This window comes from Setaria viridis, chromosome 1, assembly GCF_005286985.2.
Source record: "Setaria viridis chromosome 1, Setaria_viridis_v4.0, whole genome shotgun sequence".
In the NCBI taxonomy this organism is placed as follows: Eukaryota; Viridiplantae; Streptophyta; class Magnoliopsida; order Poales; family Poaceae; genus Setaria; species Setaria viridis.
In genome coordinates this window covers 25,539,532-25,611,199 of record NC_048263.2, presented here as the reverse complement: position 1 = coordinate 25,611,199, position 71,668 = coordinate 25,539,532, and the positions used below count along the sequence as shown (strand labels likewise).

Here is a 71,668-nt window from a genome sequence, read left to right as displayed (position 1 = left end):
CAGCACCTCGAGCCATGGCCCCACGGAGCGCCGCTGTTCTGCTCAACGTTGCCCGGCATAGCACCTCCAGCCGCGGCCCCGCGGAGCGTCGCTACGCCGCTCGCCCTTTCCTGGCGCAGCACCTCCAGCCATGGCCCCGCGGAGCGCCGCTCACCACCAGCTGCAGCCACCTCCGGCGTGCTACTCCCTCGCTCGCCTCCTTCCCGACCTCTAGCAGCCTCCCTCGTGGAGGTGGAACATAGGCCAACGCCAATTTGAGTAGAGCGCGGTGGAGGAGCACAGCCAGCAGCGCGGCTTGTCGATTTGCATGGCCAACGCTCGCAGTTCGAGTTCGCCCGAGCAGAGGAAGGTGGGGGTCAGGAGCAGAGGATGGTGGGGCAGAGATTAGAGGACGGCAGGTGCAGGCAGGGCTTGGCAAGTGCGCCATGCGGGCAAAGCTCCACCGGCCCAGCTCCGGGCACTGGCCTAGCTCCGGGCCATCGAGGGGAGGGAGCAAAGGGTAGCAGGAGAGGAAGGAGAAGGCGGCGGGGAGGCGCGAGAGAGAACCAGCGTGGGAGTAGGGAGAAGAAGAAAGGAGCGACATGGCAAGGGCGGGGGCGAGCATCTGCTAGAGGACCATCATTGCCGCAGGGCAGGGAGCGGCAGCAGCGCAAGTGTTGACGCATATTTACACACTTTTAGTGTTATTTAATTAGTATTTTCATGCTTATTCTTATACTAACCCACCACTTGACACCTGAATTAACACCATTATTGCATATGTGTTGTATTTTGAAGTAAATTGCATTATGATAGGAAATACGACATAATCAAGGGGCTTTACATAAAGAGCTTAATGAATATTTGGACATGGGTCATCAAGGGAAGCAAACACGAGTAAGGAGAGGACCAGGAGGGTCGGAAAGGGCCCAGGCCTATCGGCCTGGCCCATTCTTGGGCCCGGTCGGCCTCCCGTTTTTTTAGCGTGACGTCCATGACATCTCTAGGGTTTTTCCATCGACCCAGAGCCACCACCTATTGGAGACTATGAATACCCCATCATGGATATGAAGAAAGGAGAGGGGAAAACAAGAGATAACACCTCAAAAACACCATCCACTGCCGCCACAAGGAGGAAAAACAGAGAGAAGATTGGATCTACCAAAAGCCACGCGAAGCGAGCACCAGAGGAGGGGAAAACCTCCCAAGCTGATAGGCTTGGAGGTGCCCAGGCTGATCGGCCTGGGGCTTTCCTGCCCCCGTTTGTCGTCGTTTTCGGTCCAGTTGATCTAGAGGGCGTCCTTTACCCAGAATTGTGCTGACATGTGTAAGATCATGGGGTAAAGTCTCTATTTGTCCTCGGGGTTGTATGGAGATCTTGATTTGTAATCGTTGAACCTCTTGTTTAAGATCTGTTTGTTATCAATCATATCTTGATGATGCTCTTTCATGTAATGCCTGGCCAGCGCTACTTTGGGTTGCTTATTTGCTTACCTAAAAGGATCATCATGCCATGTTCTTATTGTCCAATAGTTGAGTACCCTCGTGTAGTGACAACATGCAAGAGGGAAAGTGTTGGGCATGGTTCACATCTTCTCATGATAGCACTTAGATCGAGTCCTTTCATGCTTGGCGATTGCATCTACAAGTGAACCTAGATCCTTAAAACAAGTATTTTATCTATCTTATTTACGTTCATACTCTCTATTTACCTTAATCTAGATTGCTAGTTCTTTTGTTAGTACAAAGAACCTTCGGTTACATAGATTAGTGCTTAGTTAAGCGTGCAAATTCACTTATTCCATGGATTGATAAACCTTGAAGATTACTCTAAGGGAAGAGCTACAACTGATCCATACGCTTGCGGTTCACGAATTGACGTGCTAACTACCATCAACAAGCTTTTCTGGCGCCGTTGCCGGGGAACAAGTCAGTTTTCCTATGTTGAACTTTGTATTAATATTTGTTAACCTTTAACATCTAACTTTTTCTCTAGAAAAGAAAATACTTATTTTTGTTTTTGTGTCTAGATGGCTCTGATCAATCACTACAAGGAGGAAGGAGAAAATTCCATGAGGGACTATGCAATTCCATTAACCAATCAATTCGACATGCAAAAATCTGACTCAGTACTTGCAGCCAAGGAGTACATCTTGGATAAAGGAATAATTGACATGGTTGGAAGTAATCCTTTCCAAGGAGTGGAAACTGATAATCCATATAGACATATTGAGCAATTCACGATGCTATACAACACGCTACAACAAGATGGAATTCCGCCAGCTTGGTCCGGGTGGAATCTATTCCCGTTTTCAGTTGCAGGTGAAACCAAACGATGGTATGCAGAAGCTTCTTTCGATGCGAAGAGGAATTGGAAGACACTAATGACAAAGTTCTGTGGGAGATTTTTCTATGTGAGTAAAGTTCAGAACCTTCGGAAGGAAGTGATTATATTTGTGCAAGGAAAAGATGAAGGAATAGATCAAGCTTGGGACAGATTCAATAGATTACTCAAACAAGGACCTAAGCTTGCATTCTCAGGTGATGTGTTGTTACATACATTCTTAACCCAAAAATGTCGGGAGTTCGTCCAAATGTGTGTAGGAGGAGATCTTATGGAGAAAACACTCAGGGAAGCCGCTCAACTCTTACAGAAAATTAGCCGAGGAGCAGCCATGAATAGAGAATGGGATAGTTATTGTTCTGGAGCACAAGAGCTACAAAATCAAGGCCAAATACTTGCTGGAATTTTCAGAAAAGAACTCCAGAAGAATGCAAAAGAAGAACCTGAGGTGCAAAAAGAAGAAAAAACAGCATATATAAAAGAGGAACCAGTGCGGTGCATAAAAAGTGACAAACTAGAAATATCAGAAGCTCAAAGCCTGGCAAATGCAAAACCCCTGCGAGAGTTTGAACAAATGGATTGGATACCTATTGATTTCAGTAAGATATTCAATAAACATATGCCATATCCAGATCAAAAAGAGTCAACCAGCGCTACAGAGATAGATTTTACACTAGAGAGACACACTGGGTATGTGCTTGACAAGAAAACAGCTGAAAAGATTATTCAAAAACTTTTCAACGAAGAAGAAGTAGACCCAGAATACATTGCAGAAGTGAAGAAGGTCATGGGAGTAAAGCCCGAAGCATCACCATTCGCTAGTCTGGTGCAAATATACGCAATTGGGACCAATTAAGATGAAGAAGGACATTTGCCCACGTTGCATATCGACTGCATGATTAATGGAAAGATTATCAACAAGGCACTCTACGATATTGGAGCACATGTAAGTATAATGTCTTCAAAACTTTATGATAAACTTTTCAGTAAGACCTTGCAACATGCTCTAACCCCGATTAAATTAATCATGGGAGATGGTAGAACAACCGAACCTTTGGGTGTGCTTAGAGATCTAAAAGTTAATATCTCGAATAAATCTATACCAACTGATTTCTTTGTTATTGATACCTACCACGACAATCATGTTGATATAATCCTTGGTAGACATTTCCTTAAGTTGGTAAATGTTGTCCTTGATGCGGGAGAAGGCAAAGTAACAATTAATCTTGATGGTGCTAAATACGCTTATGATTTTCTGCCTGCATCTCGAAAAAATTTGCATCTACCTCCTAATAACAAGGAGATAGAAAGTGTATGCTTTGCTAAAAATTTTATGGATCCTCTACTAAGAGCAATGGAAAATAATGAGGATGACCAAGATAATGAATTAGGAGAAGCAACCGATGCATTGTCACCTCAATATGGAACTCTGGAAGAAAAAAAATTGAAGATATTGGAGAATTGGTGCAACAGGAACCAGAAGCACCAGACGTTGAGTAGAATCCATTACCCAAGGGATTAAAATATGAATATTTGGGGGACAACAAGATGTATCCAGGCATTGTTAGCGACGAGTTAAGCAAAGAAGAAACTGAGAAATTGCTGAATTTATTGAGAAAGCATCAAAAAGTGATTGGGTACACGATCAAAGACTTAAAAGGAATCAGTCCAGTCTTCTGCACTCATCGGATACAATTAGAAGATCAACATAAGCTAGTTGTGGAAGGCCGAAGAAGACTAAGACATGCTATGCATGATGTAGTAAAGAACGAGGTGATCAAATTGCTTAATGCTGGGATAATCTATCCAGTACCGCACAGTGAATGGGTAAGCCCAGTGCATTGTGTACCAAAGAAAGGAGGACTTACTGTCGTGACAAATGAAAAGAATGATCTAATCGCCTAGAGGACAGTGACGGGATGGAGGATGTGTATCGACTACTGGAAGCTAAACAAGGAAACTAGGAAGGATCACTTCCCCTTGTCTTTTATTGATGAAATGCTCGAAAGGTTAGCAAAGCATTCTCACTTCTTCTATCTTGATATATATTCCGGCTTCTTTTAGATTCCTATACATCGGGATGACCAACATAAGACCACATTCTCTTGTCCATATGGAACTTTCGCCTATAGAAGAATGCCTTTCGGTTTATGCAATGCGTCCGCATCTTTTCAACGCTGCATGATGGCTATATTCTCATATTTTATTGAAAATATTATGGAGGTATTCATGGATGATTTTTCAGTACATGGTACAAGTTTCGACAACTGCTTGGAAAATCTCGAAAAAGCTCTCAAACAATGCGGAGAAGTTGATCTAGTCCTGAACTGGGAGAAGTGCCACTTTATGGTGAAGCAAGAAATAGTACTTGAGCATGTCATCTCAGAAAGAGGGATAGAAGTTGATAAAGAAAAGATTGAGAATGTGGAGAAGCTACCTCCACCTACAGACATCAAATCACTAAGAAGTTTTCTCGAACAAGCTTGATTCTAAAAGAGATTCATTAAAGAGTTTTCAGAAATAACAAAGCCATTGACACAGCTCTTGCAAAAGGATGTGAATTTCTTGTATAATGAAGACTTCTTCCAAGCTTTTAGAACTTTAAAATAATCACTTATCAGCGCACCCATCATTCAACCTCCAGATTAAAATCTACCCTTCGATATAATGTGTGATGCAAGTGATTATGTTGTCAGGGCAGTCCTTGGGCAAAGAAAAGAAGGGAAGGTACACGCAATTTACTATGCTAGCAAGACCTTGAATGAAGCTCAAATAAATTATGCAACTACAGAAAAGGAATTGCTTGCGGTAGTATTCGCTTTTGAAAAATTCAGATCTTATATTGTTAACTCAAAAGTAATTGTGTACACCAACCATGCTGCAATTAAAAATCTTTTGTCCAAGAAAGATGCTAAACCACATATAATTTACTAGATATTGCTGCTACAAGAATTCAATTTGGAAATCAAAGATAAAAAGGGATCAGAGAATACGGTGGCTGACCACTTATCGAGGATGTATCAACAAGGTGATGGAAAATAGCCTATTGAAGACCGAATGAGAGATGATCATCTATACAAAATCCTTGACAAAGATAGTTGGATGAATGACATTATTAGAGCAATAAAGAGAGCTTCCTTGAATCACTTGCACAGGAATGAAAGGAGAAAGGTAATTGTTGAGAGCAAGAAATATTATTGGTCTGCACCTTACCTATATAGATATGGAGCAGATGGGGTATTAATAAGATGCATTCCAAGAGAGGAAAGGGAAGCGGTACTTAGAAAATATCATCCATCAGAATATGGAGGACATTTAGACACTTCAGAACTCAAGCAAAAGTATGGGCAAGCGGATTTTATTGGACAGAGATGCATGAAGATGCAAATAGGTTTGTTGCTTCTTGTCCTGAATGCCAAAGGACGGGAAATATTTCAGCTAGAAATTCTAGGCCATTGAACTACAATTTGCAAGTGGATTTATTTGATGTTTGGGGTATAGATTTCATGGGACCATTCTTAAACTCACACGGATTTGAGCACATCTTGGTCATGGTTGATTACATGTCTAAATGGGTAGAAGCTATTCCATGTCGAAAGATGTCAACAGAAGAGTCAATTCATATGATCAAGACTATAATATTTCCTAGGTTTGGAGTGCCAAGAATCTTGAAGCGGTGGAGGATCACATTTCATGGGAAAAGATTTTGGCAAATGTCAATTAAAATTGGAGATCGGACATAGAGTATCTACAGCCTATCATTCTCAAACAAATGGACATGCGGAAACTTCAAATAAACAACTGAAGGATATTTTGGAAGACAACGATAATCAAAGGAGGGAAGGATTGGTCAAATAAGCCAGATGGAGCACTATGTGCATACACAACGGCTCATAAAACACCTATAGGTATGACCCTATATCAATTCATCTATGGAAAAACATGCCACCTTCATGTTGAACTCGAACATAAAGCTTATTGGGCTATATGAATCTCGATGTTGATGTTGCAAGAGTGAAAAGAAGGACTCATATTAATGAATTGGAAGAATAAGGCTTAAGGCTTACCATAGTGCGAGAATTTACAAAAAGAGAATCAAGAGGTGGTTTGATAAAAGGCTTCACAAGAATGAATTCAAAGAAGGGGGTAAAGTGCTATTCTTCAACTCCATGGTCAAACTCTTCAGTAAAGGAAAATTGATGAGCAAGTGGGACAGACCGTACGTGGTTCATTCTGTATCACCTACCGGAGCAGTAACAATCATAGACTTCAAGGGAGATCAATATATTATGAATGGACAACTATTAAAGGTATTCTTGAAACCTAACGTCGTGCCTATCAATTATGTTGGCGTTTATACAATAGAGGAAGAACGACCATGTCAAGCTTGACGACACTAAAACAAGAACCTTGTACATACTCTATCTTAATTTTGTTATTTTCTTTCAAAATTTTGTGTGGGGCTTGAAAAATTAGATATATTTTTAGACGTATGTGCTGCCATGAAAAAGTGGAGGTCAAATGGGCCAAAAAAACCCCAGGCCGAGTGGCCTGGGGTGTTTTTGACTCCATTTCGGTTCCTCATTTCCCATCTTTGGTAATGACAGAATATAAAAGTGAATTTTTGCGGGAAGGGACGAAGAAGTTTTTAGAAATGAGTGGATCCTTGGCTATTATTTCAAGAGTATATAATGGAGCCAATTAGAGGAGCAATTTCATATCTATACAAGCAATTCAAAACCACCAAGATTAGAAAAATATGCAATGGAGGCAACCAAGAGCTCGGAGGAGAAGAGGGAGCAGCTGGCGGCCAAGGTGGACGCTAGGCCGATCGGCCTGCTCTCCCCAGGCCGATTGGCCCAGCCCCCTCTGGTGGCCACCAGCGCTCCTCTTCGAGTGGAAGTCAAGATGTGCGACTTTGGTCCCAAAACTCCGCTGAGGACCTCTCTCAACGCTTGCATTAGTGTTGGAGGCAAGGAGCCGTTTGAAAAGCTCGCAGATCACAAGTTGATCATCCTCTCGAGAGAAGATGAAGCGCCCAAGAAGAAGGAGGAGGTCGACGTCGCTCCCACATGGCGTTCAGCAAGGCTCCTCGGGATGAAGCGCAAGAGCTACATGGAGAAGACGCTCGAGTACACACCGGCTGACTATGGAGGTGATAGCGATTGGGAGGACGATAGGAGCCCTGGATCGTGGGGTGCTGCGGGCCGTGGCGATGAAGAAGATGACAACACGTACTGGGATTGGGCTAAAGACATGAAAGAGAGCAAGGAGCAAGATGGCCTCCGTCAAGACAAGGGCAAAGAGAAGGATCTAGAAGATGACGGGCCAGAATCTAAGGAGCATGATCATACGTGTCGCACAGCTTGCAGGAAGAACATCCACTACCTCTTCGACGCTGTCGACGACATCATGCAAGCCTTGCCAGATCTGGATCAAAAGGTAAAAGATAATGATCGTGTTGGGATACGAGGTAGGCTACACTAGCACAAATCAAAATTTCTACCGCGTAAAACCAGGAAGAACTGCCGTATAAGGATCACGGGATTACAACTCGACACACTACTGGTGCGGAAGATGTAGATTTGCGTCGATGCAGCGAAGACGATCAACGTAGTTGTACGTAGTCGATCAACGTAGTCGTACGTAGTCGATCACGTCAACGTCCAGCAGCTCCTCAGCAGCTCGTTCACGTGCAGCAAGATCACCCTCGTGCCGCGGCTCGTCGTCGGCTCGTCGTGGCTCGTCGGCGGCTCGTCCAAGTGCTGCAGGCGCAACACCTCCAAGGTATCCACACGTGCAGGGAGGAAGCGTCGCAAGCCGGACTGCTAGATCCGTGATTTGCAACAGGTGAGGGCGTGGGAGGCGCGGCAGATGTGTTTCGCCAAAAGGTGTAAACCCTAGGGCGCCCCCACCCCTCTATTTATAGAGGTTCCTAACGGGCCTCTGGGTCCGAGGTCCATTAGTACTTCTAAACCTAATCCAACTTGGATCACATCCGAATTGGGCTTCCAGCCCCTTAAGTGTGTGACCCTATGGGTTCGGACACGTATAGACATGGCCCGAGTACTCCTACTCGGCCCAATAGTCGGTAGCGGCCTCTAGCAAGACGTGCCAACTCCTATACGCACACGAAGATCATATCAGACGAACCATCACAACATTATATACATGCTATTCCCTTTGCCTCACGATATTTGGTCTAGCTTCGAGCCGACCGCTCTTTCTCGATCCTATGATTCGGAATCCCTTTGTAGGTTAACTCTTAACCGTACGTAGCATGGCCATGCATTTTCGGATCCGATCACTCGAGGGGTCCAGAGATATCACTCTCAATCAGACAGGGGCAAATCCCATCTTGATTGATCATGTCTCATAGCATGCTTATTGACAAACCCGAAAGCTACCTTTATAACTACCCTGTTACGGCGTAGCGTTTGATAGCCCCTAAGTACGTCGATCCACATCTTGAGTACATGCGACAATCTCAGGTCTAAGGACAAAGCGTATATGTTGTGTAAAGAGAGAACTACTTCTCGTGTTGGGTCAGTCCTAGCACGTGTCTCCACATGTGCCCACATTATTAGTTCAACATCTCCATGTCCATGACTTGTGAAACTAATACATGTGCTAGTCTAATATTCATGTCTGTCCTCACATGAACTCCGACTAGGGGCAACTTTAGAATAACCATACAAGTAAAGAGTTTCACATACAATTCACATAATTGCAAATCAATTCAAGTAGCCTTTAATGGATATTCAAGGAACACAATATAAATCATGGATACAAATGGAATATCATCATCTCTATGATTGCCTCTAGGGCATACCTCCAACAGTCTCCCACTTGCACTAGAGTCAATCTAGAAGGTACCTAATACCCATAGCTCTTACATGCGCATCATGCTTAGCCTGCGGGAGTGGTTTTGTCAACGGATCAGAAATGTTCAGATCCGTGTGTATTTTGCATATCTTGATCTCACCCCGATTAACGAAGTCTCGAATGAGATGAAATCGCCGCATTACGTGTTTGTTATTCTTGTGGTTCCTTGGCTCCTTTGCTTGCGCAATTGCCCCATTGTTATCATAGTAGAGATTCAATGGGCTGGACGCATTCGGGAACACACCAAGCTCAATGAGGAAATTCCTTATCCAAACACCCTCATTCGCGGCTTCCGAAGCCACGATGTACTCGGCTTCTGTCATAGAATCGGCCACCGTCTCCTGCTTGGAACTCTTCCAACTAACAGCACCACCATTTAGCGTGAACACAAATCCTGATTGTGACTTTGAATCATCTCTGTTGGTTTGGAAACTAGCATCGGTGTAACCTGTTACAACGAGCTCCTCCACACCTCCATAGACAAGGAACATATCTTTAGTCCTTCTCAAGTACTTAAGAATGTTTTTCACCGTTGTCCAGTGACTCTCATCTGGATCAGATTGGTGTCTTCTTGTCATACTTAGCGCATATGAAACATCTGGGCGAGTACTTATCATTGCATACATGATAGATCTAATAGCCGAGGCATATGGCACTCTACTCATGCGATCCCGCTCATCAGCAGTTGAAGGACACTGAGTCTTGCTGAGATATATGCCATGTGACATAGGCAAGAACCCTTTCTTTGCCTCTTCCATGCTAAACCGCTTCAACACTTTGTCAATGTAAGTATCTTGGCTTAAACCTATAAGCCTTCTCGATCTATCTCTATAGATCTTAATGCCCAGAATATATGCTGCTTCCCCTAAGTCCTTCATCGAAAAACTATTTTTCAGTGAAGTCTTTACAGACTCAAGCATAGGAATGTTATTTCCAATCAATAATATGTCATCCACATATAAGATTAGAAATACTATAGAGCTCCCACTAATCTTCTTGTAAAAACAAGACTCTTCTTCATTTTTGCTGAAGTCAAACCCTTTGACCACTTCATCAAAACGAATGTTCCAACTCCTAGATGCTTGCTTCAATCCATAAATGGATTTTTGAAGCTTGCATACCTTTCCAGCATTTTTTGGATCAACAAAACCCTCAGGCTGTATCATATACACATCCTCAGCTAGGTTTCCATTCAGGAAAGTTGTCTTGACATCCATCTGCCATATCTCATAATCGAACTATGCAGCTATAGCTAGAATAATCCAAATGGACTTAAGCATCACTACGGGCGAGAAAGTCTCGTCGTAGTCAACTCCTTGAACTTGTCGAAAACCTTTTGCGACAAGTCGTGCTTTATAGATGTGAACATTTCCATCCATGTCCTTTTTCTTCTTATAGATCCACCTGCACTCTATGGCTTTAACACCATCAGGCGGGTCAACCAAGTTCCAAACTTGATTGTCTCCCATGGACTCTATTTTGGATTGCATGGCACTCTGCCATTTTTCGGAGTCTGGGTCCATCATTGCTTCTGCATATGTCGCAGGCTCATCATTGTCCAACAATAATATTTCCTGCATTTCGCGGAGCCTTGCCGACCTTCATGGTTGTGGCGGTGCTTCTCTTGCCATGGGTGTCTCAACTTGTTCTACTACGTTAGCATCACTCATTGATTCTTGCCTGATCGGCTCATCTTGAACTTCTTCAAGATGCACTGTCTTTCCACTCTTTTCTCCTTTAAGAAACTCTTTCTCTAGGAAAACCCCGTTCCAAGCGACAAACATTTTGCCCTCTGACCGGTTGTAGAAATAATATCCCAAAGTTTCCTTTGGATATCCCACAAAAATGCACTTATCCGACTTGGGTGTGATCTTGTCCGACTGAAGTCGCTTGACAAACACTAAGACAAACTAGAAACCTTTCCAGTCGACATCTTATATGGTGTCTTAACTACGGATTTAGATGGTACCCTATTAATTGTGAAAGCTGCTGTTTCTAGAGCGTATCCCCAAAATGATAACGGTAGGTCCGACTGGCTCATCATTGATCGAACCATGTCTAACAAAGTTCGATTACGTCGCTCGGATACACCGTTTCTCTGAGGTGTTCCAGGCGGCGTAAGTTGTGGAACAATTCCGCAACTCTTTAGATGATTGCTAAACTCGTGGCTCAAATACTTGCCTCCACGATCAGATCGTAAGGCCTTAATTTTCTTGCCACGCTGATTTTCAACTTCATTCTGAAATTCATTGAACTTTTCAAAGGTTTCAGACTTGTGCCTCATCAAGTAGACATAGCCATATCTACTAAAATCATCAGTGAAAGTTATGAAGTATTGAAATCCTCCTCTAGCCGTCGTGCTCATTGGTCCACATATATCACTATGTACGAGTTCCAACAAGTCTACTGCTCTCTCAGGAAATCCTGTGAAAGGCGTCTTGGACATCTTGCCTAGCAAGCAAGCCTCACATGTCTCGTATGATTCAAAATCAAACGAAGTTAGAAGTCCATCAGAATGGAGCTTCTTCATGCGCTTTTCACTTATATGACCCAAACGACAATGCCACAAGTAGGTAGGACTCAAATCATTAGGCCGAGGCCTTTTAGCACTTACGTTACAGACAAGTGAACCATCAAGATTTAAAACAAATAATCCATTCACAATGGATGCAAAAGCCATAAACATATCATTCTTAGAGATCACACAACCATTTTTTTCACTCGCAAATGAATAACCATCCTTCATCAAGCATGAAGGAGACAAAATATTTCGACTTAAACTAGGAACGAAATAACAATTATTCAACTTCATAATAAATCCTGACGGGAGGTAGAGTTGCATCGTCCCGACGGTCAACGCAGCAACTCTTACATTATTGCCCACGCGGAAATCAACTTCTCCTCTTTCCACGCTTCTACTTCTTATCATTCCCTGCATCAAATTGCAAATATGAGCAACCGATCCGGTATCAAATACCCAAGAATTAATAATTGTATCAGCGAGAAATATGTTGTCTATAACATTAACAACAAGTGTACCTGAGGTAGAAGTACTCTTACTTCCACCATTCTTCAACGAAGCTAGGTACTGCTTGCAGTTTCTCTTCCAGTGACCAGGTTCGTGACAATAAAAGCACTCTTTATCTGGAGCAGGTCCAGCTTTAGCCTTGGACGCTGGGTTTGGCTTGGACACTCCAGCCTTACCCTTCTTCTTCCAAGAATTGCCCTTCTTCTTGAAGGTAGGCTTGTTCTATACAGCCATCACATGGCTGGTACTAGCGCTTTTCTTAATGTCTACCTCTGCTGTCTTGAGCATACCACACAGTTCATTCAGACCCTTCTCCGTCCCATGCATATGGTAGTTCGAGATGAAGTTCCCATAGCTAGGCGGAAGAGATGAAAGAATGAAGTCAGTGGCCAACTCTTTGCCCATTGGGAAGCCCAGCTTCTCCAATCGCTGAGTGTAACCAACCATCATGATTATATGTGGTCCTACTGCTGCTCCTTCTGCTAGCTTGCACTCCAGAAAGGCTTTGGACACATTGAACCTTTCAGTCCTAGCCTGTGTCTGGAACATGTCCTTGAGCGCCACGATCATATCGTGTGCCTCATGATTTGTTTCGAACTGCATCTGCAGCTCGGGTTCCATGCAAGCAAGCATAAGGCAGCTTACCTCAAGATTAGCATCAAATGCCTTCTTGTAAGCAGCCTTAACGGCAGCAGATGCATCATCAGCAGGTACTGGTGGTAGTGGGGTGTCTAGAACATCTTCCTTTTTATCGGCCCTGAGAACAATTCTCAGGTTACGGATCCAATCCGAGTAGTTTGTTCCATTCAACTTGTCCTTCTCAAGGACCGAACGCAAAGCAAACGGTGTGGTGTTGCTAGGTGCTATTTAATCTACAACAAAAGTAATGCAAAATACACTAAGACAAACGTATCCATGATAGAGCAAATCATATTAAACTATTTTAACAGAATCTACTCCCACTAAAATCAATATCCCTCTATTGATACTTAGTGATTCAGAATCCACAACTAACAAGTCTACTAGTGAGCTTTAGCATCACCACTAGCAAACAAGGTAGATCGGTAAGCAACTTTTGCTAATCATATCACATATGACTCCTATTGTTGGGTGACATCTCCATGTCTCGGCGCCCAACCTTTATGCCCCAAGGTCCTTAACCGTTAAGTTAACCTTGTTAAGCAAACCAACCCTTATGCGTGTAAGTATCTGACACAAACCCGTCTAGTCAAGGAAAACTAGTGGCACCCTAATTTCATAGACCCACCACTAATTGTACAAGACATGGGACGGTGCAAGTTTTAGTTGGGAGGGCATACTAGCTTAAACTTTGTGAGGGATCGTTCTACTTCTAACATCACAGCATGCAGAAAGTAAAACATAAACAGAATAACATTCACACAGTTGTGACACAGTATGGCCCGTTTTCTTATAGTGATCTCCATCTCCATAGAACCTGTTCACCATGGTGATCTCCATCTCCATGTTCCATGTGCGCCACTCTCCTGGTGATGAGTCATCCAAGAACTAGAACATGCTATTGCTCCTAATAGCTAGTAAACAAGCTAGTAATGAAGATTACATAGTTGCTTGGATCATCACAGATTGGTACGCAGACCATTAAATACATTAAGGTGACAACACATATGGCTCCTGCCGTGTTGCCGTACGCGCGACATGCAGGTCACGAATAAGTTACACACATGCATCACATACACAAAGGGGTCATACTGATCACAAGATACATACATCCTGCAAAATAGAGTTAAGCGTCCTAACGTTCCAAACTTCAAAGGTCCGAAACTCCATCTTCCAAGCCGAATTTGGGAAATCTAATTTCGCCAAAAACGGCAAAGCCGTTGAATTTCATGTGTAACTTTTTCTGTAGATCAATTTTCATATAAAATTCGCCCCGATCCAAGATTGTACCGAAAAGTTACGGCTGATTTACCGAAGCATACGCACACGGCAAAATCCCGACCCCGGCAGTAGATCCCATCTACTATTGCACATCTCATGCGCCTGGCGTATGAACCTAGATTTTGATTCGACCAATCATATTGATCTTCGCTCACTGCAACTGGAATTACGTGTATCACTTAACTCCGATGGCGAAAACCCGACCGGTAGGAGTATGTCATTACACTACCATTGCAGCAAGAACACGAAACCAGGACATAGATCAAATTAAAAACTCGCATATCTCCATATGCACACATCCCGAATCCAAAACTAAACAGCTACAGCTCTGATACCACTGTTGGGATACGAGGTAGGCTACACTAGCGCAAATCAAAATTTCTACCGCGTAAAACCAGGAAGAACTGTCGTATAAGGATCACGGGATTACCACTCGACGCACTACTGGTGCGGAAGATGTAGATTTGCGTCGATGCAGCGAAGACGATCAACGTAGTCGTACGTAGTCGATCAACGTAGTCGTACGTAGCCGATCACGTCAACGTCCAGCAGCTCCTCAGCAACTCGTTCACGTGCAGCAAGATCGCCCTCGTGCCGCAGCTCATCGTCGGCTCGTCGTGGCTCGTCGGCGGCTCGTCCAAGTGCTGCAGGCGCAACACCTTCAAGGTATCCACACGTGCAGGGAGGAAGCGTCGCAAGCCGGACTGCTAGATCCGTGATTTGCAACAGGTGAGGGCGTGGGAGGCGCGGCAGATGTGTTTCGCCAAAAGGTGTAAATCCTAGGGCGCCCCCACCCCTCTATTTATAGAGGTTCCTAACGGGCCTCTGGGTCCGAGGCCCATTAGTACTTCTAAACCTAATCCAACTTAGATCACATCCGAATTGGGCTTCCAGCCCCTTAAGTGTGTGACCCTATGGGTTCGGACACGTATAGACATGGCCCGAGTACTCCTACTCGGCCCAATAGTCGGTAGCGGCCTCTAGCAAGACGTGCCAACTCCTATACGCACACGAAGATCATATCAGATGAACCATCACAACATTATATACATGATATTCCCTTTGCCTCACGATATTTGGTCTAGCTTCGAGCCGACCGCTCTTTCTCGATCCTATGATTCGGAATCCCTTTGTAGGTTAACTCTTAACCGTACGTAGCATGGCCATGCATTTTCGGATCCGATCACTCGAGGAGCCCAGAGATATCACTCTCAATCAGACAGGGGCAAATCCCATCTTGATTGATCATGTCTCATAGCATGCTTATTGACAAACCCGAAAGCTACCTTTATAACTACCCTGTTACGGCGTAGCGTTTGATAGCCCCTAAGTACGTCGATCCACATCTTGAGTACATGCGACAATCTCAGGTCTAAGGACAAAGCGTATATGTTGTGTAAAGAGAGAACTACTTCTCGTGTTGGGTCAGTCCTAGCACGTGTCTCCACATGTGCCCACATTATTAGTTCAACATCTCCATGTCCATGACTTGTGAAACTAATACATGTGCTAGTCTAATATTCATGTCTGTCCTCACATGAACTCCGACTAGGGACAACTTTAAAATAACCATACAAGTAAAGAGTTTCACATACAATTCACATAATTGCAAATCAATTCAAGTAGCCTTTAATGGATATTCAAGGAACACAATATAAATCATGGATACAAATGGAATATCATCATCTCTATGATTGCCTCTAGGGCATACCTCCAACAGATCGCCGTTAGGAGGATGACTTCAAGTTCTTGTAGAGGAATGTGAGGAAGCTCTTCGGGATGTGTGGCAACATGAGAAAAAACAAGGTGCATGGAGAAGGAAGCAGCAACCACCCCGTGTGCAAGCAATGTGGGCAGTGTCACTAGTGCTTTTATGAGTGCCTTTTCCTTGGTACTTCATATGGTTATGACGAGGACATCGTAGCTTTTAAGCTTGGGGGGAGATCGCCGTTCGTTTGGAGTTTTTGGATCTAGTTTGGTCGAGTCAAGTTGTGTGAGAGTCTTTATTAGTGTTTTTATTTCAATCAAAAGTAGATAAAGTAGTAGTATTCTTAAACTTCTGGGAAGACTTAGGCCTAGATCACTACTTTAACGTCTTTGTGAGAAGAACCTTGAATAAAATTCAAGGATCGTGCGAGTGTTTTTAGTGTCTACCTTTGCTTGCTTGTCTTTTACTTTGTCTTTGCAACATTGGATCATGAGCATTGTCTTGAATTATAAATCTTTGTTGTGGAGTTTAGTAATCGGTGTATTTATGCAATACCCATGCTTTATGATGATCAAGTGCTTTGGTTTTGATTATACTTTATGAGTAAGGCTTGAATTGGAGGTGATTTAAAATTTTATTGCTTATCTAAAACCTTTGCAAAAACAAGATTGATCAAGTTCTTTATCCAGGTTGAGAGTAATTGTTTATCCTATCCAAAGCCCAAAAAGATTTATTCATACTACCATAAGCGGGGTTGATGCTTTGAATTGAGTTAGGATCATTCTCTCTTGGTTTGCTTTAATTCTAAGTATTGATCATATCCTTTTACCATCTTTGATTGCTAGCCTCGTCAATATTCAGTAATGAGAGTTCTCCACTGGAACAATCATATTTTCTACAGAATTCATAAACATGAACCAAATATTTCTCAAATTTTATTACCTATACCTTGAACACAACCCAATTTACGAAGATCTATTCCGTTTCTGGTCAAGCTTTATAAAAAAATAAGGTAAGATACGCGATAAGGAAGCTTCACCAGAAAGAACCAGAGGAGAGGAAAGGAGAGGCCAGGCTGATCGACCTGGTCCCCTCAAGGCCGATCGGCCTGAGGTCTCCTTGCTTCAGTTTTTGCGCAGTTAATTTTTGGAAGGTTTCTGGAAGGATCTAAAACTAATTTTTATGGTGTGGTATTCAAAGGAGGTTCGGAGAAGAGATGGAAAATGAAAAAGAAACAAAAAAAGAGGGAAAGAAGGAGAAAAAGTATTGAGAGAAAGAAAAAGAAATAATAGAGAAAATAAAGAAAGATACGAGGGGGAGTTTTTACTGTCATCAAGAAAAGTGCAAAGAAACATGACCTTGTCTACGGAACGGGTTTTTTTTCCAACCATGTGCAATCCGATGACGAGGACATCATTTGTGCCTTAGAGTCCTTATTTTTATATTCCTTTGCACATGTCCACCATTCTATATCCTCTCATCCTTGAAAACCTCACATTATATAGATATGCGTATGATCATTGGCTCAAAAGTGTCAGCTTTAGCTAGCCATACCCAAGCTCCACCATATAATTGAGTGACTTTTGAGAGATGAGAGCTTGCAAGAAAATAGGATAGCTACCTTTTTAATTAAGTGACATGTAAGCACCTGGAAAAGAGTTCTTGTTTCAATTTATGTTGCAGGGATATTGTTTTATGACAAAAGAAAAACCATCCAAAGATACCAGAAAGTAAGTGTAGTTGATTTTTGAAGGTTGTTCTGAATAAAAGCTGTGGGGAATTTTTGCTTAGATAAACCTTTGAACACCCATACTTGATTATCTTTGCTGCTCCTCTGAACTTTTGTTTGAAGGCTAGGTACTTGACTCGCTTGCTCAGGTTTGGTTCAAGATCTTTATTCAACCCTACTGGAGAAGTTTATAGTCGGCTGACTTGCTCAAGGATGAGCAAGAGCTAAGCGTGGGGGGATTCTTGGTGCTCGTTATTTACACACTTTTAATGTTATTTAACTAGTGTTTTCATGTTTATTCTTATACTAACCCACCACTTGGCACCTGAATTAACCCTATTATTGCATATGTGTTGTATTTTGGAGTATATTGCATTAGGATAGGAAATACGACATAATCAAGGGGGTTTACATAAAGAGATTAATGAATATTTAGACATGGGTCATCGAGGGAAGCCAGCACGAGGAAGGAGAGAACCAGGAGGGCCAGAAAGGGCCCAGGCCGATCGACTTGGGACCCTTTGGCCCGGTCGGCCTCTCGTTTCTTCAGCGTGACATCCACGAATCTCTATGGTTTTTCCATCGACCATCGACCTAGAACCACCACCTATTGAAGACTATAAATACCCCCTCATGGATATTAAGAAAGGAAAGGGGAAGAAGAGAGATAACACCTCAAAAACACCATCCACCACCGCCACAAGGATGAAAAATGGAGAGAAGATTGGACCTACCAGAAGCCACGCGAAGTGGAGCACCAGAGGAAGGGAAAACCTCCTAAGCCAATCAGCTTGGAGGTGCACAGGCCGATCGGCCTAGGGCTTTCCTACCCCCATTTGTCATCGTCTTCGGTCCAGTTGATCTACAGGGCATCATTTACCCAGAATTGTGTCAACATGTGTAAGATCATGGGGTAAAGTCTCTATTTGTCCTTGGGGTTGTATGGAGATCTTGATTTGTAATAGATGGACCTCTTGTTTAAGATCTGTTTGTTATCAATCATATCTTGATGATGCTCTTTCATGTAATGGCTGGCCAGCGCTACTTTGGGTTGCCTATTTGCTTACCTAGAACGATTATCATGCTGTGTTCTTACTGTCCAATAGTTGAGTACCCTCGTGTAGTGACAACATACGAGAGGGAAAGTGTTGGGTATGGTGCACATCTTCTCATGATAACACTTAGATCGAGTCCTTTCATGCTTGGCGATTGCATCTACAAGTGATCCTAGATCCTAGGACAAACGTTTATCTATCTTGTTTACGTTCATACTCTCTATTTACCTTAATCTAGATCGCTAGTTCTTTTGTTAGTTCAATCCTATCACATACAAAGAACCTTCGGTTAAATAGATTAGTGCTTAGTTAAGCGTGCAAATCCACTTGTTCCACAGATTGATAAACCTTGGGGGACTACTCTAAGGGAAGAGCTACAACTAATCCGTGCGCTTGCGGTTCACAAATTAGCGTGCTAACTACCGTCAACAGCGAGTGGCCAGCGACAGATGAGGGGAAGAAGGGAAGAAGATAAGACGAGTTTATAGATTGGCCCCTGAAAAAAATTCCAATCGCAGATTAGTGCTTGAGAGGATTATAGGTCACCAGTTTTACATATGATGTTGGAGAATGCAACTTTTAAGTATCTAAATTTTTCTCTCTCATATACCTAAAAAGATTTTTAGCTATTCAGTTTTACCAAAGCTGTTGGAGATGCTCTTAGTTTCAGCAATTTATGTTGATGGTCGAAGTTCTTTCCAGCTAATATTGGCTCACTTCATTTTTCGAAGAACAATTTTCATGAGTTTTGTGCTGAAAATTAGTAGAACTAGTCCATCAACCCATGCTTCCGCACAGGCGAGTAATTTAGAGAGGTATACAAGGATTAAAAGATCTTGAAAAAACTAGTGCCAATGCCTAATAATCAAAATTTCTCACCTTGCTCTGTTTCTCTTTTATTTGTTAAATAATGGTAGTGGCCAATAATTTAGATTTAAATTAAGTTTTTTTAAATTAATGACATAGGTTGGTAATTTAGAATTAAGTTTAAGGGTTACTTTAGATTGTATTTATAACAGCATAAGTGAGTAAAAGGTACACATATATTGGGTTATTGTTCATATATTATAAATAATTGTAGATGTGTTTTTTTAGAAAATAGAATAGATACAGTGGTTATTATTGTCAATGGTGATAAGATTCTACCAAATAATAAAATGGCTAGATGTTTATTATTTTTTATAAGAATTTATATGATTTATCTACTCCCATGAAGAGTGCATTCCTATTTTTTCAGACGGATTAGTGGTGTCATGAAAAAAGACTCGCTTGGCCTCATTTGTTGGCCAGATGTAGTTAATTTTGGCATGCAAATAAAATCTGACTACTTAATTTGGTAGATAGTTGCGATCCAATTCTTAAGATTGCACTCTTTGTGGAATTTTTTTCAAATGCTAGTATTGCACTTTCCATGGGATGGAGGGAGTACTTTTCTCTAGTGCGTGTTGTGAGAAATATAACATAAAGCCTTCTAAAGGATGACAACTCCATGTTAGACTAGGTTTATTTCAAAAGTAAATGCACAACTATTATTAAAACAATACCTGAGTGGTGTATATAATCTTCAAAGCATAAAGGACATTCAAATAAAAAAGGGAAAACATCAAATTAAAGGATGGAAAAAGTTCTAAAGACATTTCTACATGGATCTTTCAATGTACATGGATCAGGAGTTCGTTCAGGTGAATGAACAAATAGTGCATTATTCAAACGTTATTTATATCATAATTCATTAACAGCTGATTTCAAAAGGTGTATATGATTTAGTTTTGGATTGTTGATGGCACAGGCTTTAGAATGTCCTTGATCTGAAATTGCTGCTCACATGGGGTTTAATTTCTCACATGATAACTTCCTTGAAGACCAATGTCTAGTGATAAACAGGTCATATATTAAAAGCATGAAAAAAATGTATTCTTAAATTAGAAAAATCATAATGTTTTTTTACATCTCACATACCATATGAGAATGAGAAGGAGAGTTACTGTATCACAGTATACACATATATGGATTTACTTTGGGTGATTTAAAAATAATCAAATATACCTTGTGTCTTCTGTCAAACCGCATACATTGGTCATTAATTTTCAGAAAATTGTAGTCTTCACATGCTCACCTGTATAATTTGCAAGACTGGTGAAGCCGATCACCGCCTCTTTCAGTCTCTCATCTACATCTTGTATATAATTTGCATGCATGGCTCACACACCTAATTAACACATTAGCTCGTGCACAATGCACTGCTCGTGTACCATGATTCGTTGTTTGTGATGACGTGGTGGAAGATCTGGTAAACAGCAAGTTGAATCCGGCGAGCATCCTTAATGCGCTGGACTCGCAAAACATCACGTATGATCTCAGATCTCATGGCGTCATTGGGTAGCATGTGCCTGATGTAGGACAGGAAAACAAATCAGCGTAGTTCTCCTAGAAAATAGAGAACCGCAGCCAGGGATTGCAAAGCAAAGGAGAGAGTGATTGGTGTAGCAAGTTGAAACAGATTGAGAGTTGGGGGAAGAGAAAGAGGACACGATAACAAAATCCTAGACTGCAAATGGGTAGAAACACAAGTCGTCAATCAGGTGCACGATGGAAACCAAGCGGAGCCACAGATTCCTAATTCCTCGACGGGGTTAGCTCGCTGATGTACTCTACCTCGACATCGTAGCCATGGCGGCGTCAGGTCTGGTGGCTAGGGCACACGTGACTTGCGTAGATTGAAAAACTCTTCGATAAAGTGTATACAAAGGCAGATTTTTTTTTTTTTGCGAATACAAAGGCAGAAGCATTGACGTGTAGAGGTATAAGTTTAATAATTGCAAGGTCATAATTTATTAGATGCAAATTGAAGAATTATTTTATTTAATTTAATGGCAGAACACGGTAATTTAGATTTTGGTTCAAGGGGTTATTCTAGACTATTTATAATGGTATAGGTGATTTATAATGGTATAGGTGGGTAATTTTTTTAAAAAAACATAATAGATTCCATGGCTAGGATGATTTTTGTGAGAATTTCTAGGATTTCTCCGTTTTTCTAAAGTATCCACCTAGGATCCTAAGTGGACACCTGGAGGCTTCAAAAGAAGCCTTCAATTAGTAACAGTAAGATTACCCACAACTCATCATTCTCGCTAAAATTTGTTCACGAGACATCTGGCATTGACACCATAATTTGTTCACGAGACATCTGGCATTGACACCATATTAATTTGTATCCACCAATTAGTCAATCTAAAAGCTTAAGTTCAGGGCAGATCTTAAAGGGGGGCTAGCCCCCCTATTGATGAAGAGCTCCATTAGAATCAGAGGTGGGAGATGAGGAGAAAAGAGGGAAAAGAAGAAGAAAGAGGGAAAGAAGGGGTAGAGATGGAGGAGGAAGAAGCAAACCCCCTAGTGCGGAATTTGCCTCCCCACTACTTAAGTTGATATAGAAAGCTAAACAATTCACTTATACTTCAACAGATAATACAATCTAAGATAAACTAAATGTCAAAAATATATGTTCAAAGGTTTCTCTCATACTGTACAATCAATTTTTAATGCAAGTAACATTTTGATGGTAAGTTTGTCTTCAATATAAATTTGGCGTAGCACGCCAAGGATCAAGTTTATGTTTATACATCTTCAATGTAGTAAAAACGACTTGAGAAATATTATACCAAAACGCAATCAAGATTTCGGCACCCAAACCGATTCCCCGAAATGAATTCCATGGCGCCAGAGGCCTACGACTAGCAAACCATGATGAATGATGATCTATCGCGCACTGCATTCAAAGGGGATCGCGCGGATGCTGCGAGCGAATCAAGCCCCTCACCATCATGGCAGCCGGGAACCGGCGACCGATCCATGGCATCTCGATCCATCTCGTACTTCTCGTCATCATGCCCTAAGCTCGCGCGCACAGACAGTGGGACAGACAGAACGCGGACAAAAACGAACGACGCCGTCTCGCACGTCACGCGAACTGTTTCAGCTCGGACGAGCCGAAGAACCTAGGAGTCGCTAGATTCACAGTAGCTACGGTCCGCTATAGTCACTCGTCAGTGATGGCGCAAGCATTTGCTTGTCTCGTGCAACGCAGCAGCAGCTGCAGGCTACAAATCGAAGCGTATAGTAGCATGGCGATGGGAGGAACCGAGGAAGGGAATAGAATATACAGAATCTACAGAGCTGCTGATGACAGAGGGTAAAGATTGCATGTGTGGTCAGCCACAGTAAATTTCGTCTTCACTCTCTTCGCATACATATGTGTGCATCGCCATCATTCCACTTGACCAGACCTGCAGCACGGCGTGCATTTGTTCCTTCTGCTGGAGCTCCGTATGCGAATGGATGGGTAAATATTGTTCTTTCGGCGCTGTTCCTCTGTCTTGCTGAACTTTTATGCGTTGCTGCCTTGCTGGCCGCTGGCCTGGAGGAAGCGACGAGCTATAGCTTCAAGCTATAGAGATAGTACTCCCTCCGTACCTGAAATTGTTGACCTGGGCTCCCGTCGTGTTGACGTTCTACGCTCGCTCGGCCACGCTCGGACGGGTTTACCCCTGGCGCTCGCGTCCGTTCCGCTCGCCATCGGACTCGGCATTAATTGCTCGATGCCTCGTTTCTCTTGGTCACCGCCCGTTCTCGGCTCTCGCGTATGAGTAAAAGTCGCTGCACGCGCCTCCCTCCCTCTCCGCAGCACCCGCCTCCCTTCCTGCTCGCTTCCTCGCCGCCATCGTTTAGGCCATGAAGTCCGTCGGCGCGCTGGACTTGGAGGCCCTGAAGTCCGTCGATGCGCTCGTCTCCGTCAACGCGCTGGACTCTGATGTGGCCATGGAGTCCGTCGATGTTGTGCCGGACTCCATCGACGTTGTCGTGCTGGACTCCGTCAAGCTCGTGCTGGACTCTGTCGACGTCGTGCCGAACTCCGTCGAGGACGTCCCAAACGACGACGAGGTCGTGCACTGTCCTCGTTGCGGCACGTTGCACGCTGGCGGCGTCTTTGGAGATGCTTGCTTCCAAGCTCACCAGAACGCTCGCAGGTGTGCACGTTGTGGCCTTCTACATGAAGACTACGACATCTCAGCAAAGTGGTTCCATCTAATGGACAGATTCGATTGCAAGTTCTACATTCCTGATGTGGCTAAACTTGAGATGGATGGTACTATAATCTTGTGCACTGATGAAGTTTTGAAGAAGGTGGATGAGCATATTAAGAAGCAGCAAACAAAGAGCACTAAGGTACAGTACATGCATCTCACAATTTGGCCATTGCAAACCTAAGATACACGCATCTAATAATTTGCATAAACTAACTTGCATCTTCTATTTTGTTTTAGCAAGACTAGCAAGTGCTTCGGCTAGCAATGAAGCTTCACAAGGGATTTGCAATGGCAGCCTATCTTCCCTCTCTAGTTTTTGTTTCTGCAAGTGAGGAATTTTTATATTGTTGCAACCTTTAAGCTTCATTGCTTCCTTCAAAACAGATTGTAGTGTTACAAAAATCCTATTTGCTTTCCATGGACTGTACTCCAAGAATGCCTACAAAACATGTATTCAAGAAATTAGACCTTCTAAACAATCTTTCTTGTATTGAAACAATGGAATGGATGATCATTTAGCTGTTCGACTACTGGAATTAGATCTTTCATTGTCTTAGCATCTTTCTTGTATTGAAAGATCTTTCATTGTCTTAGCATCTTTCTTGTATTGAATAGCTTGATTAGCTAAAAAAAACCAAATCTAGAATGTTAAAATCTGGAGAATTGGGTGGTTGACATATAAGCCGAATGTCAAACCCATCTTGCTTAGCAACCTCACAAAATTGAGGATCATCCACTTTTAAATGAGAAGGAGCATTGTCTTGTTGTATGAAAATCGGCTTGTTCACATCTTCTCTTAGCCACTTGGCTCTAATTGCAAGCAACACTTTATTTATCATGAAATCTCTTATCACCTCCCTTGTGATTGATTGAATTGGCTTGATTACTTGCTCTCCGTGAAGACGATTGTGACTTCCTCTAATAGCTTGTTCAAAAGTGACTAGTGGAAAGCAACCTATTTTGCCATCAAACACACATTCTCCATTTCTAAATCTTGACCGAGAACATACACACAAGAACATGATTCTAGGGATGTAGTTCTTGTTTTTGCAAGTGCGATGTGGTTCATCTTCCTCGGGTAGCAAGTAGTACCTCTCAGATTTTTGAGAAAGGTAGAACCATTTCTCATCAATAAACACAAAGTCAAACAAATCCTTAAACTTTGAATCATCAGCCAAACCTTACTCAATCATGTCCATGCACCACTTCAACCTAGTCTTCTTGTTAGCTTCAGTGAGGTAAGGTTTTATGCTACTAGAGTGGCGCTTAAGCAAACCCTTTTTCAAATACCTTTGTATCCTAGATTTGCTAATACAAATTCTACTAGACACATCTTCTATGGTCATTCTTTGCTTGAGAGGAATATTACGCAGTTGTTCCAAATCAAGAGGGGTTGCTTTACGGTCACATCTACCTTTCTTTAGACTAGCAACCATGACCGGAATGTTTTGAGAAAGTTGGTTTTTACCTTGCTTCCATATACGCTGAACTGATCGAATCTTTACTCCAAATTGATCGGCAACAATTATTGTATCTTGCTTTCCTAGTTTCCCATTCTTGCTTGTCATCAACAATGCTTGGTACACTTGTTTTCTAACATGTTCAGGATAGTCATGCTTCGGCGGGTGTACTTGAACGGGAGTCTCAACATATTGTTCTAACATGTAAATATAGGAAAAAGATCAAGCTTATTCATAGTAAAATGTAGTCACGACATGATCTAAATATAGGGAAACAACAAGCTTATTTATAGTACTCACGGCAGATATAAATATAGGAATAAAACAAGCATTTTGTATGTAATCAAAATCAAAAGCTCCAAATTCATCTAGTGGCAAGTTCAAACTGAATCCTATAAAAAAGAAGAACATGCTCGTTTAGCGACAAGAGAAGAAGAACATGCAGCAGGAGAAAAAAAATGATGTTTTACATGCACAAGACAAGAAGAGGTAGTACCGTTGCCATGCTCGTCATCTTCAGGCTCGTTCAAATCAAATCCAGTGTTGTCGTCATCACCTTCATGCTCGTTGGGATCCAAGGGAAGGTTGCCGTCGTCATCATCCTCTAAACGGATGTTTAGATCAAAGCCGAAGCAAAACTCAGCCATTGCGTCGCAGATGTGGAAGGAAAAAAGCTAAGCCATGTGAGGAAGCAAGCTAGCACGGCAAGCAAGCAAGCAACGAAGTGATGAGACGAGGTGTTTAAGCAAGCAAGTAAGCAAGGCTCAGCGCGCGCAAACAAGGCGTTTAAGCAAGCGGTGCAACACGGCCGCAGCGCCAAATGAAAAACAAACGCGCCCAACGACTTAAATTTGTGGCTGCCAGGAATCGACCCCAGCTCGCCACTCTCACGCCTCAGTGCGCTAGCCATCTGAGATGGGTAACTTTCTTGTTTGAGATGCACACGCAACCATATTTAATAGGGGCAGACAGGGAAAAATACCTCCTAATTAATTACTCCTTAGTAAGCATAATTATATCCTCAATGTCAAGAATTTCGGGTACGGAGGGAGTACAAGCTACATACAAAGCCATGCCATCCTCAGGTCCCCCGTGTGTGTGCGCGCGTCATAGTTATGAATAGCAGGCTAAGGGGAACTCTAAAAATAGCTAATAGTAAATTATAGTGGCTAAATTATATATGGCCTAGGCATCAGTCCAGTTTTTCCATTATGTGCACCGTAGCAAGAAGGCCCAGCCCAGCAAGTGCAGTTAGCCCGTGTAGTGGCCCTAGGCGTTGGGCTGGTCCAGCTCCGCACCTGCATGAGTACAAATAGCTACCTCAAATAGCTATAGCGCCCACTAAAAAAAGCTATAGCGGTAGTTATAGCCCAAGATTTAAAATCTAATGTGCATGTGTGTGACAGAGTAGGTCTTCGCACCCATTTAACCTAGTTCTATGTATACGTAAGTACTATATGGATAATGAACGAACTAGTACTATTCTATAGTAATACAAAACTACTTTTTTAGGCAGATGGTAACTAATCTCCACAGGCGTTTAACCACCGCCTGTGATCTAAGGCATGCACGATCTACTTGAGAAACCGCATGTTAAAATGTTGTGTTCATTTAATAAAGATTGCCTGTAATAGTGATAATTTCATAATAAAAAATAAAATTAAGGAATCTGAGTCAAGAATCGGGATGCTATTGTTGTTGTAGCAATCATCCACCAACCTACAAGAGTTATGAGCTCAATCCGCCAAGAAGACCTCATTTGATAGCTTGTGGATCCTGCTACCACCATTGCCATGGACGAGGTCGTCGTGCCACTTATGACCTATCGCCATTGTGGATAGGGTAGCAGATTCCACCGCAAACAAGGTCGTGGAACATTGCATTGCCTATCACAAGCACCAAATCCAGATGCAGATGAGCCCGCGGATCTCGTTGCCATGAGTGGCGCTTGCGGCCGGGCGGAGTCGGGTCACCGGTGGCAGGGGTAGAGGACCCTGGGCTCCGGTAGGGCATGGGGTAGAGGATTGTTAGAGCACGCGCAGGCAGAATCGGTCCGCTGGTGAGCAAATCGGACGTAGAGACGAACCGGCGTCGTGGATGCCGGAGGTGGCTGGCTGGAGGCCGGCGACGCATGGGCAAAAATGAGCGGGGGAGAGGAAACGGAGGCGCTCGGATCAAAATAGAAGAAACGACCGAGCAGGAGCCTTCCCAGCCACCTGTGGGAGAAGGGGTCGGAGACCGGGATTTGGATGCTTCCCTACTTTAGAAGCATGAGTAGGGATCCTGCTGAAGCTGAATTTTTTACCCTCAATCCCTACTTCAGGGAGCTTGTTGTACTGCTCTCAGGCTAGCACTGTTGCCGAGATGTAAGGATGCGGTGCATGATCCAGTGCCTACATGCGATTAGTCATATGTGATATAGGTGCTAGCTTGGCAAGTTGGCATACGGTTGATATAGCTGGATAATCGAACAAGCATCTTCACGAGCGCAAGATATACCGTACATACAACTTCAATCATTTTCTGAACAGCATTTTTGGTGGTACTTAATGACTTTTTCCCACCTGAGTAACAAGAGTTTCTTTTTAACTCTGAGTAACAGGATCTCAACAAGATGGTAGTTAGTGTGTTCTTCCAAGCATGCGGGAAAAAAAAGGAAAAGGAGACAGGAATGAAACATGCCTATCTAAGATAGCATTGGGCCTATCGAGTCTAGCCCAATTGGGACCAGGCATATTCAAGGCCTAGGTTAATTCAAATTTTTGAAAGGCCCTTTTGCGGAGTTCCTTCATTAAATCTTGAGAAAAAAATTCAGAAAACTAAACTAAGACTGAAACATTGTCAAAAAAAAATACACTTTAAAAGAACCCATCGCTACACTTTTATTATTTCTAGTTCATGTTACGTAACAACATATTATAGTTTCGCATCACAAACCACCGTTTTTCACGACTACAAAGAGTATGATACCTTTTTCACAACTATATCGAGCTTTACAAACGTTTTAAATCAGGTCCCTATCGGCCTTCGGAACGCCGAAGTTTTCATTTAGGTCGTGGTGGATCTGTCAGCATGGGCGGCGGGGCAGCGACAGCGCGAGCTCGCCTCGAGGGCAGCTCAGACGTTGGCGTCAAGCGCTGCGTACGTACGGGGACCCGGCGACGCGCACACCACCCCTGCCATGCTTATCCGAAAGCTCTGAGGCGATCGATTGGTTGACCCACCCAGGACACGGCTTTTTTCTTTATTTTCTTGGGTTGATGAGAACGTGAGCAGTGGAGTACTGCAATCTACAAGAAAAGGCAGGGGGAAGAAGAAGCGGGTCGAGGTCGAAAGCATCACGCATCCACCTCTCTCCTTTGTCGCCGGCGGATTGGAGGAGCTTCTTCTCTGTTGGTGTTACCAGCGAAAGCGAGACCTCGCGTTGGCTCCCCTCTGCAAAGCAGAAACAGAGGCACCGGAAACAGAGCAGTAGAGCACTAACGCATCAGCTACCTTTCGCGAAACCTGAAATCTACTCTGGAATTCAGTCAGCTGCCTCCAATCATTCGAGAGAATTCGGCGCTCAAGACGAAGATGGTGTTACGGGAAACTGCCCGTAACAAGAAGGCCTCACGATCGGGATCTCTTATTCGAAACCAATTTAGTTTTCGATTTGGATTTTGCGATGGCCGACGGGCCGTCGGCTTACACATGCAGTTGAAGCTACAGTACACCAGTCGCAGGGTACACGGAGTAGTAGTTCGTACAGTCCCGACGATCCGTTCCGGCAGTCGTCGTCGTCGTCCTCCGCCTCCTCCTCCTTCCGGCGTCGCGTGGAGGAAAAGTGCGGGGGATCGAATGGAGGGAACGAGGCTCCTGGCCCTCAGACCTTGTCCTTGAGCTTGTCGCCCTTGACGACGGGGTTGGCGCGCGCGATGGCGTCGCGGCCGGCGGCGCGGAAGTCGAAGGCGCACGCGTGGCGCTCCGGGTACCGGTGCACGCCGCAGAAGGTGGCGCCGCAGCGGCACGCGAACCCCGTCAGGCCCACGCGCTTCCGGCAGCTCGCGCACCTGCCCGCCTGCCTGGCTCCCGCGGGGGCCGCCGCTGGAGCCTTGGGCTCGGCCACGGCCGCGACGCCAGCCACGGAAGCGGCGGCGGTGGAGGAGGACGGCAGGAAGGCTGGCGGCGCGGGAGCAGTGGCCGGCTGCTGCTGGTTGAGGTCGCGGTAGCACTTGGAGCAGAGGTCCATCGTGGCGGGGCTGCCGAAGAAGCCGCAGTTGTTGGCGCACAGGCGGTGGCCCTCCTGCCACCTCTGCTGCTGCTCCTCCGCCATGGCCGCCGGGTCAGAGACAGCACGGCGCGGCGCGGCGCGGCGCAGGGCAGGTGCAGGCTGGGGTGGGGGGACGGGAAGCGGAGGGCGGAAGGGATTAAAAAGGCGTTGCGTAAAGCGGCCGAAAGGTGTGTGGAGGAGGGAGGGATCGATCGATCGATTTGGCTTTTGTTTCAAGGGACGGGAAGGGATAGCGACAAGGGTACGACAAGTCGACCGCCGCGTGACGGCGACGGCGACGGCAACGCCGGCGATGGTTGGGCTGCTACGGCGGGGTGGGCGGTCGAATGCTGGAAAGAGGAGGGCGAGGACGACGCGGGAACGGAACGGTGGTGTCAGTTACGTGCGCCGTGCGCGCGCGATTGGTCTGGGTCCAACGTGCCGACCTGCCGTGCCGTCCGGTCCATGGTTTGGCCGTCCCAGACGTTGAGAGCTACGCACACCTCTAGCCTTTGTTCTTTGACACTATGCAAAAAGAAGATTCCATCACATCAAATTTGCGGTACATGCATGAAGTACTAAATGTAGACAAAATTAAAAACTAATTGCACAGTTTTGTTGTAATTTACGAGATGAATCTTTTGAGTCTAATTAGTCAATGTTTGGATAATAATTCACAAATATAAACGAAATACTACAGTTGCGCATTTATGGTAAACTGCAAACTTTACGCTGCAAACTTTACGCTACCAATTTGGACGCGCTACGCAAAAGCCTATTATACAGGCTCGGACGCTGATGGCTATGATGGGATGAACTTGGGTTTTTGGATCTGACGGCTGACGGGCTGCGGAGGCCACGTGGAATCCAATCGATACCTCCTCAAATTTCAAGGCAGTCCAAAGTTCCAAACACGGTCACTCACTCTCGCTTGGTATGGTCAAGAATTTGGCTGAAATTTGCCTCAGTTGGAACCTGCAGCTTTTTTGAACCTATAGATGACAGCTTGCCAGCAAACCCACCTGTAAACCCAGTATTTTCTCCGGAGCACAGGGAAAGAGACTAGCAGGGGCTAGCGGAACAAGGGTACAGACACGGCACGCGGTCCCGCTGGACGGGACAGCGATAGAACGTGGAAGGAGTCAGATCAGGACAGCTCTCGCTAGCATGCTTGCTGTATGCCTGTATGTTTGGGGAAATCAGCAAAGGAAGCACCGGTCTCATTTTTAGGGGCCGAAGGAAAGTGGTGGAAGCGGAAACTTTAACAAACGCAGTGAGGAAGATGCCGGGACCTGACGGAAACGGCAAGATATCAGCGTTTGCTAACGGCTGGTGACCTGGTGTTGCGATCTTTTGTCAAGGTGCGACATCGAAGGCTCGAAGCTTTATGTTCATTGCAAATCATTGCCGCGTCACACTTCAGCTGCACCACGATTTTCTTAGGCAACGTTTGTTTCAGTGACATGTTTTGGGACGCCACAACTTTTCAAAGACCTTGTCTTGGCGTAGACTCATTTTGTGTCCGCTTGTCTATGTTTATAGCTGTGGGAAGCATAGGCATGAATCTGCACGTGCTCGACACTGCATAAACACACGAGTCTTCAATCTTCACTGATTCATCTGAAGAAATATTTTTGTACAGTGTTCCTCGAAGTTGGTCGGCCCATCTATGCAAAATCTGGACCTGAGTTATCGGTGGGCCTTCTTCTCCGGGCAGACTCTCCATCTCTGCTTTTGGGCCTGCAGATGAGCGAGCGAACCACTACGTGCCAAAGTTAACCCCTCCCTGCTGAACGGCGGGTTTGTTGGGCCAAGAGAAGGAGACTCAGACTGGGCCAAGAAAAGAAAACCCATCTGATGTGTTTGCAGGATGAACATGGAAGAAAATGCTGACGCGAATGTATTCTTGCTAGCGCAAAATCTCCAGCAGGCAGCAGCCCAGCAGCCCAATGAAGTCCGTACCTAGAAGGAGCTGATGAGTGACTTTGAGTACTTGACCATCTGTCACGAAAGCAGAGAAGAAAATCCCAGTGGGAACAAAACGCAACTGGTAGCTCATAGGCAGGGGCTGCTCCTTCAGTGACATACTGTGGCAAAGCTTGTATCATCCCAGCATTTACACTGCCGGACCCGGGCTTGATTTATTTGTCCAGAACCTCCATCATCTTCGTAATCACCGAAGCTCAATCTGCAGGCTAAAGGAACCAAAAGCGTTTACGAAATCAACACGGAACGACGACAGCACAAAGAGCCATGAAGATAAGAACACCCTGGACAAATTGTAAAATTCTGACGAGACGACAGTGCACCTGCAAAGAGAGGATCGGAGACGGATGGGGATGGCCAAGGCCGGGGCGACGCAATACAAAAGTGAGCAAAGATGCCCGCCGCCGCCCACGCAGAACAGAACAATGCGATACCTGATCAGAGACGCAACTAAACAAGCTAGCTTAGCTAATAAGGCACGCAGGAAGATATGGAGTACTACCACTACAACACAACTGCCAGCAGCCACAAGTCCCGCCGGTTGTACTGCACCGCCGGAAGGGCGGTGTACTTCCGGTACTAGCGTACTACACCGCGAGGCCGGGGGCAGGGGCAGGTCAGCTCAGGCATCTTGGGCAACAGCAACAACCACTGTGCCTTTTGAGCTTTTTCTGGCTCTCATCCGAGCTCGCTTTGTGCGTGCTGTTTGGTGCGCGTCCACCCACCGGTCGCCGGCTTTCTGCTTTCTTGCTACGCCACCGCCGCGGCTATTTATGGAGACCCCGATCCATGAAGCCAGGGCACACGCCGACGCCGATCGATCTCCCACCGACCGACCGACTTCTTCCAGTCCCTCCTCCTCCCCCTCCGCTGCTTCAGCTTGGGTTAGTTCTTCTCCGCCGAGATCCGTGAGAGCCATGGCCGCTGAGGTAACCAATCTCCTTCATCCCCTGTCCCCGATCTCTCACATAGCGATCTATTGTTAGCAAATGTTGAAGGTTTCCAACATATGGGTTTTTGATTCGTAGAATTATTAATATGATGGCCAAATTAAGGATTGCAACCGGAACAAACTACACGAGGAGAACATAATTGATCGCCTCATGTTCTGAGTTTCAATAGATGTAGAATGACACATTGGAGTTTCTAGTAATTGATTGTTGGTAATGAGAGCTAGCTAGCTTCGTTATATGATGTTTGGCTGGTCTGATTATCTTCGTTTTCTCTGAGCTCCAGATGTAGAAGAACATTAAGAGTCCCTGATTTTTGTATTGATGGTACTATATGTGAGAGCTTGATATGATGTTTTCCTAGCTGGTCTGATTATCTTCACTTGGCCATGCAGACTGTTGTCCTCAAGGTTGCTATGTCATGCGAGGGTTGCGCCGGGGCAGTCAGGAGAGTGCTCACCAAGATGGAAGGTTAATTTTGTTTTCACAGCAATTATATAGCATCTCTTACCAACAAAGCCTAGCTTGTTGCCAGCTTATGGGAAACTTACCAGTAAATTAATCACTTGATCTGAGGCGGAAACCCTAATCTGTCAAAATGTTCAGTGTTTATGTACCACAAGTTTACCACCCATGGATATGGGTGATCTGCAGCTCATTGCTTGTTCTTCTTGAATCAGGAGTGGAGACCTTTGACATAGACCTCAAGGAGCAGAAGGTGACAGTCAAAGGCAATGTCAAGCCTGAGGATGTCTTCCAGACGGTTTCCAAGTCGGGGAAGAAGACCTCCTACTGGGAGGGCGAAGCCACAGCCCCGGCCGCTTCGGCTCCAGCAGCAGAAGCAGCTCCCAGCACTGCAGCAGAAGCGCCTGCGGCGGAGGCTGCACCAGAGATAACCCCAGCCAAAGCTGACGCTTGATCGTCACATGTGATGCTGATGCTGTGACCCCTAAACCTTACTTTAGAACCAGCTGGGAAAATGAGTTTTGTGGGGTTTGCGTCATGTTGTTGCCACTCTAGCAAGTGATTACGAATTATAGAATAAATGATAAAACCCAGTCTGTATGAATTCAAGGTGAGCACATCCCTTGCAGGATTGTTGCTCGCTACATTTTACTTTTACCATTGCTTTGGAGTTCCCCCTAAACACTTGTCCAATACTTCTCTTATAGAAAAGAACATGAGCGCAGTCCATGTTAAATCTTCCAGCTTGACAAATCTAGATTCAAATTAATTCAATTGTTAGATTAATTGGTAATGCATCATGTCGACTGGCGAAAATAACTTAAAGGTCGAAACTTCTTGAATTCACTTGTTCACAAAAACTATTGGGTTCGTTACTTGATTTCAAAATTCTAATAATGATGCACTTAATACTTGATTGCAGAAATAGCATCCATTCTACATTCCAATGACTCTTACCTTCTTGCACAAGAGACTGAAACAAAATGCTACATCCGCTATTATGCAGTTCGGTGAAATACACATATAAAATTCGACTTTATTAGCAAAATGATTTAATATAAGGTCTGGACAAACTTCATCATCTATTTATTTTCAAGCCTGAAAATCTATGTCCAATGTCCAGTGCAAAGAGCTTATAGTCTCACCAGATGCATCGGGATATATAATGGACTTAAAGCGGACAAAGAACAATACTCTTGATGACTTCTGTCACTATAACCATCAAGAGCTTCAAGAACATGTCAGAAACATGATATCATAAGAAATTCCTTGCCGTTGTGGGCAGCAATTGGGTGGTTTCAGAAAGTAATTACTAGAGTACAGAATTCATGGAAGCACAAAATTAACCTAACATTTTAGCCACCAATGGAGAGCTGGACGGCTTTCTCAAAAATTTACTGTAACTTGATATCGGTATCAAGTTCACAATTTCCTTAGCCTACTTAAATAGTTGCACTTTTATTATTTACAATAATCCACATATGATCAACAAGACCCAACCCAACAAAGGGATGATAGGACTGCATAGAGTTTGAGGAGGGGATTCATTTTGGGCATCAAACATCAAGTGCAACTGAATCAAGGAACTATAAAGAAAAATAAATAAATAAGAGAATATCGAAACGAGGATGGTGGAATGGTATATGTACCATCCAGGATCCATTCCCTTCTGCCTCTCCCTCTCTGTGCGCGCGATTCATCGGCGTCGTCGTCATGGAGAAGAACTCGCTGATTTCCTGAGGCTGCGCTTCCCACGAGATGCCCTGCCGGCGGTGCCGTGCAAAGGCGATGAAAAAAAAAACTGCTATCGCCGTGCCCTGGGCCTTGTTTAATCCGGGCTGGCAGCCCAGAAGGTATGGGCCAATTTTGTGCAGAGATAGTGGAGAGCCCACGTGCACCTTATCCCCCTCGTCGTCCTCCTGGCCACTCCATTCGAATCGTCGTCCCCTGAATTCCGATCGCAATTCTCATCGCAGCAGCCTCCAATGGCGCCTCCTCCTCCACACCTGCTCCCGCGCTCTTCTACCATCATCAGCAGCGCCGTCAACCCCGCATCCCCACACAATGGTATCCACAGGTCCAGCTCGTCCATCCCAAACGCCGCCACCACTCCGGCCGCGGCGGCTCAGCTCTCGCTGCTCCGCGCCCACGCGCGCGCCGGCAGGATGCGGCCCGCGCGTGAGGTGTTCGACGCAATGCCAGCGCCGGGACGGTCGCTCGTCGCCTGGACCGCGCTCATGTCCGGGTACGCCACTCATGGGCCGGCCACCGAGGCGCTCGAGCTGCTCCTTTGCATGCTCGGCCTGCACCTCAGGCCCGATGCTTTCGTCTTCTCCGTCGCGCTGCGTGCCTGCGCTGCCGTCGGGAGCCTCCGCCTCGGCAGGCAGCTGCACGGCGCCGTCGCCAAGCTGGGCTACGTGGGCGCCGACCTCTTCGTGGCCAACGGCCTCGTCACCATGTACTCGAGCTGCCAGTCCCTCCGTTGCGCCGAGAAGGTGTTCAGTGGCATCGCCGCGCCGGACATAGTTTCCTTGACCTCCATGCTCAGCGCGTACACCGAGAACGGATGTGACGCCGAGGCACTGATGCTGTTCATGGAAATGGTCTGTGATGGCGTCGCGTGTGATGCTTTCACTCTGTCGGTAGCACTCATGGCAGCTTCAAGTTTGGGCCATGTTGGATTGGGCCATCAGCTGCACTGCTGCATGATCAAGATGGGGTTGGTCGGCAACGAGTTCTTGGATAATTGTCTGATCGGATTCTATGGGAGGTCCGGTGAACTGCTGCTGATGCGAAAGGTGTTTGATGAGATGGATTGCAAAGATTTGGTTTCTTGGAACACCATAATCCAGAGCTATGCAGGAAACTTGTGTGATAAAGAGGCGTTAGCTCATTTTCGTGCTATGATGTTTGAATGCGCAGAATGCGATGAGTTTACACTGGGCAGTATTCTGCATGTTGTTACCAGAAGAGGTGCTTTTGATCATGGTATGGAAATACACGGCTACCTCATCAGAGCAGGTTTGGACTCAGATAAGCACGTCATGAGTGCTCTCATGGATATGTATGTCAATCGCGCCACTCTTCATAAGCGGCACCAGATGTTTCCTTTGAGGATGTTAAAATATTATTTGTCAGCCCAGGGAGAGCTTGATCAGTTCATCGTGGCAAGCAGTCTGAAGTCATGTGCTTCTGATCTAGATCTGGCAGCAGGGAGGATGTTGCATGCCTGCATTTTAAAGTCCAGTATGAATCCAGATTCTTATGTTACTAGTTCGTTGGTCGACATGTATGCTAAATGCGGTGCTCTGGAGGAATCAAATCTTCTGTTTTCAAGAACCAAGAATCCAGGTACGGCTGCGTGGTCTGCTGTTATCGCAGGAAACTGTCTGAATGGTCAGTACGGAAGAGCAGTGCATTTGTTTAGGAGGATGCAGGCGGAGCATGTGCAGCCTAACGAATTCACATACACCGCCGTACTTACAGCGTGTATGGCTCTTGGAGATGCTGTGAGTGGTATGGAGATCCACAGCAACTCGATCCGAAATGGTTATGGAAGCAACACCTCTATTCTGAAAAGTTTGGTCAACTTTTACTTGAGACAAGGTCGGTATCACCAGGCTCTGAAACTGTGCTTATCACTCTCAAACCATGAGGTTTCATGGGGCACATTGGTTGAAGCATTTTATCAAGCTGGCGATCACGTCGGAATAGTTAATCTCTTTCATGTTATCCAATGTTGTGGGGTGGAGGTTGACCACCATACTGCACGTCTCATCTTGAGTTCCTGCGGAAAACTGGCACTTCTTGAGGAAGGGTTGCAAGCACATGCCTACATGACCAAGCGTGGCCTTGCTTCCACAGCCTGTATGAACACCCACCTTATCAACATGTACTCCAATTGTGGTAGCCTCAGACATGCGTTCGATGCCTTCAACTATATGCCTGACAAGGATGCATCTTCCTGGACCTCAATAATCACAGCGAACGTCGAGAATGGCTGCCCGGAGACCGCCGTTCGCCTGTTTTCGCAGATGCTCAGTAAGGAGAAGTATCATCCAACTTCAAAAGCATTCTTATCTGCGCTGAAGGCCTGCGCGAAAACCGGCCTTGTAAGTGAAGCATTCAGGTTCTTTGTATCCATGACTGACGTCTACAAGATACAGCCCTCGGAGGGGCATTACTCCCACATGATCGAGGTGCTGGGTCGTGCTGGGATGTTCAAAGAGGCAGAGCACTTCATTGACAGTGTTGTTCCTTCTGAATCCTGTGCATCGGCCAGGAGTTTGCTTTGTGCTACCAGACAGAACGGAAATGATAAGACCGTGAAGCTTGAAGCAGACAAGCTAGCAATAGCAAGGCTGGTTCCAGGTGCGCGTTGAGCAATTGAGCAAATGCTCACTTGGAATGATAAAACCTGTCCATCGTCTACAAGTCACTGTAGCACTACTAACACAAAGAAAGGAGTATGCTCCTAGCACTGACACATGAAGTGAACATACTGTAACTGCAGATTCGGTCTAGTACCTTTGTAAATCTAAAATAGAGCTTCGTACATGATTTACTGGAGTAAAATTCTCTTAGCAGTCCACTTGTTCTACAATCAAAAACGGACCCTCGGCGTGCGTGATTGACGTTGACCACGTTAGACGGGCATGTACTGACTGAAAATTTAGTTTTTGCGCCATTACCAATGTGAAGCTAGTACTAAATCACTAGTTTTGACTAAACTAATCCTGCTGGCCCGGCTGATAAGTTACCGTGCATACGAGATCTGTTATCATGGCTAATGGCTTTGAGTCTCGGCCAGGCCAGGTGGACAGTTACCACGACCAAACAAAAGAAACTACCGCGCCGTGGAAGCCGTCGATCGAGTCTCCGGTGACCGGCGACGACGAAGAGCTCGCTGGACCTCGGAAGTCTCGCCGTGCCGCAATTATCTCCATCCCATACCCCAAGAACTCATCAACAGTGCGGTAAAGTAGAAAATCCACTCAGAAAAAAAAGAAGAGGACCAGTGGGAGATTAGAAAAAAGAAGAGAAAATTGTGACGCTGGGCCTGGCCGAGAACGAGACGGCCGCGCGCGCTCGCCTTGCCGGCCCGGGAAGACGTGCGGGCACGCCCACGGTCCAGGCTTCCAGGCACCGGCAGAGTGGCGGACGCGACGCCCGCACGCCAAACGGCACCGCTCGGGCGCACCATTTCTCTCCACCGCGCCGCTACTAACCAGCTCCGGCCGGCCGGAGCCGCGCGAAACCAAACCCGGGTCAACGGCCGACAGCCCACTGTCCCAGAAGACGAAACCCATAAAAAAAGAAGAGGGGGCTCGCAGCCTCGCGCACCGCCTCCTCCCCCTTCTCCCCCATCCTCATCCCCGACCCCACCCAACCCTCGCCATCGCATTCGCATCCTCCGATCCCATCTCAATTCCCATTTCCCCGCTCGCCGTCGCCGCAGGCCGCACTCCATCGCGCTGCGCGGTGCCGCTCCGCCCATGTGACCTGCGTGAGTCGCGCCCCCAGTCTCCTTCCCTCTCTCCCAGCGTCCCAGACCGCAATCCGCGGCGGCCGGGCGGGGAGCCCGGGGCGGGCAATAAAAATCCGGAGTGGGGGAGATTCCTCCGTCCTCCGTGGCGGGGATGGGGCAGGAGGGGATGGGGTACAACAGCAACAAGGGGGGCGGCGGTGGAGGGCTCCCGATGACGGCGCCCCGACCGCGGGGCGCGTCGCCGCTCCACCACAGCCGCTCGCGCAAGATCCACCGCACCTTCAACAACCTCAAGATCACCGTGCTCTGCGGCCTCGTCACCATCCTCGTCCTCCGGGGCACCATCGGCCTCAACCTCTCCCTCCCCTCGCAGCCCAACGACGCCGAGGCGCTCGCGGGCGCCAAGGCCGTCGAGGACATCGACCGCATCCTCCGCGAGATCCGCTCCGACTCCGGCCCCGACCCGGACGACGAGGGCGGGGAGTTCAGCGCCAACGCCGGGTTCAACGCCTCCGCGCTCAGCGCCGCCGAGGCCGCCGCGGCGTACGCGGCCGCCGCGGGCAAGTACGCGCTCGGGCCCAAGATCTCCGACTGGGACGCGCAGCGACGGCGGTGGCTCGCCGAGAATCCGGGGTTCCCGGCCACTGTTGCCGGGGGGAAGCCCAGGATCATGCTCGTCACTGGCTCGCAGCCGGGGCCATGCGACAACCCGCTCGGCGACCACTACCTGCTCAAATCCACCAAGAACAAGATGGATTACTGCCGCCTCCACGGCATAGAGATCGTCCACAACCTCGCGCACCTCGACACCGAGCTCGCGGGGTACTGGGCCAAGCTGCCGCTGCTCCGACGCCTCATGCTCTCCCACCCGGAGGTCGAGTGGATCTGGTGGATGGACAGCGACGCGCTCTTCACCGACATGGCGTTCGAGCTGCCCCTGTCGCGCTACGACGGTCACAACCTCATCATCCACGGGTACCAGGACTTGCTCTTCGAGAAGCACTCCTGGATCGCGCTCAACACCGGCAGCTTCCTCTTCCGGAATTGCCAGTGGTCGCTTGACCTTCTGGACGCGTGGGCACCCATGGGTCCCAAGGGGTTCATCCGTGACCAGGCCGGCAAGGTACTCACGGCGAACCTCAAGGGCCGGCCAGCATTTGAGGCTGACGACCAGTCGGCATTGATTTACCTCCTGCTCTCGCAAAAGGAAAAGTGGATGGACAAGGTGTTCATAGAGAATTCCTACTACTTGCATGGCTTTTGGGCTGGGCTGGTGGACAAGTATGAGGAGATGATGGAGAATCACCACCCGGGGCTCGGCGATGAGCGGTGGCCTTTTGTGACTCACTTTGTTGGGTGCAAGCCGTGCGGTAGCTATGGGGATTACCCGGTGGAGCGCTGCCTCAAGAGCATGGAGCGAGCGTTTAATTTTGCCGATAACCAGGTGCTTCGGCTGTATGGTTTCTCACACAAGGGGCTGGAAAGCCCCAAGATTAAGAGGATCAGGGATCAGACAAGCAAGCCAATTAACGATGTGGAGAACTTAGATATGAAGGCCAAAATATTGACAGCTTCGTGAAGGTTCAGATGAGTTGGTGGTATGGTATTTGCATACTTTCTTTGGCTATCAACAAAGTCAGAGTATTTTGTGATATGGGGATACTGTTGTTCTAGTTTCCACTCCCTTTCTCTCTCTTCTTCTTTTGTTCAGCAATCGTTATTGTTATGTAACAGCTAGAGATTGCAACCTTTGTTTGTTATGGGGTTAAACATGATAGGAGATCAAATCTGAAGGAAATAGCCTCACTTTTGTACTGTATTGCATTTCATTTTTGGTGCTAGGTTCTAGCTGAACAAATATCTATGTGGAGTTTGTGCATTGTAGTAGTTATTGTTCTCATTAGTCTTCACATTCCTTGTTTTCCATAGTTGAATTTATGAAGCATATTGATCGCTAATTAAATGTCCCTGTGTCTACTTTCTGCCAGTATAGCTCCTTTTGCTCCAAACTTCATTACTTATTGCATTATGTCAAGTATGATGTATCCTGATTTAGCGTTTCATCTTCATTTGGTGGCATCTTTAGCAATGTCATCTCTGGTGCCTTATTAAAAAATGACTCGTGGTTTGGTAACTTTTGTCTCATTTCCCATTTAAACTAGAATTAGCATTCTGATAGTTATTCTGAAATAGCAAGTTAGTACTATGAAGGGAAGGATGGACAGTGATTTTGTCAAGTCAACACCTCATCTTGTTTGTCTCCAGCAGTTCAACTTTGTTGGTTTCTTTCATTATTCCTGAACCCTAAACTGCAACACAAAGGTGGAAATGACCATAGCATCTTACAGTGCCTGTTATTATAATTTCTTGATGTGACTTTACTGTTGATAGACTGATTGACTCACTGCTACATTTTTGGGAAATATTTACTTTTTTCCATTCATACATTCAGCCTAATAAGCATACTATGGTTTTCTTTCGAGGGTCCAATATGTGGTGTTATCATGGTCATTTATAACAATTAATTTTATATGATGCTTCATCATGTGTGACTGAAATGAATATTTCGACCCTTAAGATGTTACACAGGTTGCTAATTGTAGGAAACTAGGAATGCTTCTACTGTTGAAAGCATTTTCATGTGTTGTTTGATTATACTATTTGTAGTGCTAGACATTTGCTTCGCTCTGATTTAGGTTGGAAAGGTGATGAAAATGTGGTTGCTCCATTAGTAAATTCAGGTATTTCAGTATGCACATATATATACAAGTATGTACATACATGTACATGCAGCCTTTGCCTTTCTAAACATAGGGATTTGGAGATACATATAGCTGCAAGTCGCTACTTATTTCCGTCTGTTAAGATTTGGAGAAATGCTCTGTAATTTTTTGGACACTGCCTGATCAAGAGCATTTGTTAGACACCCTTATTACAGAGGAGACAATGTCTGCAGATTTTGAAGCAACAATAATATGGATATCTTTTTGTACCACTTTACTAGCAGTCATATTACTTACCATGTTTACTGATGTTTCATGGACTTTTGTTGTAGTTTTTAGTTGTAATTCCTTTAACTGGAACATGCTATTAAAAGCTTAAATCAGGAAGGATTATGTACCATTTTTAACGAGGAGATTTTTCATTGAGTAGTTTGGAACTCATTAAGGATTTGAATTATGCCGTTTCGAAACATTGCTCTGGATGTTTAGAGGGTTACTGCTGGTTGGGTTTCGCTTGATATGGGGTTTGCAAAATTCAAATTTAAAATGTGTTTGTTTTTGCTCGCTTTGCAAGACTCTGTGCTTGGGACCTGACCATGGCCTGAAAGTCTGATGCAGGACTTAGTAAACTGTACATAAACAGACTACAGGAAGTATAGGAGCATAGGAAGAAGCGATAAGGGCACGTCAGCAGTCTTATAATTTGTCTCATGCAATGCCGTATGAGAGTTATGAGAGTTTGGCTGACGTGGAAGAGAGTTTGGCTGACGTGGAAGAGAGAGAGCAAGGAGAGAAAAAGAGATTAATTTAAGGTCCTGTTTGGGAAGGGGTGTTAAAGTTTAACATCCCAATTTTAACACTTTTTAACACTTTTCTATCCAAACACTTGTGTTAAAAGTGGGGTGTTAAAGTTTAACATCTCATTTTTCATAAACATATGGAGGGGGTGTTAAACTTACTAAAGATGTTAAAAGTGGTCCTCCTCTCCACTTTTTTCCAGGTTACCCCTTTTCTCTCCTCCCTCTCTCTCCGCCGGCCATAAATGAGGGGGTAATGGAGTCATTTCCCACCAAAGGTGTTAAAGTTTAACACATCATCCAAACACCCCAATGTGTTAAACTTTAACACTCTATTTAGAGTGTTAAAACTTTAACACTTGTTAAATTTTAACACAGGGTATCCAAACAGGTCCTAAGACTATGAGACCACTACGAGTTGTGGTTGCCGTGCAACTTCCAATAATCCATTTCTAGCCACAAATCAAGAGATTTGAAATTATTATGAGATAATAAAAAAGAGCAACCATTGTAGTGGGTGTCTCGTAGATCATCTCAATATTATACGTTGATGCACGAGACCGCTTGTAAGACAACACTAATTCATGTTTTTCAAGCATTTAGATGAATTGGGCAGGGTTTTGGAAACCAGACAGCACCTCAGTTTGTTGCTGCTCCTGATGATCCATGAAGTGACGATTGGATTAGGCTTGAATCGTGCAGGCCACCTGTTTCCTTTGGATTGACAAAATTAATCAATGAAGATGGCTGATATGATCATGGACACAACGTGGAATGAACGATGACGATGGAAAGTTAATCGATTAATCAAAAGAACTAGATCAAGATCTGGTCATGCTCTGCAACTACTGCTGTATAAATGTTTTCTTTTACTTGAGGTTTGTCCGGCTGCAGGTATATCCTCTTTGTCATGGAGTTTTGGGACGTGGATCTCAAGGAGCATTGATTGTACGATCTGTGAAGACCTGACCATGTGCGGCTCTATAGTCCTGTAATGTTGTCCTACCAAACCGGTGCACGATCTGAGAAGACGACCAGACCATGTGCGGCTCCATGAGACTGATAAACTTGTACCATCATAGATTACAAAGGCATTTCACTTGTGACGTGGAGCATTCGCAGCTACTTAGATTACTCCCTTCATCCTAAATTATAGAACCACGCAGCTACTTAGGGGGTGTTTAGGAGACAGGGACTAAACTTTAGTCCTGTCACATCAGATGTTCGGATGCTAATTATGAGGACTAAATATGAGCTAATTACAAAATTAGTAGCAGAACCCCTAGGCTAAATCACGAGACGAATCTATTAAGCCTAATTAATCCATCATTAGCGAATGGTTACTGTAGCACCACATTATCAAATTATGGACTAATTAGGCTTAATAGATTCGTCTCGCGATTTAGCCTAGGGGTTGTGTAATTAGTTTTGTAATTAGTCTAGATTTAATACTCCTAATTAGTGTCAAACATTCAATGTGACAGGGCTAAAATTTAGCCTCCTCCTCCCAAACACCCCCTTAGATTACTCCCTTCGTCCCAAATTATAGATGGTTCTGATTTTTTTAAATTTATAGAGTTTTCTATACACTTAGATATACATTGGGATGGAGGAAGTCAAAACGACCTATAATTTGGAACAGAGCAAGTACTACATAAAATATTTGTGTTCATATATGAATTAAAAAAAGTAAAAAATGCATCGGCGGTGATGGACGTAAGAGCAACTCCAAAAGTATCCTAAAAAATTCTTCCCCAAAACTATGTATTGGGAGTTCTCCCAAAAAAAATTTCCCCCAAAAACATATCAGTCCACAGCAGATTGCTAATAAATAGCCTCCAATATTTCAAACACAGGCCACATCATCGTATTGGGCCCATCGAAAGGGACGCGCAGGCGTGCGGGAATCAGGATTGGGGGAGGAATGCTAACGCTAAAATATACACGGTGGCAGGCTGTTTTGTAGCGTCGCTAAAAAATTAGGGAAGGTTTAGGTGGATTGTTGGAGTTCATTTTTTCTCTCTTTTTTCCTAAAAAGGTACTGTGGGTAAGATTAGCCGCCTCTTGGAGTTGCTCTAAGCGGCGTACCCTCACCACAAGGTTAGAAACCACTTGTGTATTTTACTCACTAAAAAAATGCTGGGGCTCTACCTTCTCTGATTGCAAATAGTATGTTGTTTTAGACTTGTGCATAATTATTAAGTTGGCCAATAACTTTATTGCCCTTCATTTATGCTACAATCATATTCTGCCCCTTCAAACACAGAGATTAAGGGTGGGAATTTGTATAGTTGCCACTGATGTTTGTCAGTTCAAAATTAGCAGAGCACAGGGGGTGCCATGGCCCCTGCCCCTGCCGGCACTCCCCTACTCCTCTAGCTACGTCCCTGCCTGACCTGGAGTCAAGGGTTGGACGTCCTTGTCACGGAGTCAGCATATATGTGTTGTGTTTGAAGCAATACGAATCTCTATGGGACTCTCTATAGGACGAAACTTGCGGACGAACTCTGGCTCATCATTGGGTCCCTTGCCGCGGTCGCCGCCACGTCCCCCGTCCCGCCTCTGCCCGCTCCTTTCTCTGCCTACGCGCGTCACGGCCCATCGACCGTCCGTCCGGTCCAGACTCCATCCCACAGCGACGGCACCCACCGCGCGTACGCTGCGACGGCGCATACCTAGAAAGCGCCGAAGCAGTGACGCACGAACGGGCAAAAGCGGCGTGGGCGGAGATACCTGTGGCAGCGGTGCAGGTGCTCATCACGAGCGGTAGCTGGTGCTGCATCTCATTCCATGACCATCTTCTATCTCAGATGCAGAACAGCAGCGCGACGTCAGTTTTGAGTTTGAAGCCAGAGCCATGGTAGCGCCTGCTCTCCTTCTCTCTAATCCAACACATGCTGCTGCGCTCTGGTCCTTCCAAATCCACCTCCGCAGCAGAGCACAACAGATTTGATGCTATGGCTTCGATGGAGAAGGAAAAAGGCAGCCGCTGATTCCGTCACGTTGGAGCCGAGCTAGCAGACCGCTCTACTGAGCTAGCACCTTCAGGCCATGGTGGCCTGGCCGTATCCCACCTTTGCATACCTAATTGGAGTTTTTCTCAGTTAAGCAGTAGACTAACTAGTACTACTTACGTAGTTACATCAATCTCCATGGTTTGTTTTCCTGATATAAGATCAAAATGATACCGTTTCCCTTCATTTTTCTCAAATCCATCAGTACTAATGAAATGGCTATTTTCAAAATATATCATCCTGTATATATATACAAATACTTCCTTTTTTGAAAATGTTCAGGATCTTCTGTTTCTTTGCCTAAGCGAGTTTGAATAGATTTAGCTGACTCTTGGATTCCTTGGTTGTCCTGGCAAGTTTCTTTTATTGCTCGTAAAATGTCCAGCTAATTGTGTAACTTGAGTTTCCAGCATCTTCATCGTGTTCATCACTTGGTGATTCGAACTTTCGACCTCTGTCACCTTGCTATCAATATTTTCAAGAACTTTGTCCATAGCCTTGAACTTAGTGACAATATCTTTGTTAATCTTGCCTTATATCTTTGTTAATCTTGCCTTGCTCTTCCATGAACTGCTTCAGCTGAATGCGTAGAGGCACTGTGTTCTGAATGGATGAGCTTGCATTAAATTGAGGTCTATTCCATCCATATCAATAATTGGATAGGTGAAAACCACTCTCCCTTCTTCATATATTTGCAACTTTGCTTCCTCTAGACAGTTCTTCCCGACATGGTCGTAGTCACCACACTCTTCACATGTTGATCTTGCTTCTGCTGCTTCAGGTTTATAGCTTGAGCTTCCTTTATCTCCATCTTCTCCAGTCTCATCAGCGAGCCAATCTTCCCTTCAAGTAGTTGATCATTCCCCACTTGCAACACACCTTGACAATTTCCAATCGATTGAGCTAGAAATAGGCGCCCAGATGACGAACATGCATCGTTGTCTGCAACCTTCTTGAATAACTTGAAAGCTTGAGTTGGGGTGAGGTCAATGATTGATCCTCCAACTTATGCATCGAAGATCACCCTTGATGCCGGTGTCATCCCTTGATATAACTTCTGAACTAGATCTTCCCTGGGGAACTTATGATGTGGAACTGCACGGACGTAGTCATTGAAGCGCTCATAGGCTTCAGCAATGTCCTCAGTAGCATACTGAGCAAAGGTGGCAATCCTGCTTCTTAAATTCTGAATCTTGGCTGGCGAATAACATTATGCTATGAAGGCTTTCATCAACTCATCCCAATTCTAAATTGTTGCTAGCGGTAGAGAATAAAATTATTGAAGCGCTCTTCCAAGTAGAGAGTAGGAAAACAACCTTGCTCTTAGTTGACCCTTGTTAACTCCATCCATATTGAAGGTGTTGCATAGCTGCGTAAATGCTTGTAGTACCATCCTTAGTCTTGAAGTATCAATCATAAATGGTCGCCCAATGCCATCCAACTCATGGATAGGTAAATCAGTGATGTTTCGGATGCACAGTTCCCCGATAGTGCGCTCCGCCTCAGATTGATCTCCTATTGCAGGTGTTTCTAGTGCTACTGGCGCAACTGGTGCCCCTATTGGACTTGCTGGTGGTGTCGACTTTGAAGTAGACGATGATGATAAAGATGTTTCCGACACTTCCAATTCTTTCTTGACAGCTGAAGCTTACTCTATCTCTAGCTTTTTTGCTTGTGCTTAGCGCTCCCTTGCCTGTAAAATTTTTCTGGATCATCCATAAAATTTTTTGGTTTGTTGGAGAGATAGCCATCCATCTCCTATTAGCGTTAGTGAAAGCAAACACATATATACAAGAACTAGATATGAAATTTTGATTGAGAAAAGATTAAAAAGAAAAGACTAAAAAATCATGAATAAAAAGTTATATCTACAGAAGAGCTTGTTGTCGGCTATTAGCATGCCAGTTTGAACCGCAAGTGTACGAATCTGTTGTAGCTTTTCACTTACAGTATTCCCCCAAGGTTTATCAATCCGTTAAAAAAAGATCACAGGATCTAGACTAACTAAGCATCAGGAAACATGATTCTAGTTGCAAGATAATTATGAATAGGCATGAATAGACATGGATAGACAAGAAGCATGAGCAGATATGAACAAGAGGTAACTCATCTAGAGCAAAGTCTAGATTATGCATATGTTGTAGTTCTAGCTAGATGGCAAGCAAATACATGGTTCTCATACAAAGCATCTTTAAACCACCACCTCTGGTCTGACTCCCAAAACCCCCCGCATTACACAGTATTAGATCCTATCACAATCCTACCTATCAGTGGAAGCAGTCTAAGAGCATGAACATAAGGCACATGTCTAGCTGTTATGATAGATCACACATGTAATTCTAGTCACCATGACTAAAAGAACACCCTATGCAATCTACTATGTAAATATATTGGAATAAGCAAACTCATAACACAAGAAATCATAAAAGGAGGTATATGCATCGCTATTGAATCGAACCAATCTATTACTTCACCATGAATGATTGTTTATCACAAGATCTCCATCGAGGCCATACTCGCGACTTGTGAATCCTAGCTCTAGAACTCCAGCGTGGATCTTCTTCGCAAGGTGATCATGCCAGCCAGAGGGTGATCACAGCCAGAGGGTGATCATGCCAGCCAGAGCCTAGCCTAAGCTAGCCTCCGGACAACTGCACGGCCCTTAGCTCTCTGTAGATGATTGTCCCTCAAGTTTCTCAGCTTCTTCTGCTTCGAATCTAAACTCCAATCAATGTGCTCGATGGAAAATTGGGGTATTTATAGTCTGGAGGACCCGTGGTTTAAATTGGAAGGCGAACGGGAGAAGGAAAGGGCTAGGCCGATCAGCCTAGGGGGGTTTAGGCCGATCGGCCTGGCCCTTCCTTTTACCCCTTCGTGTCCAGCTTCATCACCAAGTCTTCTCTGATGTTCTGGAAACTTATTTTTACTTGCATGCGGGCTTGGCACATCGATAGCCTTGGGATAAGGGTGGATCTTGATATCTTTTCAAAGTCCTGCTTGCTTTCATCTTTGATCCCGAAGTGAACTTGCCATATCTTGTGAAACTTAGCCCTAAATCTTCTTGGAGGAGTTCTCGCCAAAGATGAGCATGAATGGGCTGCATGGGACCCTAGGCTGATCGGCCTGGGCTCCATAGGCTGATTGGCCTAGGCCCTTTTTGGGGCCTCTGGCCTTCGTCTTTCTCTAGGTTGTTGCTTGTCCTGATCCTCATCCAATTATGCTCCAATTAAGTCCAATTAACTGTGAAAATAAAATATCCTCTAAAATACAATGCATATACGAAAATGGCCCGATTATTGAGTATGATCAATAGTTATGATATCATTTGTATGCCAATATTGAAGATAAATAGGGGTAAAAGTGTGTTAATAACTAACATCAACAATCCCCCCATTCTTAAACCTTGCTCGTCCTCGAGCAAGTCTTCAATAGAAATCAGCATTGCCATTCAGTGTTAACCCTACACTTAATCATACATAGCAAGACATGGCGCTCCATTTAGATGTTCAATTAATATTCACGTTGTAGCCAGCTTATCATTATGGAGGATAGACATTTTTCAATGATGAACAAGCCACAAAGAATTTAGAACAATGCTCTCAAATTTAAATCAACTTCAGAACTTTTTCTTTCAATGGAGAATAATTTTCAAAAAGGAGCTAGATCAACATCAACAACAAATTCTTACAGTTACTCATTGGAAACTCCTAGCTCATCAAGTCTCTCAAATCATGTGCTAGAACATTATCAACCTATTCTACGCATATAAATAAATGGAAGGCTTTATCTAGAACTTGGTAGGTAGGAACAGTCCTAGCAAAGTATTATATTCAGAATATTAATTATCAAACTATGAAAAACTTCTATTGGGTTTACTGAGACTTGTCAAAAAGGTCATGGAGAAATAATTTCTTATGGAGAAGGCGAGAATGGAACACACACTTTTTAGATAGGTGGCAAATGAATGATCCCGAGGCGCAAATGAGGTCCTCGTTATCGGAATACACATGGTTGGAAAATGAGTATGGATTAACATTTGGGGCACTGGAAATTTTATGAAGCTAAAAAAACTGTGGGGTATTTTTATTCTCATTTTTCTTCACCTTTCTTTCTTTATTTATTTTTGCTCTTTTTCTTATTTTCCTCATCTCATCATTTTTTCTTTTTATGTTTTTTTCTTTTGCCTCCTCAGAACTTTCTACAACACAATACTTACTCAGCAGTAGTCAGAGATGATGCAATGACTCCATCCCCCAATGCTTGAACGACGCTCGTCCTTGAACATGAAAGAGAGAATAAAATGGTTGCTGGTGTAGTATAAAATCTTTTGGTCTTCTGCAGAAAATTATTTGATTCTCCAGGGAGGTCATCCACGCCAAAAATAAGAGCTTCCAGAGGAGGGAACCACCTAGGTTGATCGGCATGAGGGTGTCCAGGCCGATCGGTCTAGCCTTGTATTGCCTCTATTTCCTTCAATTTTTATTCCGCACACGGCTGACGGCCTCCAAATCTTGTTTATCATGAAAAGGTGCCAATGGATCTTTTGAATTGACGTCAAGAATTTATTCCATACTCATATTGGGTTGTGGTCAAGAAGGGTAATCACAAAAGATATTTGGGTTTTTGGTTGGATGCCCAGCGAGGTTTGCGAGACTTCCATTGTAGAAAAGTCACAGTGCATGGACAAAAAGGCTAGCAAGAAAAGGTTACGCAAAGGAATGATTGCTTCTAAGTCTCGTACCATAGAACCTAATCCAATTCATCTGAAATATAAACTTGCAACCTAAGGTTTATCATGAAGGCATAAATATGGCTTTGGATAGGATAGAGCTCTTGCAAGAATTATTACTGAAGTGACTAGCATAAAGAATTTATTTCATGAAAATAAAAATAAGCCTTCAGTAAATTTAAACAAGAGAGCAACTAGAATTATGTGCGTCTTAATTTTAACCTCAACAAAAATTTAGCTGGCATTTAATTCATTTTAAATCATATTCAGGGAGCTCCTATCGAGCTATCCATAACTAAATACAACAATCAATAAGGCGGCAACATCCATCATATTTCATAAGGCATAAACAATATCATCAATATTAATCATATGAAATTAAGCTCAATGTGATGAACATTTTATTCGACACGGATGCTAAAAACAAAATTGAAAACATGCTGACACTACCACAACTTGTGCATATGAAAAAAAAGGAAGGGAGAAAGATATGCAAACCAAAAGTGTGATGTTTCTATTTATTCCATCTGCTTCTCCCTTCTTTCAATGGGTGTTTTGTCCGTTACCGGGCTGTCATTCTTCCTTATCATGTCCTTGTGTCAACTCGAAGAGTGGTTTGGCGCTGATCCTCTGATTGTGGACTTTCATGACGTGCTCTTCGTCATGTTCTTTTCCTTGTTCAACATTCTTTTCATGGTTCCTGCAAAGAGCACAAATAGAGAACACGCCGGGGTTTCTTGCCGACGCGAGGATCCAAAGCAAAACCAAAGCCATGGGTCAAAAATGATCAATGCTTGGTCATGGTTCAACATGAAAAATTCATCTCTAATCTAAAAAGTAAAATCTTGCACAATGCAATCAACGAGCCATTATGTAAATCAAAGGTGAAGTTCATTGTCAAAAACCAATGCAAATCAAGAATTCTTGATCAGATTAATTTAGGTTAAATCAAAGACACTTACTCTATTGAATCAGACTAAATAATATTTAATTTTTACCATGCATGGTTATGGCATTAGGTTCTTTATTTTGGCTAAAAACATAGAGATAGTTTTGAAAGAAGTAAAAATAAAAGGCTTAGAAAATTCTAACTAGAAAAATCAGATTTTCAATAAGCATAAACTAAAAGAGATTTTCAATCTAATTTTTCACGAGCCTAGCACGCGTATTCTATAGAAATAAATCATGAAAAATAATACGCATGAGGTACTCAAAGATGGGGCTCTGGGTGCGCAAAAAGGTGTCACGCCGATTGGCTCATGTGGGAGCAGGCCGATGGGCCTGAAGGTTTTTGGCTCTTCTGGTTCTGATTTTTCAAGGGTGATAAAAAGAAATAAAAATAGGATGGGTTATGTCACATGTTTGGTTAAAAAGGTTTGAAAAGAAACAAAATGTTAATGACCAAGCAAAGAATCATGCATCAAAGTGTTCGACAAAAACATCCATAAGATCAAGAAGTGACTAGTGTAGCAAAACTCTAAAACTCAAATGGCTCAAAGAAAAGTTGGGTTGTCCTCCCAAAAGCTTATTACCTAACTCGACATTCAGGTTGCCTCCCGCAAAGTGCTTTGTTTATAGTCTATAGCTAGACCTTCAGGTTTCTTCTCTTCCCAGCATCCTGTGGTGGTGCTGCAGTCTTATTCTTCTTTCTTTTATTTTCTCTTTTCCAAATTTTTTTGTACTGGCTTGCATTCTCCTCTGAGCTGTGCAAATGGCTTCTCATCTCTAGCTTCTCCATTTTTCTCATCAACAGGTTGACCTTGGCCTCCATGTTTTCATTCTTTTTCATCGTTCTTCGCTGCTGCCTTTTCTTCATTGAATTCCTCTATGTCCAGAATAAAATATGTACAAAAAAGTTTCTCCACTGCACAGTGCATCAAATTATGTTTCCAAGAAGTGGTCATTCACCAAAAACGGACTCTAGATGAGTGAGTTATGCCTCTTTTACTCCGGCACTACGTTCTGTCCTGAGTTGATTTCAGAACATGTAGCGTTGAAAAATTTTATAGTAACTCCTTCTATGGATCTTCAAAATTTGTAATTCTTGATGTGTTGGAAAAAAGACTTGATGGAGCTTTTGAATATCTAATTTTATTCTGTTGTACATCTCTGTTCATGGGCAGAAAATTGATCACAACAGCAACGTTCAACCTGAGATGTTGATGATCCAACATGCTCCACTTCTAGCACGCCTTTTTCCTTGCAAACAGACTAAAGTTAAATGTTTCCCGCTGGTGCCCAAGCATTGTTATTACCAACCTTCTTGAACAAAGCATTAGCCTGAGTGAGAGTGAGGTCAGAAATAGAACCTCTAACGGATGCATCGATGATTGCACATGAAGCTGGTGTCAACCCACCGTAGAACTTCACAACTAGGTCCCCTCTTTGATATTCATGATGTGGATAGGGTAGTCGCTGAAGTACTCAAACACCTCATAGGTTGTCTCCGTAGTGTATTGGGTGAAGCTTCATATCCGATTGCAAAGAATCTGCATCTTCCCTGGTGAGTGATTCGAGAATCCAAAGTATCCATTCAGCTTGATGTTATCTTTTGTAATCCATCGTGATTTGCTTTTAGCATCTCCTTGCGTTGAATGTCTCCTGCTTGTGTCTTCATTTGCCAATGCTCTAGAGGTTTTGTTTCTATTCTGAGCTTTTGAATTTGATCATGTACACTTGATGAAAGCATTGTCCAAACTCCTCTTTATAGTTGTCATCTTCATCTCCTCCGTCTTGTTCTCATCACCTTATTGCTGCCTCTTCTTCATGGATTTTCCCTTGCGTACAGAACAGAACATATACTAAAATACAGATCTATTTATAAGTTTATGAAATTACCTTTCCAACGAGTGGTCATTCATCTAAAATGGAGTTCAAATGGGAGAGTTATGCCCGTTTTATTTCAGCATTGTGTGCTGTCTAGAACTAATTTCAGGACGCACGACGTTCAATGATTTGGCCATAACCACTTGTAGGAATCTCCGATTGCTTTGCTTCTTAATTAGTTGGAATGTAGGTGCCTCTTAATATCCAAAAGTATTCTGTTATTTTCTTCTGAGGTTGCGCAAAATCTTGATGACAATAGTAGCTTCTTGTGAATTGATCCGGAGATGTTGATGATCTTAATCTTGTGGTCTTTGGGGTATTATGTCGCGCACCCTTCGGCTTCAAGGTTATCACCATTGCTGCACCAGCGAGCAGCATGGTGGCAATGATGCATCTTCTCCATAATTCTTGCTTTAGCCAAGGTGCCGGGATTAGAGGAGTCTCCTACACTTTGTATCGATGATCTGAGTATTTTTCTTCCTTGGTAGCTTCACTCAATCACCATTGAAGGTTATGAGCATCACACTGGAGAATGTTGGTGGTGTCATGGTGCCCCTAATCTTATTTTCCTCCAGTCCTTATCACCTCGAGATCATCTCATTTTGTGCAGAGAGGTTCTCCAATCTTCCCTCTTTTCTTGACATGGCCACTTACAATACATGTTGCTTGAACAAACAAATCTCCAGAAAACATTAGTTCTAAGAAATAATTGACACAGGGGCATACCTCATTTATCGATTCTCGAAAATTTCTTGCACCAGGCTCTCCCAATTCTAGACAGTTGATGCTTGCAGAGTGTAAAACCATTGAAGTGCCTTGTCCAAGAGCAAGTATGGGAAAAGTCTTGCAAGTAGTTGATTGCCATTGATGTCGTCCAGTTTTAAGGTTTTGCAAATCTGTATGAAGGATTGCAAATGGAGCTTGGCATCCTCCTTACCAGTGAATGTGTGGTGCTGCACCATCTCAATGATTGAAGTGCTGATCTCAAATGGGCCTTCAACTTTAACTATGTTCAGGATCGGCACACCGTTGATGTTCAGTCTCCAAAGCTTGCCAAGCTTGCGTTCGAGTTGTTCTCCCATTGCTACTTATTGTTGACGGAGTATGTGTGGTGGTTCTTCGTCATTGACTGTTGATTTCCTACTACAGCTGCTCGCTTGATTTTGGCTGCAATTTTTATTTTTTTCCATGCACAAAAAGAAAAGAAAATATTTGTTTGTTTTTTCGAGGGGCACAAGTCCATCTCATATTAGGGTTAGAAAAACATATACGAGAACTATACAAGATCAAGAATATACAAGAAAAATATTCATAGAAAAATTATGAACAAGAAAAATATTATAGATGCAAAAGTTAATCTAAAACTTGATCACTTGTTTCCCCGGCAACGGCGTCAGAAAAGCTTGTTGATGGCTGTTATCACGCCATTTTGAACCGCAAGCGCATGTTTGAACCGCAAGCGCATGGATTAGTTGTAGCTTTTCCCTTACAATATTCCTATAGGGTTTATCGATCCGTAGAAACAAGGTCACAGGATATAGACTAACTAAGTATCAGGAAACATGATTCTAGTTGCAAGATGATTATGAATAGGCATGAATAGACATGGATAGACAAGAAGCATGAGCAGATATGAACAAGAGGTAACTCATCTAGAGCAAAATCTAGATTATGCAAATGTTGTAGTTCTAGCTAGATGGCAAGCAAACACATGGTTCTCAAAAAAGCATATTTAAACCACCACCTCTGGTCTGACTCCTGAAACCCCCCACCTTACATGGTATTAGATCGTAGCTCCAGAACTCTGGCATGGATCTTCTTTGCAGTGATCACGCCGGCCAGAGCCTAGCCTAAGCTAGCCTCCGAACAACTGCACGGCCCTTAGCTCTCTGTAGATGATTGTCCCTCAAGTTCCTCGTCTTCTTCTACTTCGAATCTGAACTCCAATCAATGTGCTCAATGGAAAATCAGGGTATTTATAGTCTGTAGGACCCGTGGTTTAAATTGGAAGGCGAACGGGCAAAGGAAAGGGCTGGGCCGATCAGCCTAGGGGGGTGCAGGCCAATCGGCCTAGCCCTTCCTTTTACCCCTTTGCGTCTAGATTCTTTCTAGGGCTCGGTGGTTTTTCGAGGTATTTATAGTTTGGAGAGAGCGTGGTGAAAATTGGAAGGTGAGGGAACAAAGGATACCCCTAGGCCGATCGGCCTGGGTGGCCTTTCCTTTGGCCCCTCGCGTCCTGCTTCATTCCCAAGTCATCTCAGATGTTCTGGAGTGTTCTTTTCACTTGCATGTAGGCCTAGCACGTTGATACCTTCGGGATGAGGTTGATCCTTGATAACTTTCCAAATCTCCACTTGATCCTCTTTTATCCCAAACTGATTATTGCCATATGTTTACAAACTTAGCCCTTAAGTCATCTTGGAGGATTGTTTGCCAAAAACGAGCTCGAGAGGGGGCCCGGGAACCCTAGGGCAATCAGCATGAGCCCTATAGTCCAATCGGCCTAAGCCCTATAGTCCGTTCGGCCTAGGCTCTTCTCGGGTTCGTTGGCCTTCGTCTTAGTCTAGTTCGTTGCTTGTTTCATGCTTTATCCAAAAAAATACTCTTTTAGATCCAATTTCCTGCGAAAATATAATATCCACCAAATTATGTTGCACATGTGAAAATGACCGGTTTATTAGGTGTGATCAATAGTTTAGGTATTAAATTCAAGTCATTATTGAACATAAACAGGGGTAAAAGTGTGTAAATAATGAGCGTCAACAATTTGCTCTTCGGAATATGGAGGACATTATGGACACTTCAGAACTCAAGCAAAAGGTTGGGCAAGCGGATTTTATTGGCTAGAGATTCACGAAGATGCAAAGAGGTTTGTTGCTACTTTCCCAGAATACCAAAGAACAAGAAATATTTTATGGGATCTATTTGACGTTTCAACTGCAATTGCAAGTGGATCTATTTGACATTTGGGGTATAGATTTCATGGGACCGTTCTTAAATTCACATGGATATGAACACATCTTAGTCCTGGTTGACTACGTGTCTAAATGGGTTGAATTTATACCATGTCGTAAGGCGTTAATAGAAGAATCAATTCATATGATCAAGACGGTAATATTTCCTAGGTATGAAGTGCCCAGAATTTTGATTAGCGATGTAGGATTGCACTTCATGGCAAAGGATTTTGGCAAATGTTTACTAAAGCTGGGGATTGAACAAAGAGTATCTACAGCTTATCATCCTCAAACAAATGGCCAAGTAGAAACTTCGAATAAGTAGCTCAAGGATATCTTGAAGAAGACAGTAATCAAAGGAGGGAAGGATTGGTCAAAGAAGCTAGACGGAGCGTTGTGGGCATACAGGATGGCTCATAAAACACCTATAGGTATGACCCCATATCAATTCGTCTATTGAAAAACATGTCAGATTCCCGTTGAACTTGAACATAAAGCTTATTGGGCTATAAAAGAGATGAATCTTGATTTTGATGCTACGAGAGTAAAAAGAAGGGTTCAAATAAGTAAATTGGAAGAGATGAGGCTTAAATCTTACCACAGTGCAAGCATTTACAAGAAGAGAATAAAGAGATGGTTTGATAAAAGGCTTCACAAGAAAGAATTTAAAGGAGACAAAGTGCTATTGTTCAACTCCAGATTCAAACTCTTTGATAAAGGAAAATTGATGAGCAAGTGGGACGGACCATACGTGGTTCATTCTGTGTCACCAACCGAAGCGGTAACAATCATGGACGTCAAGGTAGATCAATATGTTGTGAATGGAGAACGACTAAAGGTATTCTTGGAGCATAATGTTATGCCCATCAATTATGTTGGTGACTACATCATGGAGGAAGAACGAAGATGTCGAGCCTAACGACACTAAAACAGGTACCGTGTACATACTCTATCTTAATTCTGTTAGTTTTCTTTTGAATTTTGAGTGGGACTCGACATAATTAGGAATATTTTTAGACATTTGCACTGCCATGAAAAAATGGGAGCTGGAGGGGCCAAAACCCCCCTAGGTCGATCAGCCCAATGACCCCCAGGCCGATTAGCCTGGGTGGTTTATGCCTCCGCTTCGGTTCCCCCTTTCCCATCTTTGGTAATGACGATATATGGAAGTTATTTTTGTGGGAAGGGGCAAGGAAATTTGTGGAAATGTGTGGATCCTTGACCAAGAATTCAAGAGTATATAATGGGGGGCCAATTGGAGGAGCAATTTCGCATCTACACAAGCAATTCAGAACCACCAAAACAAGAAAAAAAAAGCACAATGGAGGTGACCAGGAGCTCGGGAGATGAGAGGGGGGTGCTGGCGGCCAAGGAAGAGGCTAGGCTGATTGGCCTAACCTCCCAAGGCCGATCGGCCTAACCTCCCCAGGCCGATCGGCCTAGCCCCCTCTAGTGGCCGGCGGCGATTCCCTTTGGATGGAAGCTAACAGGTGTGATTTGGGTCCCAAAACTCTACCAAGGACTTCTCGCAATGCTCGCATCTACGTTGGAGGCAAGGCACCATCTGGAAAGCTCGCGGATCGCAAGTTGTTTATCCTCTCAAGCGAAGATGAAGCACCCAAGAAGAAAAAGGAGGTCGTCGTCACTCCCAGAAGGCGTTTAGCAATGCTCCTCATGATCAGGCGCAAGAGCTACATGGAGAAGACGCCCGAGTACACGCCGGCTGACTATGGAGGCGATAACGATTGGGAGGACAATAGGAGCCCTGGACCGTGGGGTGTTGCAGGCCGTGGCGACGACGAAGATGACAACATGTATTGGCGAAAGACAAGAAGTAGAGCAAGAGCAAGATGGCCACCGTCAAGGCAAGGCCAAAGAGAAGGACCTTGAAGATGACAAGCTGGAGCTGGAAGAACACCAACATGCTTGCTGCCCTGATGGCAGGCAAAACATCCAGTACCTCTTCGATGCCGTGGATGACATCGTGCAAACCATCCAAGAGCTAGATCACAAGGTGGAAGAGAATGATCACCTCCAGGAGGATGACTTCAAGTTCTTGCAGAGGAACATTTGGGAAGCTCTTCAGGATGTGCGGCAACATGAGGAAGAAGAAAGCCCATGGAGAAGGAAGTAGCAACCACCCCATGTGCAAGCAATGTTGGCAACATCACTAGTGCGTTTACGAGTATCTTCCCTTTGTACTTTATGTGGTTACGATGAGGACGTCATAGATTTTAAGCGTGGAGGGGGAGGATCATCGCTCGTATGGAGTTTTTAGATCTAATTTGGTCGAGTCAAGTCGTGTGAGAGTCTAAATTAGTGTTTTTATTTCAATCAAAAGTAGATAAAGTAATAGTCTTCTTAAGCTTCTAGGAAGACTTAGGCCTAGATTGCTACTTTAGCGTCTTTGTGAGAAGAAGCATGAATAAAATTCAAGGATCGTGTGAGTGTTTTTAGTGTCTACCTTTGCTTGGTTATCTTTTACTTTGCTTTTACAACATTGGATCATGAGCCTTGTCTTGAATTTCAAATCTTTGTTGTGGAGTTTGGTAATCGATTTGTTTATGCAATACCCATGCTTTATGATGATCTTGTGCTTTGGTTTTGATTATGCTCTATGAGTAAGGCTTGAATTGGAGGTGAATTAAATTTTTATTGCTTATCTAAAACCCCTGCAAAAATAAACAGGATTGATCAAGTTTTCTACCAGGTTGAGAGTTTTACCTATCCTATCCAATGCCTATAAAAATTTTATCGTACCACCATCCGTGGTGTTGATGTTTTGAATTAAGTTAGGATCACTCTCTCTTGGTTTGCTTTAATTCTGAGCATTGATCATACCCTTTTACCATCTTTGATTGCTAGCCTCGTCAATATTCAGTAATGAGAGTTTTTCATTGGAACAATCATGTTCTCTACTCAATTCCTAAACCCGAACCAAAAAGTTCTCAGTTGACATAAATAACTAATCATCTACAAATTTTCTTAGCTATGGCAACAACTCGTTGACATAAGTAACTAATGTTCATGTTGCCTGATTGAATTGGTGAAGACTTGGTATTCTCTTAAATTCGGCTTGTTTTAAGGAGAGAGTTCTTGTTGTGTTCTTGGATGCTCATAGTCTTGTACATGCCGTAGCTATGAAACTGATTGGAAACCAAAATATTGGTAACGATATCAAATATGAAGCTTCTTCAAATGTTCATTTTCTATTAGTTTAGTTCTAAACTAACATATGCTCTTATTTCTTTTACAGTGCAATAGATGCTTATAATTCTGCATGAGAATATTAAATATGATACGTTCGAATCTTATTTATTTGCTATTTTTGATTTATCACTATATCTTATCTTCATATATGTCTCCTCACACAACTTTACCCGATATTTAAACTACTCAAGATGTAAATTCAAAAAACTTTCTTACCCCAAATTAAAAAATCAATTTTAAAGTTACAAATTGCTATAAATTTTTAGAAGCACATGCAAATAAAAAGTTTGTCCAAGATGGTAACACTATCCCGTACCACAAAATGGTGTGGCAAAGGCGTGCCAATTTTAGTAATTTGCTATTGCTCCCATGCACATCCTAACTGTTGTCTTAATGAGATAGTTTCTTTAAATTTTTCCATATGTAGCAAAATGCCAGCCATAATTCAATCTATTTTGCTTTTTATTTGTGCACTCAAGCACACAAGATTTATTTTCACAACATTTGCACTATTGTCTTGGTCTCGACAATCGAGATCTTTGTGCTTTGGCAATATTGGGCTCTACTACAAGCTACATTGGGACTCGGAATTTTTTCTACTTTCGATACATGTGGAAGTGGAACACAACCACATCACATCACTCAGGCTATTTTCAAGTTTAGAGAAATATGTAAGTCTTGATATCATTGGAATGAACTTTTTTATGCAATGGGAATGGGATATTGTACTACCTTAAAAAGGTACCAAGATATACCCCTCAATATAATGAAGTATAAAAATTGACATCTAAAGTAACAAAATTTATACCATTAAGTTGTAGGTTTAGTACCTCTCTGCTCCCTTTGTAATAAAAGATACCTACATGAAACTATGAGTTAAGCATAGTATAAAAAATAATATCTTTTGATTTATCGTAGGTATACTACCACATCTTTAATTTTGGATGGGGTCTCCCAAATTCTATAGGTAGGCTTTGCATATTGATATTATATTTCTAGTATTATCTTGGATATCATATTCAAACGTCGAATTGTATTTTTTTACCATTGAGAAGATATTTTTGTGTTAGCATTGTACATTCTTGAAAAGTTCAATTAAGTCAAAGATAAACCATGAACAATAATATAAAACACAAAATGTGAAGAATGTAGCCTTGCAAATATGCCGGCTACAGTTGTCTATGTAATTTTGAAACACATAGTGCTTGGAAAGTTTTCTTTTTTGCTATTTTAGCTTCTGTAATTTGATGCGTGCAAATTAAACTACTTGTATTTAGTAAAGAATGTTGTCCCTTCTTATTTAACATGTCATTCTTTGTTTCAATTTTAAAGTTGATGAAACGCAGGAGATTTGATTTAGGTGCAAATGGTGTTTTGATCACAAATAAGTGGCATATTAAACTTCGACTATAAATTACTAGTCATGTGTTGAGTTTGGATATTCCAAAATCATACAAGTACATTTGTTTCTAATTTAGTTTCATATAGTATTATATTCATTCTAGATTTTTTGAATATACAACAAAAGTTCATAGTTAAATTGTGTTTTAGCACTAGTAGACAACTAACCTTCCATCCAGGTGCTTTTGTCTCGGTTAACATTGGATCCGTGACTAAAGTGCCTTTAGTTCGAGGTCAAAAATGTGCCACCGAAGCCCATCGCGGGAGGGGAGCTTTAGTCCCGGTTGTAAAAACCAATCGGGACTAAAGCCCCTTTAGTCCCGGTTGTAAAGGCTACAAAAATCGCACCGACGCCCCCCCCCCCTTCCCGGTTGGAATTTTCAACCGGGACAAAAGGTTTAGTCCCGATTGGAATTCCAACCAGGACAAAAGGGGGGCGGGGGGTCTTTTTCTCCTCCCCTATAATACCAGAAACTCTTCTTCCTCCCCCAGCCAGAGCCACTCCACCTGATCGAGAGCTTCATCATCCTCTCCATGGCGAGCAAGCAACCTTAGGGGAGGTGCTGCTCAAATTTTTTTTCCTTATTTCCATGGAGATTTCACTCATCCAAAGTGTTGTGAAGGTTAGCTACTTCATCCTCCCTTCATTTATTATTATTATGCTTCTTTTTATGTTTTAGAGAGGGAGAAAAATGAGTTTTTTTTACAATGAGGGAGAATGGAGAGAATTTTTATTTATACATATTTTTGAGCTAGAATTTGATGGATAGCTTGCTTGTTATATATGATTCGTTTTAGTTAAAATAACTTGATCAATATTAGGTATGTGTGAAAAAAATAGAGTAAATGTATTTTTAATATTTAGTCATTGCAATAAAATTAAGGTAAATAAATTATAGGTGTAAGAAATAGAATTTGGTCATTACTACAATTTTTAATGTCATTGTAATTTAACAATAATTGTATTTATTTGACCAATAATTTATTTATCTCATGTTTATTGCAAGAACTAAATATTATAAACACACTTACTCTATTTTTTCCCTATCTAATATTGATCAAGTTCTTAATGTAATATGAAGCTCTATATCCATTTTCCACATAATACGATACAGATGGACTGGCAATGGATGTACCACCTTCGTTCCTCCAATCCCAGAGAACAGTGTCTGCACATGGCATAAATGTGCTTACACTATTCTCTACATATAACTCAATCTTCTATGAAGTCTATGGAGAGTCACCTCCTCTACTCCAACACCAGAAAATAATGATAGAACAGAAGAGCTTCGAGTTTACAAACTCAGGCTAAATCATAAAATAATCTTGAAATAGTATTCCAAACATCTTTTGGAGCCTAATTCTCATAATAGAAGTATGCTGGCCCAATATCCTCTTTAGGCAAAGATCTGTTCACTGATCTTGACCTAGCGACTTTTGGTTGGTATTGGCTTGCCACCATGGGCCATGCTCAGTGAACAGATCTTTTTTTTGGATGGGCTATTATGTGTGTGCCATCATACTTCTATTATGAGAATGTGGCACCCACTCCAAAAGATGTTTGGACCATTATTTCAAGATTCATTTATGATATTCAGCCCGAGTATGTGAACTTGAAGATTTTCTATTGTACCATTATTTTATGGTACTGGATATGTGGAGGTGACTCTTGATAGACTTCGTAGAAGATTGACTTATGTGCAGAGATGGCTTGGAGGACGAATATTCTGCTTTGTTTTACCATTAATTTAGGATAATTGACTACGTGAACTCCACTATGGAGCGTCTATAATCTTTAGTGTATATGTATCTTTATTGTCTTGCTACGAGTGTAATCTTTATATGTATCTTTAGTGAATGTTATGAATGTGAATGGTGTAATTTTCATGTGAAATATTTTTATCTTTATGAAGGTTAATTGGTGTAAATTATTAATATTGATCAAGTTCTTTATCTAATACGAAGACCTATGTCCATTTCTCACGTAATAATTTATTTATCTAATGTTTTCTGCAAGGACTAAACATTATAATCATATTAACTCTATTTTTCCACTACCTAATATTGATCAAATTCTTTATCTAATACGAAGACCTATGTCCATTTCTCACGTAATACGATGCAGATGGACTAGCAATGGATGTATAACGCGGATAGACGGACCAAGGAGTTTGTTGATGGCTTGCATTATTTTCTCGAAGTGGCCAAAGCCAACAAGCCAGAGAACGGATTCATATGTTGTCCATGCTTCCAATGCAGTAACAAGAAGGACTACTCTTCCCAGGGAACTATTCACAACCACTTGTTTACATACGGTTTCATGCCTAACTATTTGGTTTGGACCAAGCATGGTGAAAGAGGGGTTGTAATGGAAGACGGCGAAGAAGAGGAGGATGATAACAACATTTTGGACTAGGCTGCAGGCTAAGCTTTTGCAGATACTACAATGGGCGAGGCTGATGAAGATGAGTTTGCAGAAAACGGCCCTATTGATGATCTTGGTCAGGTGCTACGGGATGCATACAGATATTGCAAAACTGAGAAAGAATCAGAAAAATTTCAGCGCATGATTAATGATCAAAAAAAATGTTGTACCCTGATTGCAAGCAGGGCATAAATTGCAGATACTACAATGGGCGAGGCTGATGAAGATGAGTTTGCAGAAGACAGCCCTATTGATGATCTTGGTCAAGTGCTACGGGATGCATACAGATATTGCAAAACTGAGAAAGAATTAGAAAAATTTCAGCGCATGATTAATGATCACAAAAAATTGTTGTACCACACTAGAACTGCTGCAATGGAAGGTAAAAAAAATGGTGTGTCCGATAAGGCATTTCAGGGGATATTGAAAATTGTAAAGAACATTCTTCCCAAGAATAATGAATTGCCGTTCATAACATATGAAACTAAATAGATTGTTTGCCCTCTGGGATTGTAGGTTCTGAAGATACACGCATGCCCTAATGACTGTATCATCTATCGTGGTGATGAATACGAGAAATTGGATGCTTGTCCTGTGTGCGGAGTGCTGCGGTATAAGATCAGGTGAGATGATCCTGGTGATATCGAGGGAAGCCTTCCAAGAAGAGAGTTCCTACGAAGGTGATGTGATATGTCCCTATATACCATATTTGAAGCATTTGTTCAGAAATAAGGCGAATGCTAAGTTGATGCGATGGCACAAAGAAGAATGTAAGCAAGATGAGATGCTGAGACACCTTGCGGATGGGGCCCTGTGGAGATTAATTGATAGAGCATTCCCGGACTTTGAAAGTGATGCAAGGAACATAAGGTTTGGTTTAAGTACTGATGGATTCAATCCATTCAGTGAGTTGAGTAGTGGTCATAGTACTTAGCCTGTGACCCTATATATGTTCAACCTTCCTCCTTGGCTGTGAATGAAGCAGAAGTTCATTATGATGCCGGTGCTTATCCAAGCCCCAAAACAACTCGGCAACGATATTGACGTGTACCTAAGACTGTTGGTTGATGAACTTTTACTGCTCTGGAAGGAAGAAGGTGTATGTGTGCGGGATAAGGACAAACAAGAGAGCTTTGACCTACGAGCATTATTGTTTGTAACCACAATGATTGGCCTGCACTGAATAACCTTTCAGGACAGACAAACAAGGGATATCGGGGTTGCACCCACTGTTTAGACAACACAGACAACATGTATTTGAAACACTGTAGGAAGGTCGTGTATATGGGCCATTGTTGATTTCTTCCTGCTAACCACCCGTTAAGAAAGAAAGAGATGCATTTCAAAGGGGCGCCAGATCATCGTAAAAAACCTAGACACCATAATGGAAAGCGTGTATTTGAGATGATAAAGGATGTAAGGGTAGTCTTTGGAAAGGGTCATGATAGCGAACCTGTTCCGAACAACGATAACGGATGTGCACCCATGTGGAAGAAGAAGTCTATATTTTTGGAGTTACCTTATTGGGAAATCCTAGAGGTCCGCAATGCAATAGACGTGATGCACCTGACGAAGAATCTTTGTGTGAACGTGCTAGGCTTCATGGGTTGTTATGGAAACTCAAAAGATACATTGGAAGCATGACAGGATATGAAACGTATGAAGCAACGAGATGACCTAAATCCGGAAAAGAGAGATAACGGGCAGCACTACTTACATCATGCCAGTTACACTCTCAGCAAGGAAGAGAAGGATAGCATGTTTGAATGCATGAATAGTATCAAGGTTCCATCTGGGTACTCCTCGAATATAAAGGGAATAATAAATATGAAAGAAAAAAGTTCACAAATCTCAAGGCCCATGACTACCACATGTTGATGACCCAGTTGCTTCCAGTTGCACGGAGGGGTATTCTACCAAAGAATGTACGATTGGCGCTCATAAAGCTATGCGCGTTTCTCAATGCAATTTCGAAGAGGGCAATCGATCCAACCAAGCTAGTAAGGCTACAGAACGATGTGGTACAGTGACTTGTCAGCTTTGAGTTGGTATTTCCACCATCCTTCTTCAATATTGTGATGCACCTCCTGGTTCACCTAGTCAAAGAGATTACTATTCTCGGTCCAGTATTCCTGCACAATATGTGGCCTTTCGAGAGGTTCATGTTAGTCCTAAAAACCTATGTTCTTAATCGTGCCTGTCCAGAAGGAAGCATCATCAAGGGATATGGAACAGAGTAGTTCATTGAGTTTTGTGTTGATTTTATTGACTCAATTAATTCAATTGGGGTTCCAACATCACGTCACGAGGGGAGGCTGCGGGGAACGGGCACCCTTGGTAGGAAATCAAGTTTAAGCAATGATACTAATTTGTGCCATAAAGCACACTTCACTATTCTACAATAATCATCCTTTGTGGCTCCGTAAATCGAGAAACACAAGCAGATTCTATTTTCCTAATACCCGACAAAATCCGATACCTGGATTATATATCATCACGTGGATGCTTTTCCCTCTTGGTTGCGTCAACACCTTATGGGTAACTCCGCGATTCACGAACTACTCGCTTGGTTAGCCAGGGGACTTTCTAGCATAATCGTGAAATTCCAAGGTTACGAGATAAATGGTTATACATTTTACACAAGAGCCCAAGACCAGAAAAGCACCAACCAGAATAGTGGTGTCCGCATAGATACCATAGACAGCAATGGGAGCAAGGACTCATATTATGGTTTCATAGAGGAGATATTGGAACTCGAATACGGACCGCTAAAGATCCCTTTGTTTTGTTGCCAATGGGTGAAGCTAACTGGAGGTGGCGTAATGAAAGATTAGTATGGAATGACAATAGCGGACCTGACCAAGATCGGATACAATGATGAACCATTTGTCCTGGCCAATGATGTGCACCAGGTTTTCTATGTGAATGACATGTCTAGCAAATCCAAGAAAAATTCAGAAGATAAAGAAAAAACATGTGAGCCAAAGTGCCACATAGTTCTTCCAGGTAAAAAAAGTCATGGGAGTCGAGGACAAAATAGACCAGTCAGATGATTATGATCAGTTTGATGGCATGCCTCCATTCGTTGTCAAAGTTGACCCAAGCATCATGCTAGCGAAAGAAGAGGCTCCGTACTTACGCCGCGATCATGACCAAGGAACTTTCATCAAGAAGAAAATTTTTAACGTTACATTGTAATGCACTAAATATGGTTCACCTTTATGTAATGCTCTATGGCCATCAGAACCTTTGAATTATATTGTAATGCTCCAAGGTGAAGATTTATTCGATCAATATAAACAATGTTAACCTAACCACATACATCAATTGCATTTTTTGCGCGTTGAAATTATTTAATTGAATAGTTTGTTGATGATAGTGATGCATTAAATAATTATTTTAGAAACTTAAACAACTACTATAGAATTAATGACTGATTCAAACTTATTTTAAATATACTTGCTAATTTAATATATTTTTGCATGTTCAAAATATGTAAAGTTTTTATTTTTTCTTTAACAAAATTAGTGGAAAACATATATAAATTGTAATTGCAATGAAATAAAAAATCCCACTAAAGGGTGCAATTTTTCAGCTCCCGCTCGAAAAGAACCCCTTAGTCCCAGGTGCAAATTGCAACTGGGACTAAAAACACTTTAGTCTCGGTTACAAAGTCAACCTGGGACTAGGGGGATTAAAGACACGTCCTTCTTCCCTGTGCCTCTCATCTCCCACACTTGGTCGATCGGGCACGGGACTCACCGTCCGCTGCCCCGTCGCCCCATAGTCACCCTGCCGTCACGCCCGTCCCGACCGCCGTCGTCCACCCGCGGCGTCTCCCACCCCGGCCTGCCGTCATCCACCCCGCTATTGCCCTGCCGTCATCGCCCCGTCGTCGCCCCACCATCGATCACCCACTGACTGGTACGCCCCCCCCCCCCCCCCCCCCCCGCGCGCTCGAACTGCCGGGGCCCTTGCTGACGCAAGGGCCCCTTTTTTATTGTTTTATTATACATTAGTATAGTTTAGTATACATTAGTATGATTTAGTATAAATGATTAGAAAATTAGTAGAAATTAGTACAAATTTGTAGAAATGCTTAGAAAATTAGTATAATTTAGTAGAAACTTGGTAGAGGTGTTGTATATATAATTAAATGATATTTTTTATGACAATATACAAGTAGAGGTGTTGTATATAATTGCGTGATTTTTTTAATGTTTAATTTCATGTAAGTTTCATGTAATAAATTGTACAAGTTTTATTGTATATATGATTCCATGTATATATATTTATAATTTAATGTATGGTTTCATGTGTATATTTCAATCAAATTCTTTTATTTCATGGTTGTTCTATGATTTCATGTTTATACATTAATTGTACTACTTGATACAATTTTTAATTTAATGTATCTATAATTTCATGTGTGTTTAATTAGCTGAGATAACAGATGAAGAGGATGCAAGATATTTAATGGAGCAGATTATTGATGGTGGTAGTGGCTCCAACGTTCCAATAACGTACACCGAGGATGAGGGTAGCCAGGCGGACATGTTCCTCAACATGTCCGGTGATGGCAATGATGAGCCCGAGCACTGCGTTGATGACAATGCGGAACAAAACCTTGCCATGACGGAAGGTTCCGGCGAGGTATATATCATTTTCATTATTTTACCCTATCTATAATTTCATATTCATTATTACTATGTACTAAATAACAAATCTTGAACTATTAGCCCTCTGGATCGACGAAGTGAAATAAGCTCCAAGGTTGTACAAAGATAATGGAGGGAAGGTTTCACATCGCGGAAGTGACAGAAGAGGGCAAGCCAATTGCTCCCGAACATATGGCTAGAAAGTTGGTGAGTCAGATCACGGCTATTATAAGGGACAACGTGCCCATCGGTATTAGAGAATGGAAGGGTAAACAAGATGATCCATACGTGCTCCCGCAAACACAAAAGAATATGTTGTGGGCAGATTTCAAGAAACACTTCACACTTCCTGAAGGTGTCGAAGAAAAAGATGTGAAAGAGTAGACGCTGAAGAAGATGGCAACCCAATTCCAGACCTTCAAAAAGAATCCGGATGCCAACTTTATCAAGAATGGCCGAAGTCCAGATTTCAATGAGTGGCTAAAGTTAAGGGACCACAGGAACTCATTTGTTGAATACAAGATGAGCGAAGGTAGTGCGAATAAGGTTCGCGTCAACGTTACCAATGCTAGCAAGAAGGAGTACCATCATCGTCTAGGATGAGGTGGTTACATGAGTGCAATTCCCAAATGGTGCAAGATGGAACAAGACCTATTCAATCGAGGTATCGTACCAGCAACTATTGACTGCCCGATTGATCAAAAAATTGGCATTATGCTCATAGAGGAAACCTGAGCCAAGAGGATGGGACACTTATATTCAATGAAACAATATATCAAAAGGCCGAAAGGCTTATCAAAAATATTGAAGATCCTAAAGCTGGGAAGTTGAAAGTGGATAGAAAGAACGATGAGCTCACATTGGCGCTCGGGAATCCTGAACACCCAGGACGTAGCCTACGGGGTCGTTTCGTGGAAGTTCGCTTTCCGTAGGGACATCGACTCGTACAGAAGCTGCAAGCGAAGAAAGGAACAGCAAGAGGAGAGCTGGCGGCGCATGTTAGATGCCAAAGTGCATTCACAAAAAGTAAGAATGCAAGAAGAAATTAATTATCGAGTGGTCCTGGCAGTTACTAAGATGGTCCAATCTGGAGCACTACCGGATCCCAACGTCGTCAGCCCTTCTCAATGCCGAAGCAGCTATGCTTCCACAGTGGTCCCCGATGAACACATGCCAAGATTACCCGTAGACAACCAACGATACCTTGTGGGTGACATCACACAGCGCACCTCATGTGAGCTGCATAGACCGTTTGGCAACATCACTATTAAGGTATACATATGTATAATTTATGCAATCTTCTCAATTGATCCACGCCTCGGGAGTTTAATAACTTCTTTATTTCTCCTATATGTACAAGTGGCGTACGGGAGTGCTTTACCAATCCTGCCAGGGCAGACAAGCCATGGCATGAAGATTCCACCTGGCGCCTCCAGCGTTGGCCTAGAGCAGATTGTTGATAGTCAATATGAAGGCCTAGAGCTCGACCTTCCGGGAGGTGATGGAGAAAGGACACTAGAAGATGCACTTCACAGGATCATTCTATGGCGCAAATGGTACATCATCATTCTTGATAAGGAGGCATCATTGCTCCCTGTAGATCCCTCGCAGCAACCATCTCCTCAAAACTCAAGACCATCATCTCCAGCACATCCACCTCTAGGACTGTCGTCACCACCGGGACCGTCGCATCCTGCTCGATTACCATCTTCATCTCCATCAAATCCTGGTGGTATGAGCGACGACGACCACAACACCCCTTCCTAATCACCGTCGCTGGGACTAAGACCCGCAGCGAGCAAGGAACCTGCAGAACCTCTAAAGAAGCTGCGACCACTGCCTTCCAAGCCAAGGCAGTCAAAGAAAACAAAGAAGTCTGAACCCATTCAGAAGCTACTGGAATGACTACTGAGGAATTGTGGGAGCTATCCTAAGCAATGGTGAAGGAGTTCTTTAAAAAAATGCGCTGAACAAAGAAAAGTAAAGGAGATGGAGCCAAAGCCAGTAGATCCAGCAAAATTAAAATTTTGTATTAGCATGTCAAAAGAAGCAAAGAGGACTATACTATCGAACTACAAGCGTTCCTTAGTTAAGTCTAATGAGAAGAAAAATGGCGAGGAGCGTCATCTTCGAGTTGTACTATCCCCCAGCTCGGGGATCTACCAGATAAAGATGCTCAAACTATACAAGCAATGCCTTTAGAACAACAAATCAGAGTCATTAGATTTATGCAAGATACAGGTATATCTCTTGCTAAAGTTCTAGGGCAAGTTGAAGTGCTAGCTCCAAAGCCAATTGTACCTAAATGACCCTTTGAGATAGGCAAGCCTCTAGTAAGGCCTGAATTGGTACAGAAGCTCTCCACGAAGATGTACGAATAGTACATGGAGCAGTCTGCCAACGAGAGGCTCATGTTCGCTCTTTAGGTTAAACCGATTAATTTTTTCGATGAAGATGAGAAACTCATGTGGATGGAATTCAAGGATATATATATGAAGTGTACCATCAGGATGCCCTTGACGTCTCTCTCATCAGCGCCTAGGTTCTATAAGTGTCTATTTATCAATATGTAAATTTTGGCTCATATCATTATTTTTTGTGTGCGCGTCGCCCTACTAACTTCGTCTTCCATTTTATGTGGGATGCTAATTCAGAGGTGTCGCAGAGAATTGTACTTCAATATTGGCTTCATGGATCCATCGCTCGTTAACCAAGCTTAGATATGGGATCAGGCAAAGAAAACTTTGAAGGTAGTATACAATTTCTTGGACAAACAAATTATAAGCATACAACTTTAAGTAAGTGTGGGTACCGTCTATTTTTATTTTCCTTTTTCTTACCTAATTAAGATTAGTTAGCTCTAATATGAACATTTATGTACACAGTTCCCACTGGATTCTTATAATAATTATGATTGATAAAAGCCACGTTGTTGTGTTCGATTCATTGAGGAAACCACTAGTGGAGTACCAAGATATTCAAGACATGCTAAACTCGTAATAATTCTGGACCTTTATCTCTATGTAAAAATTTGTTTCCTAAATTTTCACCTAACACTGTATCATTCATTATTTTAATCTGCAGCATATGGAAATGATTCCTTAAGACTCACTGTGGTCCATTCAAAGAAAAACTTACATTCAATATAAAGTTCTCAGTACGTATAAAGTTTGCACATTTTGTATATTCTATAACACGAATATTTCATAACTTATTTTTTTCCTACCGAAGTGCTTGAGATAGAAACAAGGCAATAATCTATGTGGATACTACATCTGTGAGTACATGAACAATTTTGTGCATCACAAGGTGCTGTTGTTGCATGATATAAATGTACGTAAAATAAAATTATTAATAATTAATTGTTTTCTAGCTTCTTATATTTAATTGTTCGTGTAACATTCACATATTTTCAAATTACAGATGTTTGATATTCAACAAAAACTATTGGAGAAGGAGATAATTTTGGCAATATGTGAAGGTCTCATAGGATTCCTGATTGACGAGGTGATAAATCCTGTAGGAGAATTTTATTATGACGGACGTTCAATAGCCGCACCGAGCAACACCACGGCAGGAGTATCCTAGGAATGAAGAGGACAAATTATTATATATATATAGTAATTGTATAAATACTAAGAATTATATATATATATATTACCATCATGAAATATATATACGACTTGCATACAATATTAATATGGAAAAGAGTTTGAAAAAAAAAAGTCTTAAGTACTAAAGGGGTAAGTGCATGGGGCATGCAGGTGCATGTACGTAACCCCTTTAGTCCCGGTTGGTAAAACCACCAGGCGCAGCACTGGCCCCTTTAACCAACCGGGACTAAAGGAGATCTTTAGTCCCGGGTGAACCCCCTTTTATCTCGAAAATGTAGTCCTGGTTGAATTTTCAGGATCTATGTCCTATCCAATCCAACCGGGACTAATGCCGCGTTTTCCACCAGTGTAGGATTGTGTTGATATTTACTTATCTATGACCGAATGTAGTAGTCATTTTCTTATTATTTTTTTCGTGAATACGCAGGAGAGCTGCATATCTTTGTATTAAGAAGAAAATAGTTTACAACACGGGTCTACCCGGACGCACGCACACGATTTTTGTTCATCGTTTAGGTTTGCAACAAAAGAAAGGAGCACCGATGACAAAAATCAGAGTTGGTGATCCGGAGCTCCTGTCGGTGCCGGCCAGCCTACTGCCGCTAAATGTTTGGCTCCGGAGGCGCACCAGAGCTGCCCTTCTTAAGTAATTTCAGCTGGCAATTGCACGGCGTTCTTCGGGGATGATCTGACGAAAACCCAATCATTGGGTTCCTTCCACAGCTTCCATAAAACCAACATGAACGCCGAGTCTAAACCCTTTCTCTTGGCCGCGCGTATGCTCTTCCTCTTGTCGAGCCACCAGTCTAGAAGTTGCACCTTGCACGCCGGGACGGCGTTGTGCAGATTGAGCATTACACTGACGCTGTGCCATACTTGCATTGAGAAGGAACACCTAGAGAAGAGGTGATCGGCTCATTTTCTCATTATACTTCCGACAATGTTTAGTTTCTCTTTTACCCGCAAAAAATGTTTAGTTTC

At 43.2% G+C, this 71,668-nt stretch overlaps 6 protein-coding genes and 1 non-coding gene across 7 annotated transcripts in view; 5 read left to right on the top strand and 2 right to left on the bottom strand.

Annotated features, from left to right (window-relative positions):
• The first annotated feature begins 23,284 nt into the window (after window positions 1–23,284).
• On the top strand, window positions 23,285–24,255 carry LOC117840070 (uncharacterized). Its single transcript, XM_034720543.2, has 2 exons — window positions 23,285–23,874; window positions 23,973–24,255. Exons 1-2 carry the CDS (start codon window positions 23,380–23,382, stop codon window positions 23,979–23,981), a joined length of 504 nt encoding a protein of 167 aa, XP_034576434.1. The 5' UTR covers window positions 23,285–23,379; the 3' UTR covers window positions 23,982–24,255.
• A 4,568-nt stretch (window positions 24,256–28,823) lies between these two features.
• On the bottom strand, window positions 28,824–29,659 carry LOC117863356 (zinc finger A20 and AN1 domain-containing stress-associated protein 5). Its single transcript, XM_034747055.2, has one exon. It carries the CDS (start codon window positions 29,508–29,510, stop codon window positions 29,061–29,063), a length of 450 nt encoding a protein of 149 aa, XP_034602946.1. The 5' UTR covers window positions 29,511–29,659; the 3' UTR covers window positions 28,824–29,060.
• A 2,542-nt stretch (window positions 29,660–32,201) lies between these two features.
• On the top strand, window positions 32,202–33,505 carry LOC117838900 (uncharacterized). Its single transcript, XM_034721806.2, has 3 exons — window positions 32,202–32,362; window positions 32,779–32,854; window positions 33,064–33,505. The coding sequence occupies exons 1-3, from the start codon at window positions 32,207–32,209 to the stop codon at window positions 33,300–33,302; spliced, it is 471 nt and encodes a 156-aa protein (XP_034577697.1). The 5' UTR covers window positions 32,202–32,206; the 3' UTR covers window positions 33,303–33,505.
• A 151-nt stretch (window positions 33,506–33,656) lies between these two features.
• LOC117833368 (pentatricopeptide repeat-containing protein At3g20730) lies at window positions 33,657–37,434 on the top strand. The gene has a single exon (XM_034712861.2). The coding sequence runs from the start codon at window positions 34,834–34,836 to the stop codon at window positions 37,228–37,230; it is 2,397 nt and encodes a 798-aa protein (XP_034568752.1). The 5' UTR covers window positions 33,657–34,833; the 3' UTR covers window positions 37,231–37,434.
• A 745-nt stretch (window positions 37,435–38,179) lies between these two features.
• Window positions 38,180–40,246, top strand: LOC117858255 (probable glycosyltransferase 2). The gene has a single exon (XM_034741294.2). It carries the CDS (start codon window positions 38,488–38,490, stop codon window positions 39,913–39,915), a length of 1,428 nt encoding a protein of 475 aa, XP_034597185.1. The 5' UTR covers window positions 38,180–38,487; the 3' UTR covers window positions 39,916–40,246.
• Window positions 40,247–45,949: 5,703 nt separating this feature from the next.
• Window positions 45,950–46,056, top strand: LOC117841827 (small nucleolar RNA R71). The gene has a single exon (XR_004637406.1). It is a non-coding gene; the product is annotated as a small nucleolar RNA R71 (small nucleolar RNA).
• Window positions 46,057–71,587: 25,531 nt separating this feature from the next.
• LOC117866787 (SNAP25 homologous protein SNAP32) overlaps window positions 71,588–71,668 on the bottom strand; it is a 1,909-nt gene continuing 1,828 nt past the window's right edge. The window contains exon 5 of the mRNA XM_072291021.1: window positions 71,588–71,668. This exon is cut by the window's right edge and continues 323 nt beyond it. The gene's annotated coding sequence lies outside the window, so the exon portion shown is untranslated.

What these genes read in the sequence shown, in the direction of transcription:
- LOC117840070 (XM_034720543.2), top strand. Translation starts at nt 23,380, where the DNA reads ATGAAGTCCGTCGGCGCGCTGGACTTGGAGGCCCTGAAGTCCGTCGAT.
- LOC117833368 (XM_034712861.2), top strand. Translation starts at nt 34,834, where the DNA reads ATGGCGCCTCCTCCTCCACACCTGCTCCCGCGCTCTTCTACCATCATC.
- LOC117838900 (XM_034721806.2), top strand. Translation starts at nt 32,207, where the DNA reads ATGGAGACCCCGATCCATGAAGCCAGGGCACACGCCGACGCCGATCGA. An exon ending in TGAGAGCCATGGCCGCTGAG is followed by an intron (nt 32,363 to 32,778) that starts GTAACCAATCTC and finishes TTGGCCATGCAG; the next exon opens with ACTGTTGTCCTCAAGGTTGC. An exon ending in AGTGCTCACCAAGATGGAAG is followed by an intron (nt 32,855 to 33,063) that starts GTTAATTTTGTT and finishes TTCTTGAATCAG; the next exon opens with GAGTGGAGACCTTTGACATA.
- LOC117863356 (XM_034747055.2), bottom strand. Translation starts at nt 29,510, where the DNA reads ATGGCGGAGGAGCAGCAGCAGAGGTGGCAGGAGGGCCACCGCCTGTGC.
- LOC117858255 (XM_034741294.2), top strand. Translation starts at nt 38,488, where the DNA reads ATGGGGCAGGAGGGGATGGGGTACAACAGCAACAAGGGGGGCGGCGGT.